Consider the following 72,089-nt stretch of genomic DNA (forward strand, 5'->3'; position numbering starts at 1 on the left):
TGTAATTGTAAGCATTTTTGTTAAGTAGAAGTATTTTGATAAGTGTCTTGAAGTCTTTCAAAAGTGTATGAATACATATTAAAACACTACATGTATATACATTTTAACTGAGTCGTTAAGTCATCGTTAGTCGTTACATGTAAATGTTGTTTTGAAACCTTTAGGTTAACGATCTTGTTAAATGTTGTTAACCCAATGTTTATAATATCAAAAGAGATTTTAAATTATTATATTATCATGATATTATGATGTACGAATATCTCTTAATATGATATATATACATTAAATGTCGTTACAACGATAATCGTTACATATATGTCTCGTTTCAAAATCATTAAGTTAGTAGTCTTGTTTTTACATATGTAGTTCATTGTTAATATACTTAATGATATGTTTACTTATCATAATATCATGTTAACTATATATATAACCATATATATGTCATCATATAGTTTTTACAAGTTTTAACGTTCGTGAATCACCGGTCAACTTGGGTGGTCAATTGTCTATATGAAACCTATTTCAATTAATCAAGTCTTAACAAGTTTGATTGCTTAACATGTTGGAAACATTTAATCATGTAAATATCACTCTCAATTAATATATATAAACATGGAAAAGTTCGGGTCACTACAGTACCTACCCGTTAAATAAATTTCGTCCCGAAATTTTAAGCTGTTGAAGGTGTTGACGAATCTTCTGGAAATAGATGCGGGTATTTCTTCTTCATCTGATCTTCATGCTCCCAGGTGAACTCGGGTCCTCTACGAGCATTCCATCGAACCTTAACAATCGGTATCTTGTTTTGTTTAAGTCTCTTAACCTCACGATCCATTATTTCGACGGGTTCTTCAATGAATTGAAGTTTTTCATTGATTTGGATTTCGTCCAACGGAATAGTGAGATCTTCTTTAGCAAAACATTTCTTCAAATTCGAGACGTGGAAAGTGTTATGTACAGCCGCAAGTTGTTGAGGTAACTCAAGTCGGTAAGCTACTGGTCCGACACGATCAATAATCTTGAATGGTCCAATATACCTTGGATTTAATTTCCCTCGTTTACCAAATCGAACAACGCCTTTCCAAGGTGTAACTTTAAGCATGACCATCTCTCCAATTTCAAATTCTATATCTTTTCTTTTAATGTCAGCGTAGCTCTTTTGTCGACTTTGGGCGGTTTTCAACCGTTGTTGAATTTGGATGATCTTCTCGGTAGTTTCTTGTATAATCTCCGGACCCGTAATCTGTCTATCCCCCACTTCACTCCAACAAATTGGAGACCTGCACTTTCTACCATAAAGTGCTTCAAACGGCGCCATCTCAATGCTTGAATGGTAGCTGTTGTTGTAGGAAAATTCTGCTAACGGTAGATGTCGATCCCAACTGTTTCCGAAATCAATAACACATGCTCGTAGCATGTCTTCAAGCGTTTGTATCGTCCTTTCGCTCTGCCCATCAGTTTGTGGATGATAGGCAGTACTCATGTCTAGACGAGTTCCTAATGCTTGCTGTAATGTCTGCCAGAATCTTGAAATAAATCTGCCATCCCTATCAGAGATAATAGAGATTGGTATTCCATGTCTGGATACGACTTCCTTCAAATACAGTCGTGCTAACTTCTCCATCTTGTCATCTTCTCTTATTGGCAGGAAGTGTGCTGATTTGGTGAGACGATCAACTATTACCCAAATAGTATCAAAACCACTTGCAGTCCTTGGCAATTTAGTGATGAAATCCATGGTAATGTTTTCCCATTTCCATTCTGGGATTTCGGGTTGTTGAAGTAGACCTGATGGTTTCTGATGCTCAGCTTTGACCTTAGAACACGTCAAACATTCTCCTACGTATTTAGCAACATCGGCTTTCATACCCGGCCACCAAAAATATTTCCTGAGATCCTTGTACATCTTCCCCGTTCCAAGATGTATTGAGTATCTGGTTTTATGAGCTTCTCTAAGTACCATTTCTCTCATATCTCCAAATTTTGGTACCCAAATCCTTTCAGCCCTATACCGGGTTCCGTCTTCCCGAATATTAAGATGCTTCTCCGATCCTTTGGGTATTTCATCCTTTAAATTTCCCTCTTTTAAAACTCCTTGTTGCGCCTCCTTTATTTGAGTAGTATGGTTATTATGAATCATTATATTCATAGATTTTACTCGAATGGGTTCTCTGTCCTTCCTGCTCAAGGCATCGGCTACCACATTTGCCTTCCCCGGGTGGTAACGAATCTCAAAGTCGTAATCATTCAATAATTCAATCCACCTACGCTGCCTCATATTCAGTTGTTTCTGATTAAATATGTGTTGAAGACTTTTGTGGTCGGTATATATAATACTTTTAACCCCATATAAGTAGTGCCTCCAAGTCTTTAATGCAAAAACAATCGCGCCTAATTCCAAATCATGCGTCGTATAATTTTGTTCGTGAATCTTCAATTGTCTAGACGCATAAGCAATCACCTTCGTTCGTTGCATTAATACACAACCGAGACCTTGCTTTGATGTGTCACAATAAATCACAAAATCATCATTCCCTTCAGGCAATGACAATATAGGTGCCGTAGTTAGCTTTTTCTTCAATAACTGAAACGCTTTCTCTTGTTCATCATTCCATTCAAATTTCTTCCCTTTATGCGTTAATGCAGTCAAGGGTTTTGCTATTCTGGAAAAGTCTTGGATGAACCTTCTGTAGTAACCAGCTAGTCCTAAAAACTGGCGTATGTGTTTCGGAGTTTTCGGGGTTTTCCACTTTTCAACAGTTTCTATCTTTGTCGGATCCACCTTAATACCTTCTTTGTTCACTATGTGACCGAGGAATTGAACTTCTTCCAACCAAAATGCACACTTTGAAAACTTAGCGTACAATTCTTCCTTCCTCAATACTTCTAACACCTTTCTCAAATGTTCACCGTGTTCTTGGTCATTCTTTGAGTAAATAAGTATGTCATCAATGAAAACAATGACAAACTTGTCAAGGTATGGTCCACACACTCGGTTCATAAGGTCCATGAACACAGCTGGTGCATTAGTTAAACCAAACGGCATGACCATAAACTCGTAATGAACGTAACGTGTTCTGAAAGTAGTCTTTGGAATATCATCTTCTTTCACCCGCATTTGATGATACCCGGAACGTAAGTCAATCTTTGAATAAACAGACGAGCCTTGTAGTTGATCAAATAAGTCGTCGATTCTTGGTAGTGGGTAGCGGTTCTTGATGGTAAGTTTGTTCAACTCTCGGTAGTCGATACACAACCTGAATGTACCATCTTTCTTCTTGACAAACAAAACAGGAGCTCCCCACGGTGATGTGCTTGGTCGAATGAAACCACGCTCTAAAAGTTCTTGTAATTGGCTTTGCAGTTCTTTCATCTCGCTGGGTGCGAGTCTGTAAGGAGCACGAGCTATTGGGGCAGCTCCTGGTACAAGATCTATTTGAAATTCAACGGATCGATGTGGGGGTAATCCCGGTAATTCTTTCGGAAATACATCGGGAAATTCTTTTGCAATGGGAACATCATTGATGCTCTTTTCTTCAGTTTGTACTTTCTCGATGTGTGCTAGAATAGCATAGCAACCTTTTCTTATTAGTTTTTGTGCCTTCAAATTACTAATAAGATGTAGCTTCGTGTTGCCCTTTTCTCCGTACACCATTAAGGGTTTTCCTTTTTCTCGTATAATGCGAATTGCATTTTTGTAACAGACGATCTCTGCTTTCACTTCTTTCAACCAGTCCATACCGATTATCACATCAAAACTCCCTAACTCTACTGGTATCAAATCAATCTTAAATGTTTCGCTAACCAGTTTAATTTCTCGATTCCGACATATATTATCTGCTGAAATTAATTTACCATTTGCTAATTCGAGTAAAAATTTACTATCCAAAGGCGTCAATGGACAACTTAATTTAGCACAAAAATCTCTACTCATATAGCTTCTATCCGCACCCGAATCAAATAAAACGTAAGCAGATTTATTGTCAATAAGAAATGTACCCGTAACAAGCTCCGGGTCTTCCTGTGCCTCTGCCGCATTAATATTGAAAACTCTTCCGCGGCCTTGTCCATTCGTGTTCTCCTGGTTCGGGCAATTTCTAATAATGTGGCCCGGTTTTCCACATTTATAACAAACTACATTGGCATAACTTGCTCCGACACTACTTGCTCAGCCATTACTCGTTCCGACACCATTTGTTCCTTTCGTTCTATTAACCCCTGGTCCGTAGACCTCACACTTCGCCGCGCTATGACCATTTCTTTTACACTTGTTACAAAATTTGGTGCAGAACCCCGAGTGATACTTTTCACACCTTTGGCATAGCTGCTTCTGATTGTTGTTGTTGTTGCGGTTATTATTGTTGTTGGGATGATTATTGTAGTTGCTGTTGCTGTTGTTGTTGTTGTTGTTGTTGGGCCGTTTGTTGTAGTTGCGATTGATGTTGCGATTCTTGGGATAATTGTTGCGATTATTGTTGTAATTGCTGTTGTTGTTGTATTGGTGATTCTTATCACCGTTTTCCTCCCACTTTCTTTTGACTTGCTTCACATTGGCCTCTTCAGCAGTCTGTTCTTTAATTCTTTCTTCAATCTGGTTCACTAGTTTGTGAGCCATTCTACATGCCTGTTGTATAGAGGCGGGCTCGTGTGAACTTATATCTTCTTGGATTCTTTCCGGTAATCCTTTCACAAATGCGTCGATCTTCTCTTCCTCATCTTCGAATGCTCCCGGACACAATAGGCACAATTCTGTGAATCGTCTTTTGTACGTGGTAATATCAAATCCTTGGGTTCGTAACCCTCTAAGTTCTGTCTTGAGCTTATTGACCTCGGTTCTGGGACGGTACTTCTCGTTCATCAAGTGCTTGAATGCTGACCACGGTAGTGCGTACGCATCGTCTTGTCCCACTTGCTCTAGATAGGTATTCCACCATGTTAACGCAGAACCTGTGAAGGTATGCGTAGCGTACTTCACTTTGTCCTCTTCAGTACACTTACTTATGGCAAACACCGATTCGACCTTCTCGGTCCACCGTTTCAATCCGATCGGTCCTTCGGTTCCATCAAATTCCAAAGGTTTGCAGGCAGTGAATTCTTTGTAGGTGCATCCTACACGATTTCCTGTACTGCTAGATCCAAGGTTATTGTTGGTATGTAGCGCAGCCTGTACTGCGGCTATGTTTGAAGCTAGAAAAGTACGGAATTCCTCTTCATTCATATTCACGGTGTGTCGAGTAGTCGGTGCCATTTCCTTCAAAATAGTCAAATGGAACAAGTTAATCATACAGAATATTAAGAGTAGTTAATAGTATTTCGTAGCATAATATGAACTCATTTATAAAAGCTTTTTCTTCATATTAGCGTTTTATAAGTTTAAATTCGGGTAGTACCTACCCGTTAAGTTCATACTTAGTAGCTAATATACAATTCAACTACTACAATTCTATATGAAAAACTGATTATAATAATATTTCGCGTTCAAACTTTTATACAATATTTTACAAACTTACAATACCGCTTATTTTACATAAAGCATGAAATATAGCACACAATAACTTTGATACAAGATAGTTGTGAAGATAATTCTAGCTAGTACACAAGTCGTTCAGCAAAGGCAATAAAGACACGTAATTCATACGTCCAGAAACAAGTCATGCATTCTGGTTTTACTAGGACTACTTCCCATCCTTGGTCTTGTGGAACATAACCGTTATGGCCGTTGATAAGACAGCGTGTTGTAACGTCGTCAAAGGGACGAGGGTTACGTAATGTCCAACAGTCCCGTAATAATCTAAAAACCTCATTTCTTACCCCAATTACCGACTCCGTCACTTGTGGAAATGTTTTGTTTAATAGTTGTAGCCCGATGTTCTTGTTCTCACTTTGGTGAGAAGCGAACATTACTAATCCGTAAGCATAACATGCTTTTTTATGTTGCATGTTAGCCGCTTTTTCTAAATCACGAAGTCCAATATTCGGATATATTGAGTCAAAATAATTTCTTAACCCGTTGCGTAAAATAGCATTTGGGTTCCCCGCAATATATGCATCAAAGTAAACACATCGTAACTTATGGGTTTCCCAATGTGATATCCCCCATCTTTCAAACGAAAGTCTCTTATAAACCAAGACATTCTTGGAACGTTCTTCGAATGTCTTACAAACTGATCTCGCCTTAAATAGTTGTGCCGAGGAATTCTGGCCGACTCTAGACAAGATTTCATCAATCATGTCTCCGGGTAGGTCTCTTAAAATATTGGGTTGTCTATCCATTTTGTGTTTTTAAACTGTAAAATAGACAAGAGTTAGATTCATAAAAAAATACTTATTAATACAAGCAACTTTTACATATATCATAAAGCATAAGAACACTATATTACATATATTACACCACACGAATACAACTATCTTATTCCGACTCGCTCGTTTCTTCTTCTTCGGTTTTGGTTCGTTTTGCCAAGTTTCTAGGGATATATGATGTTCCCCTAATATGAACCGTCGTTGTCCACATTGGTTTAGAAAAACCTGGTGGTTTAGAGGTTCCTGGGTCATTGTTACAACTTAAGGACTTCGGGGGTTGACGATACATATAAAGTTCATCGGGGTTGGAATTAGATTTCTCTATTTTTATGCCCTTTCCCTTATTATTTTCTTTTGCCTTTTTAAATTCAGTTGGGGTAATTTCTATAACATCATTGGAATTCTCGTCGGAATCCGATTCATCGGAGAATTGGTAATCCTCCCAATATTTTGCTTCCTTGGTGGAAACACCATTGACCATAATTAACCTTGGTCGGTTGGTTGAGGATTCTCTTTTACTTAACCGTTTTATTATTTCCAATATATATTCGACTGTTCGTTATTATTAGGTGAGTCAATGGGATTTGTGCTAGAGGTAGACATCTATCACACAATATCAAACATGTTAAGAGATTAATATATCACATAATATATACATGTTAATAATATATAGTTTCCAACAAAAATGTTAAGCAATCATTTTTAAAGAAAACACGGTCGAAGTCCAGACTCACTAATGCATCCTAACAAACTTGATAAGACACACTAATGCAAATTTTATGGTTCTCTAAGACCAACGCTCGGATACCAACTGAAATGTCCCGTTCTTATTGATTAAAAACGTTCCATATTAATTGATTTCGTTGCGAGGTTTTGACCTCTATATGAGACGTTTTTCAAAGACTGCATTCATTTTTAAAACAAACCATAACCTTTATTTCATAAATAAAGGTTTAAAAAGCTTTATGTAGATTATCAAATAATGATAATCTTAAATATCCTGTTTACACACGACCATTACATAATGGTTTACAATACAAACATGTTACATCGAAATCAGTTTCTTGAATGCAGTTTTTACACAATATCATACAAACATGGACTCCAAATCTTGTCCTTATTTTAGTATGCAACAGCGGAAGCTCTTAGTATTCACCTGAGAATAAACATGCTTTAAACGTCAACAAAAATGTTGGTGAGTTATAGGTTTAACCTATATATATCAAATCATAACAATAGACCACAAAATTTCATATTTCAATACACATCCCATACATAGAGATAAAAATCATTCATATGGTGAACACCTGGTAACCGACATTAACAAGATGCATATATAAGAATATCCCCATCATTCCGGGACACCCTTCGGATATGATATAAATTTCGAAGTACTAAAGCATCCGGTACTTTGGATGGGGTTTGTTAGGCCCAATAGATCTATCTTTAGGATTCGCGTCAATTAGGGTGTCTGTTCCCTAATTCTTAGATTACCAGACTTAATAAAAAGGGGCATATTCGATTTCGATAATTCAACCATAGAATGTAGTTTCACGTACTTGTGTCTATTTTGTAAATCATTTATAAAACCTGCATGTATTCTCATCCCAAAAATATTAGATTTTAAAAGTGGACTATAACTCACTTTCACAGATTTTTACTTCGTCGGGAAGTAAGACTTGGCCACTGGTTGATTCACGAACCTATAACAATATATACATATATATCAAAGTATGTTCAAAATATATTTTCAACACTTTTAATACATTTTGATGTTTTAAGTTTATTAAGTCATCTGTCCTCGTTAGTAACCTACAACTAGTTGTCCACAGTTAGATGTACAGAAATAAATCGATAAATATTATCTTGAATCAATCCACGACCCAGTGTATACGTATCTCAGTATTAATCACAACTCAAACTATATATATTTTGGAATCAACCTCAACCCTGTATAGCTAACTCCAACATTCACATATAGAGTGTCTATGGTTGTTCCGAAATATATATAGATGTGTCGACATGATAGGTCGAAACTATGGTATCTCAAGATTACATAATATACAATACAAGTTGATTAAGTTATGGTTGGAATAGATTTGTTACCAATTTTCACGTAGCTAAAATGAGAAAAATTATCCAATCTTGTTTTACCCATAACTTCTTCATTTTAAATCCGTTTTGAGTGAATCAAATTGCTATGGTTTCATATTGAACTCTATTTTATGAATCTAAACAGAAAAATTATAGGTTTATTGTCAGAAAAATAAGTTACAAGTCGTTTTTGTAAAGGTAGTCATTTCAGTCGAAAGAACGACGTCTAGATGACCATTTTAGAAAACATACTTCCACTTTGAGTTTAACCATGATTTTTGGATATAGTTTCATGTTCATAATAAAAATAATTTTCCTAGAATAAAAACTTTTAAATCAAAGTTTATCATAGTTTTTAATTAACTAACCCAAAACAGCCCGCGGTGTTACTACGACGGCGTAAATCCGGTTTTACGGTGTTTTTCGTGTTTCCAGGTTTTAAATCATTAAGTTAGCATATCATATAGATATAGAACATGTGTTTAGTTGATTTTAAAACTCAAGTTAGAAGGATTAACTTTTATTTGCGAACAAGTTTAGAATTAACTAAACTATGTTCTAGTGATTACAAGTTTAAACCTTTGAATAAGATAGCTTTATATGTATGAATCGAATGATGTTATGAACATCATTACTACCTCAAGTTCCTTGGATAAACCTACTGGAAATGAGAAAAATGGATCTAGCTTCAAAGGATCCTTGGATGGCTTGAAAGTTCTTGAAGCAGAATCATGACACGAAAACAATTTCAAGTAAGATTTCCACTCGAAATAAGATTGTTATAGTTATAGAAATTGAATTAAAGTTTGAATATGATTATTACCTTGTATTAGAAAGATAACCTACTGTAATTAACAAAGGTTTCTTGATCTTGGATGATTACTTGGAATGGATTTAGAAAACTTGGAAGTAAACTTGCAATCTTGGAAGTATTCTTGATTTTATGAAACTAGAACTTTTGGAATTTATGAAGAACACTTAGAACTTGAAGATAGAACTTGAGAGAGATAAATTAGATGAAGAAAATTGAAGAATGAAAGTGTTTGTAGGTGTTTTTGGTCGTTGGTGTATGGATTAGATATAAAGGATATGTAATTTTGTTTTCATGTAAATAAGTCATGAATGATTACTCATATTTTTGTAATTTTATGAGATATTTCATGCTAGTTGCCAAATTATGGTTCCCACATGTGTTAGGTGACTCACATGGGCTGCTAATAGCTGATAATTGGAGTGTATATACCAATAGTACATACATCTAAAAGCTGTGTATTGTACGAGTACGAATACGGGTGCATACGAGTAGAATTGTTGATGAAACTGAACGAGGATGTAATTGTAAGCATTTTTGTTAAGTATAAGTATTTTGATAAGTGTCTTGAAGTCTTTCAAAAGTGTATGAATACATATTAAAACACTACATGTATATACATTTTAACTGAGTCGTTAAGTCATCGTTAGTCGTTACATGTAAATGTTGTTTTAAAACCTTTAGGTTAACGATCTTGTTAAATGTTGTTAACCCATTGTTTATTATAACAAATGAGATGTTAAATTTTTATATTATCATGATATTATGATATATAATATATCTTAGTATGATATATATACAGTTAAATGTCGTTACAACGATAATCGTTACATATATGTCTCGTTTCGAAATCATTAAGTTAGTAGTCTTATTTTTACACATGTATTTCATTGTTAATACACTTAATAATATATTTACTTATCATTTAACATAATTAACCAAGTGTATCAATATCTTAATATGATTCATATGTACCTAGTAAGACGTTGTTATAACGATAATCGTTATATATATCGTTTTCGAGTTTCTTAATTTAATAGTCTCATTTTTATGTATATAACTCATTGTTAAAATACCTAATGAGATACATACTTATAATAAAATCATGTTAACTATATATATAACCATATATATGTCATCGTATAGTTTTTACAAGTTTTAACTTTCGTGAATCACCGGTCAACTTGGGTGGTCAATTGTCGATATGAAACCTATTTCAATTAATCAAGTCTTAACAAGTTTGATTGCTTAACATGTTGGAAACACTTAATCATGTAAATAACAATTTCATTTAATATATATATAAACATGGAAAAGTTCGGGTCACTACAGAAGACACTTTAACTTCTTTCCTGTCTCACGTTCTACCATGACATGGAACTGTTTGAAGTAATCGAACACCTGGTCCTTCGTCCGTAAGAAATATACACACACCTTTCGAGAAGCATCATCGATAAACGTTAGAAAGTATCGGTTGCCGCCAATTGATTCAACCTCCAAGGGACCGCAAACATCAGAGTGTACCAGACTGAGTAACTCTGATTTTTTCGTTGAAGAGGAATTAAACGAGACTCTATGTTGCTTACCAAACAGACAATGATTGCAAGGATCTAGTGCAGCATCCTTGTCTACATTGATAAGCTCCTTCTTTATTAGGGTAGACAACCCTTTCTCACTCATGTGACCGAGTCTCTGGTGCCATAAATTTTGTGAAGCCTCCTTTTCTGCAACATTAATACTGTTTGTGCAGATCTTCACATGAGTCTTGTACAGTGTGCCACAAATGTGTCCTCGAGCGACTATCATTGCGCCTCTTGACAACTTCCATGTGCCTCTACTGAAATGACTATCATAGCCCTGTTTATCGAGAGCTACCCCAGAAAGTAGATTCAGCCGAAGATCTGGCACATGGCGGACATCCTTCAGAGTGATCGTGCTCCCGGAACTTGTCTTTATCTTGACATCACCAATTCCGATAATCTCAGTGGAACTGGAATTTCCCATCTTCACAGCTCCAAAGTCTCCAGCTTTGTATGTTGTGAAGTATTCCTTATATGGAGTCACGTGGTAGGAAGCTGCACTATCTACCACCCATTCCGTGTCTTCTCGTGAGACGTGAAGGCATGTCTCATCATGGGTTGAACAATAAGCTACATCACCAGAGATAGTCACTAATGTTTCTCCACCCTTATTCTTCGGCTGTGAACTGCTTTGACCTTGTTCCTCTTTCAATCTATAGCAGTTCTTCTTCATATGTCCCTCTAATCCACAAAGATGGCATTTATATGTTGGTTTTCTGCCATCAGCTGACCTGCCCCTGCTCTTGCTTCTGCCTCTCCATTTATTTTTGCTACTCATTCGCTGTCTCCCCCGATTCTCTGTGACAAAAGCATGGGTCTGATCTGTGCCCTTGTCCTTTCTCCTTGCCTCTTCACTGAATAGGGCATCCTTGACCATTGACATGGTAAGTTTGCCATTCGGGGCTGAGTTGTTGAGTGTTACTACCAGCGTTTCCCAACTATCGGGAAGGGAACTAAGTAGCAGTAGCGCCTGAACTTCATCGCCAAGAGGCATCTCTACAGACGATCACTGGTTGACCAAGCTCTGGAACTCACTGGTATGCTCGGCAACTGAAGTTCCACTTTTGAGCTTCATGTTAACTAAACGCCTCATCAGCAGGGCTTTATTCCGAGCAGTCTTGGCCTGGTACATGTCCTCCAACTTTTTCCAGAGGACATATGCGTCTGTCTCTTGTGCAACATGGTGGAAGACACTATGATCAATCCATTGACGGATCTGACCAATAGTTTTTCGGTTTGATTTCTTCCACTCTATCTCTTTGGCGGAATCAGGGTTTATACCCTTCAATTCAATAGGATCGAAAAAATCCTTACAGCTGAGGAGATCTTCCATCCGAAGTTTCCACAGCGTGTAATTTGTGGCTGTGAGCATAATCATAGCTCCGGAAGATGATGTTGACTCTTCTGTGGACATTATCACCTTACAAATAATTTTTCAACACAAACGGGGTTGAATTGTAGAAAACAGAGATCACCGTTACGTCCGGAACGGTTGAAAATGGTGGAATAGACACTTCGCGGCTTAAATTCCACTTACGGGTAAAAATTATAATTTTTATAAACTTCAGGGACCAAAAAATCTGAAAATTTCAGGGACCAAATTGTAAAATTTCAGAATTGCTACAGTAATGCTACAGTACTGCTACAGTGACTTGCTACAGTACCGCCAGCTACTACAGTGAATTGCTACAGTGACCGTCTTCTCCGGCGAAAATTCCGGCACCGGTCGTCTTCTCCGGCGAGATTCCGTCGAGTTGACCAAACTTTGACCGCGTTTTCTGGGCTCGTTATAACTCCGTTTAAGTCGCCGTTTTTTGCGTTGGACTCGGTTCGACGAGACGAATCTAATGGTACACTCAAAATTGAATTTTGAGAAAACTTCAGAAGACCCAAAAACTCAACCAACGTCTCTAACCAAGCTCTTGATACCACTTGTTAGGAAGAGAGGATCGCCTGGACGTTGGGAGATACAAATTTGAGAGAAAAACAACTCTATTACTCACAAGAATAGATTTACAGAGTATTACAAAACTCTTACAAAAAACTCTTAAACTCACACACACTCTCTAGGTTGTGATTACACTTCTCTGAGTGATTTGGGATGATTTACAATGGACGTTTGCACCTCTATTTATAGGGAGAAATTTATGCCGGTGAATGGTGTGAACGAGGAAGGTTGGCGGAAGTTGGCAGCCGTCATCGTGTTCAAGTTTGCTTCTTCTTCATGAGTTGTTCAAAGATGGCTACTTTGAACATCTAGAAGGTGGGCTTCTAGATTGTAGGCTGGAAATCTTCAGGAAAGACGAAGCTTTATGTTTTTGTGGAATCGAATTGATGTGTTTGTTTGTTTAGAAGAGTTGAAGGAACGTACTTGTCAATTGTATCGATTTCCATCTGTGAAGGTTGTTGAAGATGGTAGCGTCGGAATGTGGGATGGGCTTGTAAATTTATGTAATGCGTTATTGGGCTAAGGAAGTGGCTGGGCTGGGCCCATATTTAATTGATCTTAATTTCGATTTCGATGAATAATAATATTAAACAATAAAATTGTTTATTATTTAAGTAATAAAACTAAGAATAAAAAAAAGTCGATGATATAAATGAAAGTTGACACATAAATTATGTTGGAGGTTTTAGAATTGATGTAGGTGAAATAATCGATAATCGTATGTTCATAAATCTACATTTATCTAGCAAACGATTATAACACAAACTGAGATAAAATTAATAAGCTGCTAGTCTACGGATATGCTATTGTGAGACCGCTAGTTAGTTGTATATACATGATCAAATTTAAGTGTTGCACTTATATATTGGCAACAAAATATTATGCATGACCAAATTATTATTATGTTACACTTAGTGAAAGTGGTCCCGCGGAGCTTTCGGAAAAGGGTAGCCTAGTGTGTAAGCACAACAATGAACCGCGGCGAACCCCCAGACGACCTATCTAAGATTAGGGCGAGAAGACCTCAGTTGGAGACGGGGCGGCTTTCTCTATTTCACGAAGATGTCATTTTCAAGACTTAATATGTCACAATTATTTATTTGTAACGTGAGTTATGGTGGATTAATGGAAAAAAGTTTTGTACCAAATTTATATGATATACAAAAGTTTACATTATTATTATGGCTAATATTGTATATAATTCTTCAATTATTGTATCAATCAATCATCAGGTAAAACATTGTGAGAACCAGGGCGAATCAAAGAAGAGGCATGGTGGGGTGTCCGCTTCCAGTGGATTTGTAATTTTTAGTACAAGTTTTTTCGATTTTTGGATTTTGCCCCGGTGAAATTTTTTTTGTTCCAAACCCTCCATATTTTGCCCCAAAAATTTCATATTTTTCCCTAAAACCTTCGTATTTTGTCAAAAAAAACCTCCAAATTTGCTCAAAAAACTCTATATTTTACCCCAAAATCTCCATATTTTGCTCAAAAAATCCCTACGTTTTAAAAAAATTCCGCCCCGGTAAAAGAAATTCCTGAATCCGCCACTTGTGAGAACTAATCAAAGAAGGATGGAAGTGATAAATCAAATAATACACCAAGAGATAGAATTGTGTGTTCAAGGCAGTTACTATTGCCAAACTTATATAAGCAGAAGGATTCCCCAACAAAGTCAGAAATTAAGAAGGCAGTCGAATAATTCGAATATATATTTTGAACAACAAGTGTCTAAATTCAATTTAAATTCTGCCGGATTCTCATTATATTCCGCGAGCCAAACGAGACCTTTATATATGCTTCATAATACAAAAATAGAGCAGGCAGGAACTGTAATGGACGATAAATAAAAGTTGAGGTACTGAAAGTAAACAAAATCAAATCTCGAGGGTTCTAAGCTGTATAACCTTTTAAATTAAACGCTAACTGGTTACTCACCTTTGTCCTCGTTCATAACAGAAGCTCCTGTTTCTCAATCTTTCCAAAAACGATGACACTACACTTACCGAAAGCAGTAAAATAACCCGACCCGTTTCTCCAAATCAAATCTTTTTCATGGGTTTAATTTAATCACTTTGGTATATTAGCAATTGGAATTGGAATATTAGCAATTACGGTCTGGTACTTTTTCCGTTTCCCCTATCCCAATTTCTCTTAAAGTTCTTCAATTTTAAGTATGTTATGTTCAATAATCTAGTAATTAGATCTATTCAGTAATATACATTGTATCTTTCTTATAATTTGGCCAATTTTCGTTTAGGGTTTGCTGTACTCTATCAATTTTGTTGTTAATTTGGTCAATTTTATTGTTCATTTTCTGCCTTACCCCGTTTGTTGTGTGTAAAGTTTGAAACTTTTCGCTTGTTGAAGTGATTATTGAAAATCCGGATATCAATTTCTTGTTATAGTTTATGTTCCCATTGTTCAACATATTATTAGGGCTCTATTTTGTACCTTTAGCACTTAACTTTTATACAAGGAAACAAAACTAGGGTTTATATATAGAAAGAAATCTTGAAATGGATTATGGTAGAGAAAGTGGGAATGTTGTTCAAATAGTCACCGGAGGGTCCAGAAACGGCGGTGATTATTGGGGTGATCAACCGGTTTATGCCACCGAGGATGAATATAAGGTTTGGGATAGGGAAGCATCTGTTGATACAACTTCTAATTCGAATTACGATGGGCGGCAATCGCAAACTCGATCAGGAAGTGAACCATCAAATAAGAAAAGAAACGTGCAGGGTGGTGATGCACAGTCAAACAGTCGGTCAAAGGCAATTGGGAAAATGTTTTTTAAGACAAAATTGTGCTGCAAATTTAGGGCGGGTACTTGCCCGTATGTTACAAACTGTAATTTTGCTCATAGTATTGAAGAATTGAGAAGGCCGCCGCCTAATTGGCAAGAAATTGTGTCGGCTCATGAGGAAGATAAGGCGGTTACAAGTGAACCAAGAGAAGAGTTTCAAATTCCGTCACTTGGGTCTTCTAATTTTACGGTTGATAATCAAAGGTCTTATAAAGGTCGACACTGTAAAAAGTTTTTTACTGAAGAGGGGTGTCCTTATGGTGATAATTGCACGTTTCTTCATGATGAACAATCAAAAGCTCGTGAAAGTGTTGTCATAAGTTTAGGTCCTGGTTCTGGTGGTGGGTATGGTGGACCTAGTGGCGGTGGCGGTGGCGGTGGAGGTGGAGGTGGTGGCGGCGGTGGAGGTGGAGGTGGTGGCGGTGGTGTTGTAGGAGTCGGGGGTGGTGTAGTAGATGCGACAGGAGCTAATTCGATGTTGAAGCCTTCGAATTGGAAAACGAGGATATGTAACAAGTGGGAACAAACGGGTTATTGCCCGTTTGGAAGCAAGTGCCATTTTGCTCATGGTGCTGCAGGTATAGTTCTATTTCATAAACAATCTTTTATTTATCACTGTTTTTGTTAGGCTACATATGTATTTAATCTAAGGTTATATGTTTATGTATTTCTTCCATCCATATAGAGTGCGTAATTAAATTAGTCGAAGTTAATATGATTAATCGTATAGTAGGTGTTAACCAAACTCGTTGATTTGTACTATGCGGATTGCAAGACTTGTTGGCATTTAGAAATTATGCTTATAATTCAACATTACAAACGGTAAGCTGGACTTCAAAAGTCAAACGTGGACTTATTTTGTATGGTACAACTAGATTTGAAATTTTGACGCACTTATATGGGTAAAACTTGGTTATAATTTGTATAAAAAAGGTAATAATAAACATCAAAAGGATGTGTCAATTGTCAAATGGGTTAAAAAACTCCACCAAATTGTTTTTTTTCAAGATACTAACTCCTATATTATCATATGATCATATTATGAAGAAACAAGAAACACAAATGGGAGAAACTATTATTGAAGCAAAATAATCTTTGTGATCAAATTTGACACAACAATTGCTCTTTGAATAATCTAGGTAAAAAGTATTTGGGCTAACCCAACCCGACCCATACCCAACACTATCTATTTGACCCAGAACTATTATGCCAAGTTGCACAACCCGCCCATTTTGTCACCTATATGGTGGAACTATTATATGCCTATTTTGCATGATTATGGTTGGATATTTTGGTTATACCATATACTCCTCCAACTAAGGTAGCCTTGCACTGTATATGATTGTTATAAACTTATAATATATGTATGTATTAATTCCACTTTTATCGCTTCATCAAATATATGGGATTATAATGCTTCTTTTGGCAGAACTGCATCGATATGGTGGTGGGCTTGTTGATATAGATGCTAAAGATTCTCCTACTTCAATCGACCCAAACAAGCAACCTTCAAAGACACCTGGCGAAACAATTGTAGCTGGTGGCCAATCAGACGGTTACCATGTTGGGCTTCCTTCGCGGCTGCCAGGTGTTATTCCAAGAACTGGACAGAGGTTTCAGAAATGGAAGGGCCCCGACAAAATTAGTCGTATTTATGGTGACTGGATTGATGACATCGAATAAGTTCTGGGCACGATTGGATTTTGTTATCGTGTTTGTTTTTCTCTTAAGTTCCGCTTAAAAACTGTTATGATGATAACTGTATTTGTATTTCTCTCTTTACTTAGACCTGAATGGCTGTGAATGCTTTTCTTTTTGGGAATTTTTTTGTTGTTGTTCTTATCTTCGATTATGAATTATGATTTATGATATAAATTATATTGGACTAGCCTCGTACCATAATTCAGCCTTAGATTAATGTTCTACTAGTATCTTCTGTAGATTATGGTCAAGGAAAAATAAATCAAAATTAGTATTGTTAGTTTGTTACTGATACTAATATGTTTTGTTCTTTAGATATGTCACTCATAATGAGAGTCTCATCTCAGTTAATATGTTTGTTTAGTGTTTCTGTTTAGTTCGTTGCTATTCTCCTTTTGTCGTTTGGCTTTTGTGTAGTTCGTTCGATTAAATCTAATTGTAGTTTTTTGTTTGTCTTAGGGCCTTGTTGCCTTTTTGTTGTATTTTGTTTTCGAGTCTTCATCTTTTACATTTGATGATAAAGTTTTTCGAGTTTTCATAAAGTCATAGTTTTTTTCGAAATAAAAATGTGTCTCGTCTAATTCTTCTTGGGATTGGGATAAATGGATAATGTTGTTAGTCCTGTTATTATTAATCTACCAAATAGCTATGATTAGTCATAATTTAGTAACCTAAAGCACCATTTATGTAGGATGCTTAATAAAAAGGATGGCCTAAAATCCCAAAAGTTAATAATTTTTTGACTCTTGTGATGATAAATTCATACAAGTTCCTCATATGACTCGTTCAATGGGTTTATATGCACCTTATGATTAAAAGGGAAACTAATCCCACACATCACCTTCTTACCAAATATTATATTTGATTTTCCATCTCCTTTTCTTTACCCTATTGTCCCACAAACTATGCAACATGCCAACCAAAATTTTCTTAGACTCTTTTCACATTTCACTTAATTCACATTGTAATCCATATCTTCCTCATACCGGCCGGAATTTTATATCTCCGGCCAACCTACAACCACCTTGTGACTCAGCCAATGACGACGGAACCTGCATCTATTGGACCGCCGCCAGAAACTCAATCATCCCCTCCCGTCACCATCATTTTAACCACCATTATCCTCGTCATATTCTTCATCGGCTTCTTCACGATATATTTTTGCAGATGTTTCATGCAAAACGTGTTTTACACATGGAATTCACGTCATAACCCTTCTGGACCACACATGGGTGGTCCAGGGGGTGTACCACCCCCTGGACTCGATCCAACAATTATAAGCACTTTCCCTACGTTCATTTACTCTAACATTAAAGAATTTAGGTGTGAGACGTATGGATTAGAATGTGCTATATGTTTGTGTGAGTTTGAGGATGATAACGTCCTTCGACTTCTAACAAAGTGTTGCCATGTGTTCCATCAAGAGTGTATCGATCTTTGGCTTGAGTCACATAAATCATGCCCCTTTTGTCGACGTGGCCTTGAAACACCTATTAACTCTCCACAAAAATCCCCATTGTCACAAAATAGTACACCCATGCACGAGATTCAAGAAAACGAGACGCTTGAAGACACTTTTACTATCAATATCCGAGACGAAAACAAGAGGAACAACAATAATGATACGAAAGAAGTACATAACAAGGGGAAGCATGTAACAATTGAAATCGATCAACGAGATAAAGAAGATGACAGTAAAAAAACCGAAAGATTCTCTAGAAACAACTCAACAGGACATTCGATTGCTAGAAATAGTAAATCAAGTGAAAATGAAGATCGGTTTACATTAAGATTGCCCGAACACATACAAGCGAAACTCATTCATGGACATAATACAACAAGAAGTTGTACAGAGTTTGGAGAACTCAAAACTAGAACTTCATCAGGGAATACTGGATTTGGTGAGGTATCAAGTTCTAGTAATGTAGTCATGTAGACAAACCCCAAGTACATGTAAAGACTTGAAAAGTTCACATCGAATCGTTCAAATCGATTCGCAGATACTGTTTGTATCAACACAATTAGAAATTTAGTAGGATTCATTAGCTAGGAACATGTTAGAATCAGATACTTTGTTTCTCTCTTGTTTTTTTATGTGAGATAACTTTTAAACAAAATGTATACGAATTTAAGTGTACATGTAAAGTGATAATTTTTGCTATGCTTCTATAATCTGGTCTTTAGTAAATATGCAACAATTTAGTTATTGTTTGTAAACAAATCTTATGAACATAAAATGGTCCCATTGACTTGCAAGTTGCAACATAGAACATGATACATGTAAACAGATGTTAGTTACAGGAGACCGTTAGAATTTTTTTTAAAAAATGTACTTTCCTATGGTCCTTACATTGGTGAATAAAAAAACGATTCTTCCCACTGATCTTCAACTACCAAAACTGCTTCAAACTCGAAATTACAACAAACTATGGCTCAGCAGGTTGTTCATTATAAGTATTGTCATCTTCGGTTTCACTTTTATCTGCATTTCTTTCACTAAATGCTAAAGTTATTGGCCTCCCTAACAACTCCTGCATTTTAATTTTAATTGTAAACATTTTGTATAAGCAATGATATACTAAGGTAACATAACAAATTTATTTGTCACTGTTGAAGTGTTAATGCATTTACTAGCATATAAACCCAAACCAATAAAAACATATGCATCTTTTTACCAATACAGAGTAAATACATTGTTAAAATTCCAAAAATGTTACCTTCCCATTTAAGGCAGATAATGCAGATTCTGCTTCTTCTTTAGATGCAAACGTCACAAATCCATAACCTGCAGACCGTCCTTCTGGGCTTTCGAAAACAACCCGGGTAGAAACAGGATTGAAATCGGCACCAAAAAACTCTTTAAGATTATTACTTCTTACCCTCCACGCGAGATTCGACACGTACAGCTTGCAACGTTTTTCACCAGTAGGAGAAGGCGGAGGTGAAGATTTTTTTATATCTTTTGCAAATTCTACCCGAATAATCCTACCCATTAATTCCTGCACATAAACTTGAAATTTTTCTCATCTTCATTTTATTTTTTTGGGCGATAAAACATAATTAAATTAAAACGATATAATGATCTAATTGAGTTACAATTGATTCACACCTAATTGGTCTAAATGACAAGATCCACGATCTATTTGATAGTACAATTGAACTAGACCCATTTACAATTTGCATAGGGAAGCTAACGAAGATAGCATAAATCTCATTAGATCATGTAATTGCGGTGTTTGGCTGCGTGTTTATGAAACTAGCTATGTGATATTGGATAAATAGAAATAAGTAATTAGATGTACTAGATATAAGTCATCATAAGTTTATCAAGATTATCTTAAACCCATTTTGCACTATCATTGTTTTTTAACATATCAATAACCACTAATGCACCATTTTTTTGACGGGAGCATTAAGCCACCCAGCCGATCATATCCGGTCCACGTGTCAAGAGGGAACCCGATCAGCTGCACAAATATATGAAGAATATAGATTGCCCCGCGAGAACCGAACCCTTGAAGTCAAGATTCCAAACCAGATAATAACCTAGGGTACCTTTCGGCTATTACCTACTTAGTACCACTAATGCACCATTACATTCTAATTTGCAAACTTGTATGAAATACAATTACAATTCACTATTTACATTTACATAAATAAATAAAACTGAACAATACCTATATTAAGTTTTGCTAGATATTAAACAGAAAACAAGAGAACTTACATAACAATCATATTTTTCAATTACAGCTAGTGCCTCTTCAGTTGAAGACATTGTAACAAATGCATACCCTCTGCTCTTCCCATCCTTTTTCCTCTTTATTATCTGTGACCCAAAAAAAATAAAAATTTCCAAAAGAATCAACCCAAATAAATGAAGTTTGGCAATAAAAATTGCTACTTTTAAAGCAATACAAACAACCATTTAAAAATAATAATGATAAATAAGTATGGAATTAAAGTATTAAACCTCAGCATCTTCAACAGTTCCACATTCACTAAAAAGATTCTTGAGTTCATCAGCAGAGAAAGACCATGGAAGATTAAGAACAAAAAGCCTTTTCTGTACGATTTCCAAATTCTCAATCTGTTCTGCAGAAACCTGTTCTTGAACTGCTGCTGCTGAACATGAGAATTCATGAAGATTTCTTGAAATAGGAAGAAGATAAGGATAAGATTTGTGAGAAAGTTTTGTGGTGGAAATTGGAAATGAAAGATTTGATCTTGAAGGTGATTGTAATGGTGGATTTAAAGAATATGATGAATTGAAGAATGAGATTGTTAGTGATTCAAGTGCTGCCATTGTTGATTTGTTTCTAAATTAAAATGCTAACTTCCTGTCCTGTATGGTTATGCCGCACAAGATAAAACAATTACAGGGGGTATTTGGTTGGGTTAATTTTGTTTGCTTGATATAAAAAATAATATAATAATAATTGATTATAACTCGTTAAAAATTCGATTGGAGTCGAGCGTAAATGAACTGGAGCGTAAGCTTTAGTTTAAACTTATTTTGAATCTCGTTTAGTAAATGAATCCGAACTCGAGCTTCAAATCTCGAGCTCGAACAAGCTCGCAACCTGAATGAGCTTTTAATATTCTTTTTGTTATTATTATTAGACAAAATTGTCCATTTCGTCCCCGTATTTTTCACTTTTTGTCCGTTTCATCCATGTGTTTTATTTTTTACATTTTTCATCCTTAACAACATTTTAAAGTCTCAACTTTATCACTCACCCTAGCTAACTGAATCCATTAAAACTATTCACAAAGACTATTCATGTAATCTTCAACTACAAGATTTAACTTCTCCATATATTTTCTCCATCACTATTGACCCCATTGACATGTTCATCACCAATAACTCGTTCCTCACCATTTACCTGCTCAATTCCTTGTTTACTGTTATCCACCTCAACTTTATTATCATCGGTAAGGTTTCCAATCAACTCATCCAATTGCTCTCGCAAATCAGTCGACCCTTGCTCAGAATCTAAACTATCATCTGAGTCACTTGAAGATGAATCTTGATGATTTAATCTAATACTCCAATTTCCTAGCTCCTGAACACGAGCCAAACAAAAGGATCCATGAATCTTCACCTTTATAATGGCCGAATATAGTTGACACCGGTTTAATGGCCGAATATAGTTGCCTCAAAGCGAAGTTATCTTTAAATGACTTACAGGCCTCCTCGGATTTAAAGGTGACCCAAATCCATAACCCCCTTGTATGGTGAATCTCAATCACACCCATATAATGTAAAAATCCGAACCTTTTACCGTATTTTGATTTCTTGAAAGGGATGAAAGCATCACTAATCTGATCGAATGATGCAAACTCAGTCCATAATCTCTTAGCATCCACCTGATCTGGGAAATTTGTGACAAAAAAGTAGACAAAATACTTTCAACTTGTTTTTGGAACGGATTGTTAATCGATCTCGTCGTTTATGTTTTGTTGTTGTTAAACTTCCACATCCATCCTTGAGCATTCGTAGCCTTATATGTATTCACCATCTTCAATAACTCCCGTAATTAGTTAAAGATTACGTAGATAGTCCCTGTGAATAGTTTTAACGAACTCAGTTTACCTTCGTTAAGTATATAACGAGGTTTCGGGTTCACCGCGTTTTGTTGGAGACTCCATTTAATTTGTGGCAAGGTGTTTTTACTAATTTGTTATTGTATATACGTTTAATTGTCTCGTTCACTTTGTGTAATGTTTTTATACCTTTTAATTAGTATACCTGAAAATAGAAATAAGTATTAAAGAGTAAAAATTGAAATAATAAATTTAAAGATTAGGGAAAAACAAATGAGAAAGAAAAAATTGTAAGAGATTAAAAATGAAAATTGTAACAAGAAAGTGAAAGTAAAAAAGAGAGAAAAATGTGGAGAAACAAAAAAATGTGAAATCATCATGTTGGAAAGAATGAAGAACAAAGGGGACAAAATGAGAGGTATATCACCTGATTACAGTTCATTCAAATTAATAATAATAATAAAAAAAAAAACAAAAAAAAACGGTGTTTTATCTTTTAATATATGGAGCAATAATTATAAGTTTATAACTACTATTATATAAATAACTAGTCCGGGTCCGGCCCGCGCGATGCGGCGGGGGCTTTCGGCATGTGTATTCATATTTAACGTAGCTTTATGTATTTACATAAGGGAAAACGGTCCATGTGTTAAGCGCCGTTGTTGGTGTTGTCGTCTTTACTGTTTTTTAAAATATGTCCGGTTCAAACGTAGTTAGTTTCGTTTTATTGATAAAATTATTTCGAGTCTGACGGTGCTGGTGAAAAAATATAACTCTTGGCGAGCACGAAGATACGGGATGTCGTTGTTTTTAGCGTTTTTTAAAAAGTGTCCGTTTCAAACGTACTTTTTATCGTTTTGTTCATAAAATTATTTCGAGTATGACGCTCATGTCGAAAAAATTTAACTCGCGGCGAGCGGGAAGATACGGGTTGTCGTTGTGTTTAGCGTTTTTTTGATAAGTGTCCGTTTTGCGTATAATTAGTCCCGTTGGGTTCGTGAGTTTTTTTCGAGTTGAACGGTGGTCTCGGAAAAATTTAACTTGCACCAAGCGAGAAGATAGAGGCCGTTATAAATTCGGGTGAAATTAGTTTCTTTTATTTTAATAAAATTATATATTTACACTTTTTACCCCTGTTAAAGTGTAAACTTGAAGGGCTGTTGTGTAAATATAGCCGAAGTTGAGGGACCGGTTGTAATGTGAACGCAAACTCAAAACGACAATTCGGTATGTCTGAAACTACGAAATCGATCATCTCTTTTAGTATATAAGTATGTAACGCAAACTCAAAACGACAATTCGGTATGTCTGAAACTACGAAATCGATCATCTCTTTTAGTATATAAGTATGTATATGTATATGTATGTATATGTATATGTATGTATATGTATATGTATATGTATATGTATATGTATATGTATATGTATATGTATGTATATGTATATGTATATGTATTAATATTAAATATTAAATTAAATAAATAAATATTAAATTAAATTAAATAAATTAAATTAATATTAATAATTAATATTAATATTAATATTAATATTAATATTAATATTAATATTAATATTAATAATTAATATTAATATTAATATTAATATTAATAGTTAAAATAATAATAATAATAATAAATATTGACTATAAGTAGATAAAAACTACATAAACAATAATTATGACATACAATGCATATAAATTAAAAAGGAATTATCATATATATCCTTATTAATCTTTTAAATTACATATATAGCCAACTAGATAACATAATATCATATATACTCAATATAAGTAATAAAGCTCTCATGTTTACCTATTTCATCAAACCATAAAACTAAATCCTAAACCATTAACCTATTCATAAACCCTGAACCATAAACTAATAAATTGTAAACCTTAAACCTAAACACTAAACTCTAAATCATATACCTCAACTCTAAACCATACTCTAAACCCTAACCTCAAATTTTAAACCTCAAACTCTTAACCTAAAACCTGATGGTCAATAAATCCCGAACGTTAAATCTTAAACCCAACTAATTAATAAACTCTATATGCTAAACCTTAAATCTTAAATCCTAAATACTAAACCCTAATCACCCTAAACTCTGAACCCTAATAGTTAATGAACTCTAAATCAGTTAGTGTGTAGGGTTTTGAGTTAAAGGTTAGAGTTATAAATATGAAATGGATAAATATGAGAGTATTAATATTTATATTGGGTATAATTGTTGTTATCTTACTTAGTTACATATATTATATTACCTTTAAAGGTTAATAAGGGTTAAGGGTATATATGATATTTGTTGGATATATATATTATTTTATAGTTTAATAGGGGTATATATGACATTCTTCTTATATAGGGTTTCTAGCCTATCGATATCAAGAGAACTTATTAACATTGGGGTTGTGAGTTCGAGTCTCATCGTGAACAAAATATGTGTGTGTGTGTGTGTTGTTCCCCAAAAGAATCTTAATAATATAAAAAACTATATGATATAATTAACGAGTCGGGCTCGAGCCCAACTCGAGCTTGCTAAATATTAAACGAGACGAGCTCGAACTTGAAATGTTAGGCTCGAACCGAATAGAGTTCTAACTTGAACTTTGTTAAATTTAAACGAGCTAAGCTTGTGCTTAGGCTTGTTTACACCCCTACTCACTCATAAGTCACAGATGTAGAAGATAGTTATGTAAATTTGAAAGTTGCAGGGGTTAACTAGTAAATTTTTTTTTTCACATACTGCCTCGAGATCAATGTAACGTTGCTGCGAATCGATCTATGAATCATGTACCGAAACCGCCGATTCAGATTGTGTGCCGAAGAGAGGACCGACGATGGAAGAGACGATCGACGGTTGGAAGAGACGATTATTAATCCGGCGATGAAAATTATTGATAGATTCAAACCGTTATTAAGTGGGCCCCGCAAACATCCGTTAGCCCATCAACACGTTAAAGAGATGTATATGATTATAATTTTGCTTCACAAATCTTGTTTATTACTCCGTTTGACTTCGTGTACGTGGGCTGGCAACTCGGCAGCCTGAGGCATCTTCAATTCGTGGCTTTTTTTTTTAGTTTTAGGTTTTCATATAGCTCTCGTGTTGTTTCGTTCTAGTGCTGTATTGCTTGGCCTTTCTTTTGTCCGTGCCTGATGTATTCCTGCATGTTTGGTTGTTTAATATATTTTGCTTTTTTTTTTTTTTTTAAGTTGTGATTTCGAAAAAGAGATGTAGTTGTGATTTGGTGATGGTGGAGACACGATTTGTTGGGTATACAAAGAAAAAAAAAAGAACAGGATTAATGAAGTTGTGATTTGATTTCGATTGGCATTTTTAGTTAGGGTTTATAAATTTTGTTGGAGATGGAGAAGATATGGGAATGAATATGAAATTTTTGGTGAAAAGATGAAAGAGATGACAAATGACTATTTTACCCTCATATGCTTGGCACATGCCAAGACTTAACAGAGAAATTTGATGGACCTGACGGATTTGGACTATTCGTATAACAAGTGCAAACTTTTGGACTATCCATGTTGTCAAAATCAAGTTTGGACTATCTGTATGTTTTTAAGCAGACCACAAGGACTGTCTGTGTAATTTTGTCTTATAAGATTATGACATGCAAAAAGACTTGTATATTAATAAAAATCAATCACTTACGGGGAAAAATAACAATCCCATGTCTACAGTTTTGCATTATTCTAATTCTAAATGACAACCTTAAAAATTATTTATTAGAAAATTCTTTTTTGTTTATACATATAACATTTTTATGAGAATTTTTTGTTTTTTTGTTCACTAAGAGTAATGTTGATTATTTATTGTGTCATGAATTAATATTTTAGCAATTTTTTTTAGAGACGAGTTGTTGGCATCAAATACTCTCATTTGTCATGCAAACACGCTTTTCCAGGAGGAAACTCGAATCAAATTGCAGAAATCCGATCCTTAAACCATTCCGAGGGACAGGTGGACCAGGTTTGAATCCTAAATGAATTCAGAAGAAAACCCCCTGGGGTGAATCTGGATCTCCGTCTTTCAGGCAGATTGATTAATAGGATTGACAGAGCGAGACTTGAACCCATGACCTAAACCCAAGTCCCACACACAAGATGTGAGAATACCAGTGAGGAAAGCCTACATATATACGTTTGAATAATGTAAATTGCAATGTGATAAGTATTTAGTATTATAGCATTCATCAAATGTGTGTTTTGTAAAGTAACCGTTAATATTTGTGCTGAAAATGATTTCTCATCGCAACGCACAGACTAACTCTAATATCATCAGATAAAACGTCTAAAAGGAACACGTCGAACTACCCGCCACAACGTGTAGTGACCATTAGCTTGTTATAGTTCAATCGATAGACATGATAGATAATAAATTAACAACCCATCCTAAACTAAATAATTGTTTCTTTAGCTATGATCATGACCACATCAACAACAACATATTTTGTCAACTATAATGTAATGTAATCTTGAATAACAAAATCAATAAAAAAAGATTCAACCCATACATAATTTCTACATAGAGCTTAACATATCACGTGTTACATTGTTCCTTTGATTCCAAAAGAAAAAAAGCCTTTTGGTGGGCTTACTGAAATGTGAACTTAACCTTAAGGCTTATGTAACATAAGGTCGTGAATGTGAAAAACTAAATGAATTATCATACAAATAAATATGAAAAAACATATTCATACCTGAGAAAGACAAAATGATATTCATCAATACATGATGAGCCAAGACCCGTGTTTAATACAATTCTCTTAAAACAAATTTAACGTCTACACATCGTATGTTTTCAAGTGTACAACGGCCAAAACTTTGTACAACTGGAGTAGTAATATGCCTGAAAAAGCAGAATTGATTATGGGCTTTTGCTATGGGCTTTTGCTATGGGTTTTTGCTCCATTTGAAAAACATTGATATACACGCACACCAGGTATTAATGACTCCTAATCACCACCATCAATCAATACCCTTAATCTTTATCTTAGAATAAGAGCAATAGAAATAGAAAAACGAGTTGGAATTAAGTCAACTTTGGTGGGTCAAAGAACCATTTAACCATGGATTATGGGTCAAAAATAGACCCACAGGCCAGGTACAAAACTGATCCATCACGATATCTCATTCACCACAACATAATTTTGGACAATTAATATACCATCATAACCAGTGGTGGACTCAGGAAAATTTTTCACCGGGTCGAAGTTTTATTTTTAAAACGTAGGGAATTTTTTTGGCAAAATATAGAGGTTTTGGGGCAAAATATAGAGGTTTTTTAGCAAAATTTTTGATTTTTTGAGCAAGATACGAAGGTTTTGGAGCAAAATATGGAGGTTTTGGGGCAAAATATGAATGGTTTGGGGCAAAAGAAAAATTCCACCGGGGGAAAACCGAAAAAATTTGCACTAAAAATTGCAAATTCACTAGGAGCGAGCGCCCCCTGCCCCTTCTTTGGTCCGCCCCTGATCGTAAATTGTCAAGAGTTACTTAACCATATAAAATATAACTCATAAATATCTTATATACACTTACATATTTAGGTCCAAAGTTTAAGAAAAATACACTTGAAACTAATTTTTTCCAACAGTGTACTCAAGCTCAAGTTCCCATTAATTGCGGTTTGCAAGTACTCGTTTACATACAGAACGATCACCTAACATCACCTAACCAATTTGGGGATTTTATCGTTCAAGTTTGCTCCGGCCTTCCAGTTGCGTTTCTTTTTTGAAGGGCATTTTGGGCTTTTAAACCCAGCAATTTTTGGGCCTTTCTTTTATTCCTTCCTTATTGCCATTTAGGCTTTCAATTGGGCTCCTTTCAAGTTTAGGTTCTTCCATTTTTGCTGTCCAATAGGCCTGGTTCTCAATAGGCTACAAAGCCCTTTCATGGTCGATTTGTTTGTTTCTTTCAATTACTTTTAGGTGTTCGTTTATTAGGTCTGTCATTTTTCTGTCGTTGCTCAGGCTCAAAAGCCTCTCACATTGTAATTTCGTTATTCTTCATCGTTTTGATGGAGTTTTTTAATATATTTCTTTTTTCGCCGTAAAAAAAAAAACAGAACGATCTATTCATGTGGGTCCTTAATCTATAGGATGAAATATGAGACGAAAATAGATGATTTATGAGGCCACTCTTAACTATGATATACTTTTACAAATTAACCCAATGTCATATCAGAACTACTTTAGTATTTCCTTCTCATCATTAACGTACCCGTCACATTTCACTACTCCGCATAACTCACTTTCTGCACCATCACATGGACCCACCATATTACTTAATTAAATTGATTTACAATTAATAAAGTGGATTGTAAAAGTGTATATTATGTTAGTGATTTGTGTCACCAATATGATTTAAGTGTAATGGAATTAATTTGTTAACCAAAATAATCTTGATAAATATCGAACAAGTTTGGAAAAGTGTGGAGTGCACACTTGTTTGAACTTATCTTGATTATGACGGGGGTTCGGGGGCAGCGCCCCCGATAGCGGGGTCCAAGGGGTGGCAACCCCTGGCGGGGTCCAAGGGGCAGAGCCCCTGGCGGTTTGACCAAAATAAAAAGCCCGGATAAAACACCCGTTTTTAGCAGTTATGAAACTGCCATTCGGCAGTTTTGGAACTGCCATTCGGCAGTTATAAGACACCCGATTTTGGTTATTTATTTGGTACGTTTTCATAAAATTCATTCACACAAAAACACAGATTCATTGTACAAAATTCTGAGTTTTATCCGATTGAAGATTTCGATAGTACCATCGAAATACTTTGATCTGAAAGTGATTACACGACTCTCAGAAATCCAATTTTGAAACTCATATATACAACATATTACAAAGTTTCTCGCCAATAATAATTATGCTACACATTCGTAAAAATAACGAGGAGCTGAATTTACCAAAGATTGGCTAAACATTGGCAAGACAATGTCATTTTTTTAAAGCAAGGTGAATTTATTAATCAACGAGAGTACACGATAGTGCAATGGGACATAAGACCCCCAAGCACAATAAACCATACACGAACAGAACAATAACTACATGCTACATGCTTGCGGAAATATCAAACAAACCGCGAAAAAAATAAAACAATACAATTACAATTACATACTTGTAAGATACATTCTCGGATCACTAATCCACGTTAGCCAATCAAACTTCCTCCCTTTTAATCTTTGCGATATCCACTCGAATGATTTTATTTGAATCTCGTTCATTGCTACCGGCACACTCCATGATTTATTATGAAATAGTACATTGTTGCAATTTTTTCAAATGTAGTATGCGCTAACACATTCGACCGCTTGCCAAATTTCATTACCGAACTTTGACATGCTAATCGATGAGCTAACATTACCACGCAAGATTTCGTTGATGCTGAAATTCGTAAATTGACCAAGTTTCCACCATTGATAGACACGATTCCATATTTCCAAAGAAAATTTGCAGAAAATCAAACAATGGTCCACACTTTCCATATCGTCATCACATACCGAACATCTAACGAAGTGCAAATCAATACCACGTTTATCAAGTTCGATTCTTACCAGTAAACGCTTCTTGATCGCCCTCCAAACAAATAGTTCTAACTTTTTTTGGTACCAAATAGTTGCTCATGGTTTCATGTACCTGTGAGTCGATTGGCAGGAGCTAGTCATCGATTAATGTAGAAAGCTTTTTAACCGAAAACAGCCCGTTTGATGCCAATGACCATTTCCACTTATTGTTTGATGCAAGACAATGTCATTGGAGCCAAAGTTTGGCTAACCATTGACGAGATCTTTGGCGAACGAATTGTGTGATGAATGACACTCCTCTGATAAAATCATAGGTTCCCAAGTTTTGTTTTGAGGTTACCTAATGTGCAATTACAAGATTATAGACATGTGTATACACACGGATGCCGAATTAAGTTACGTTGGAATCTATCCACGAGAGGTTTGGAGATTACAACATTAGAGTCTGATTTGTCAGCATGGAACCGAATGTCAAGCACACCTTTTCTTTGAATGTGAAGTTGCTAATGATGTCTAGAATTTGATTCGGGTTTGGGTTGACTTGGGCTTGCCTTCTTTTAACAAATTAGCGGATGTTAAAGAGTGGCTCGATGAGTTACAAATGACTACAAACACTTTCATTCAGATTAGAGCTATTGTCATGACGGTCTTTTTGGTCTTATGGTGTTTTCGAAACAGGGTCACATACTCACATTGTTATTCGTATGAGTAATATTTTAGATGTAATTAAGTTGTACTCTTTTGGATGGCTAAAATATAGAGGTTATGTAGTTTCAACTAGAACTCGTGACTTCAAATGCCTTTTGTAATTCTCTCTTAGGGTTTTGTTGGAGAACATTTTATAATATATCAATTCTTTTGCTGTTATATATATATATATATATATATATATATATATATATATATATATATAAAAGTTCAAATAAGAACCCCTAAAAGATACAGAACTGCAAGAACCTAAATATTCGAGGGTATTATAGTAATTTACAGTTAATTTCACTTTTCCCGTCATTTAAATTCTATTTTTTTGTTAAAACATCGACGGTTACAGAAGCCGTTCTTTAGGGTTGCAGTTATTGGTTTCCATGGATTACGCTTGCTTCATCATCATCTATACAATTCTCCATTTTCAATTATTTTCATTGCAACCACCATCAATACAATCCTTCTTCAATTCTGGTGATTCGTTCAGTCTTAAATTACGATGATGGGAGAGAACAGAATGATGTTAATAATCTGAACGATGGTTTACGTTTAGACGCTGCTAGGGGTAGTGATGTTCATCAATTGGAAGCTGTCAATGGTAATCAACAACATTCAACCCCTAATCGAAATCAAGGTAATTATTAATTTTTAATTTTTTTAATCATCGATAGTATTGATCATCGTTTTAATTCAGCATCTGATTTGTTTAATTGTCTTCACATTGATACATTATACCCATGATTGTTCCATAAATGATTTTTGTTGAGTTTAAAAAAAAAAAAAAGCCACGCCTAATGGAACCAGACCAAAATAATTGCACCAATAAAAATCAAAGCCTAATGTAACCATTTTGTTTTGCTACTGTAATATCTCAATTTATGTTATAAGCTGTTTCCCTTTTGATAATTATATATGGTAACTATCTTTTTGTTTATTAATAGATATAAAAATTACAGACCAATATATTTGTTATCTGAAATGTTAGTAATTTTTTTCAATAGGTTCATCCGAACAGGTACCGATACCGATTTGTACCGAAACCGAAATATGTGAAAATCAAGAACCGATACCGGAACCGAATCCATTTCTTTACCGATTTTCGGTACCGGTACCGGTATGGTACCGGTTATGTTTATGTTTTTCGGATAATTTGCTCATGCCTAGCGTTAACTATATTGTGATGTTAACATTACAGTATTGTTTTTTTAAGTCAATTTTTTGTGATGTTAACATTAAAGTAAAGTTATCTTACATACTCAGCAAGTACTTATGTTAAGTGATCATTAATGTTTTTTGATGTCGTGTTTAAATTAATCTTCTCAAACCATGTTGACTTTATAGTACTTTAAAGTATTGTGATAATCCATGTTATCTCTACTTCATGCAAGTGATCACAAACATGTGTTGATGGTAACTTTAGAATCTTTTGTCGAAAAATGTTAACAAAACCATTATAGTACTAACGTTGTACTATTATTATGTGGTTAATAGGGAAATGGCGCAACAAGTTGCTTCATTCATTTTTAGACGAAGATGTAGTGGCGAACCTAACGGCTCTCTCATACCTATTGCTCAAAACCAGATCAAGCAATGTTCAAGGAGATTTTGGTGTTTGTAGTCACCATCCGTGAAGTTTAATTGTATAATTGTTCTTTGAGTGTTATTTTTTGTCATTATGTACTTGTGAACAATTAAACATTTACCAGATTGAAAACACCAAGGTTGGTCATGTTAAAAACTCTACAAAAAACTGATGTAATTTCATAATGCAACTTGAGCGAAATATATCTTCAACATTGTTAACAAACTAACATTATGACAGAAACTTAAATATGAACACAAATTAAAATTATGACGAGATAATGAACGATCTCATACTTATCGGCTACTTTATTGTAACGTAACGATCTCATACTTACTCCCCCGATTGGCACCCCAAACATTTAGTGGATTAGTTTTTTCGTCAATATTATTGAGCCTTCATTTAATTTGAATTCCAGATCATCATCATCGAATCTGTCAACTGCAACATAACCTAACTTACTTGATAATCTGTTAATACTAAAATTGAGTAACCCCAAACCCCATCGCCTTTACGCATTCCTTTTATATGTTGCTCATATACTTTATCGCGCTAAACATCGGCTTCGGTGATGATCTTGTCCTAATTGCATGCGTTTTTGCATTGTCTTCCTCATTACTAATAGAATCTCGTGCTTTCCTGTTACTTTTTAGGTTACCATCAGAATTATCTTTTTTAACTAGACGAACTTCAACATCATTATCTTTAGGACCAGCCGAACGTAACAGTTATTTTGGTTCACCTTTCACAGCAGATTTACTACCTGCTCATCAGTTAAAATATTAGCTAAATGCACAAATCAACACAAACAAAACGATTTTCACATACTAGATCTACTAATTTATGTTGCACCATGTGAACACTTGTAATATAATAACATAAATAAATAAACAATTCCCCAAATCAATAATTTACAATTAATCCACATTGTGTACCAGGCGAACAAATGAACACTGTACACAAAATATTAACATAAACATCTAACTAGCTTTGACCATTATAACTTTCTTAACATATTAAGAAATCAACCATAACACCTAAATGCCCAAAATATTACAATTAATGCTAAACAAATGCACAAATTAAACAAATAATCTAAACAAACATCCAAATTAACAAATCACCCTTATCATTTAAATGCACAAAACAACACAAACGGAATCCAATTTCAAACACTGAATTTACAAACTTCATAGCACTTTGTGAACATTTGTAACACAATAACATAAACATTATAACACTTCAACAAATCAACATTGTTCACAACTCAACATTGTTAGCATTGTTGTACAAGATGAACAATTGAACATTGTCCACCAAATGTTAACATTACAATTTCTATAATGTGAACAATGTTGTACCAAAGGAACAATTCATCAAATACACAACAGGAATAAAAGGGATCATTCAACTTCAATTAACGCTAAACAAATGCACAAATCAAACAAAAAACCTAAACAAACATCCAAATTAACAAATCACCTTTATCATTTAAATGCACAAAACAACACAAACATAATCCAATTTCAAACACTGATTTTACAAACTTCATAGCACTTTGTGAACATTTGTAACATAATAACATAAACATTATAATACTTGAACAAATCAACATTGTTCACAACTCAACATTGTTGTACAAGATGAACAATTGAACATTGTCCACCAAATGTTAACATTACGCTTTCTATAATGTGAACAATGTTGTACCAAAGGAACAATTCAGCATATACACAACGGGAATAAAAGGGACCATTCAACTTTTTCAAACAATACACAAAATTAATCATAATGAACAAATTAACCAGAAACCATCAAGTCCAGTTAATAGTATGAAAATAAAAAAGCTACAGATCATATACACATAATAACCACTCCAACATCATCGATTTCTTTCCATAAAAGGATATTATATAAACAACAGAACATGTGTTCATCATGCCCTTTTCATGAAACAAACACACCAAATTACTTCTTAATACGAATATGAAGTATAATGTTAACATTACCACCAGTTGAATAATCAAAGTCATCTACGTGCTCCAATAGAAACAATCACATGTAGACATTAGCATTTATTTACAATTTTTAAACTAGAACAATATATCATTATGATCATATTAACAAATCAACAATATCATCCAAATGCACAAATTAACAAATTAACATACTAACATAAAATCAAAATCCACTGTTTAACTCAGAAAGCTCTTAATACTCAATCTGGAACAACCCAACCCGTATTCCATACGATAATTTTTTTTTATATAATACACATTTACGCGCCAATTAAATATGTAAACCATTCCACAAGTTCCATTTAAACGTACATCAATTTAAATGTTTACAAAAGGCACGAAGGCCATTAATTAAGTTTTATACAAGTTTGACCCACTACAATGATAGTTTATAATCCAAATGACACTCGAGCATGGTCTGAGGCTAAACTACCCAAAACATTAGGCCAAACTTCAAAAGCTATGCCAAAAGCACCCCCTGTCAACATAAACGGGAGACAACTAATCCAACCGTATGCCCTTACCCTTGTCCAAGCCGGAACCTATAAAATGATAAACAACGAGAGGGTAAGCAATGCTTAGTGAGTGCAACAATTATACATACATATATATAACCTATCCATTTGCAATCACAATACCAAATACCTCATACGAACTTGTAACTCAAATAGCATGTCAACATACCCGTAACACTAACAAGTCGTACATTATCACACCACTTCATTAGCATATACTCAACTCAGTATATATATAATATGCTAAACAAAAACAACAATCTCAATATGGTTAACCCATAACGCTATGGTGCTACCGGCTCGTGGTTCACACCATACGCTTTTGAGTCATACTCGTTTATAGTACTACCGGCTCGTGGTTCACACTCGATGCTACCGGCTCGTGGTTCACATCTTAGTTTATAGTGCTACCGGCTCGTGGTTCACACTCGATGCTACCGGCTCGTGGTTCACATCTTAGTTTATAGTGCTACCGGCTCGTGGTTCAAAATCCATCCCACACATGTTATGGCACTACCGGCACGTGGTTCATACCATAACATTCACAAATAAACACGCCATATACATGAACGCATAATTATTCCACTCACCTTGTCACAAGGATGATGATTTAGCACTTCCGATCTTCAACGCAATGTACCTAAATCATTAAGTGCACATTCAATTTCACAACTAGTGGGATTAACCACAATACTCCCACTTGAGCATTTAATGACCCAATTTGCATTAAATGACTCAACTACTCACAACCGCCCATAAATGGCCAAGACTCGACTTTAATTACTAAGACTAGTGAATTAAAGTCTATTAACTTCAACTAACACAAAACTTAGGGTAATCCATACCCATTTCATCTAATTAGGTCAACTAGTACATTTTGACCCATTTTATATCACTTAAACTCACAATCAGGTCAAACTTACCCATTAACACTTCTTTCATAATTCTTAAAGTGTATTAGTGACTAACAACACCAATTGACACTTACAACCTCAAATCACAAATGCCAAAACCCTAGATTGTGGCTATTAGGGTTTCATTACAACAACATAACCCAAACTCACCCATTTTACAACCAATTGGGTCTTACAAATCTCTAGTAACCAAAAACCTAGCCATTAACTAATTAAAACTCAAAAACTTAGAGTTTGAACTTACCGAGACTATCAACGCGTAGCTAGAGACACAAGGAACAACTTTAATTCTTGCTCCAAAGATCAACCCTCAATCCTTCACTCTCAAATCTCACTTTTAATCCAAATGGGTTTTAAGTTTTGGGAGAGAAAATGGAGAGAAAAGAGAAAAAGAAATGAATTAAATGGATATGTGGTGGAGAGTTAATGCTCCCATCAGATCCACATGTCAATTTACCATTTTGCCCCTTAAAATCCCTTAAATTGAGCTAAGTCTGACACCAGTTCGGCAGAACTGTCACGGCGCGGCCTTAGTCATCGCGGCACGACACATAAAGGGAAAATAGGCCCTTCTTAACCCAATCTCTGATCCAGGTTTGCTTTGTTTGTCGCGGCGCGGTCCCGCCCGTCGCGGCGCGGCGTTTGCCTGAGCCTGGTCACTTCGACCATTTAACACAAAACGATGGTTCAAACAACTAGCACATCTCATTCACACTTCCTATGCACGCCTAAGCTTCAACCTTAAGTCTCGCACGACTCAACTCCATCGCGACACATTATATATACTCATACGCACGCATTCACGTATATATATAATTATACATTTACCCATAAACTAACACTTTGGCTCATTTAATCACATAAACGAACATGATATAATCGTGCTAATAATTTAGTTTGTACCTTTAAATATGTACAGAAAAAAGGGGTGTTACAACTCTCCCCCACTTGAATCGGAGCGCGTCCTCGCAATCCAAGCCGCATGACAAGAAGGAATATAAACCAACACAAACTCTTCGGGCTCCCAAGTAAACTCGGAACCCTTACTACGACACCATTGAACTTTAAAAGTCCTAACCTCTTTATGTCTCAACCTTTTGACCTTTTCATCGAGTATGGCAATCGGTTCCTCGATATACTCTAACTTATTATTTAGCTCAATCTCGTCTAATGGCACCCAAGATGAATCATCCGCAAGACACTTACGGAGATGGGAAACATGAAATGTATTATGGATCCCCGCAAGCTCTTCAGGTAATTCCAAACGATACGCGACTTCACCAACACGAGCTAAAACCTTAAACGGCCCAATAAACCGAGGAGCTAACTTTCCTAGTTTCCGGAATCGAATAATACCTTTCCATGGCGAAACCTTAAGCATCACCATGTCACCTTCTTGAAATTCGATCGTTCGTCTACGTTTGTCGGCATACGACTTTTGCCTATCTTGAGCCTTTTTCAAATGCTCTCGAATCACATCAATCTTGCTATTCGTCTCTAAAACCAAATCGGTACTCCCGATTTCCTTTTGTCCCACTTCACCCCAACAAATCGGGGTTCGACACCTACGCCCATAAAGCATCTCATATGGTGGCATCCCAATACTAGTATGATAACTATTATTGTACGAGAATTCCACCAAAGGTAAGTGCTCGTCCCAACTACCACCGAAATCAATAATGCACGCTCGTAACATATCTTCCAAAGTTTGTGTGACGACCCCGTCAAAACACTTAACGGATTCGTCAGTTGGTCCCACAGCTTGATCGGACTTAAATGAATTAAATAAACAAAGTTGCATTCTTTTATCTCAAAAGTTTCCCAAAAAGAAAACAAACCAAAATATGTAGTTTTAAACAACCAACCATAGTAATAAACCAAAAGTTGACACAAAACCTTGCCAACAAACCTACAAGTTTAAATTATCCAAAAATAGAATGCAAGCTTAAGTTTCATAAAATGTTTCATAAAATCTGCCCAAATGCATGCAGACTCTTCTAAACACAGCGGAAGCATCACAAAAATCAAGTACCTCTGAAAACATGCAAGTAAACTGTCAACACAAAGGTTGAGTGGATTATAGGTTTAAATAAATAAGTAAACTTTAGACCACAAGATTTAAAAATGTTAGAAAACATTAAACATTATTCCATTATCAATGAGCCACCTGGTAACCACTTAACCCTTTATTTACCCTTGCCAAACACAATAAAAATATACACTTGGACAGTGTATCTACAACAAATTACGAAGTACTAAACATTCCGATTATAAATTGCTAGCGCGACTAGCTCGAAATGGGGTTGTCAAACCCGATAGATCTATCCGTAGGATTCGTGTAACACCCCGCTTTTCCGTACACGCTTAAAGGTACACACCTAATCAATTATACATCTATAACTTGCTCGTTATGTGGCTAAGTTAGCTAACATGTTAGTTACTTGATAATGTGTGCGAATACAAGTTTATACATGGGCTTTGTTAGCGTCAAGTCTTATGAGACTATTGTTGAAGGTTAGGCGAATATATGAAGCGAGATTTAAGTGTACGAATTAAATAAAATCAAATTTTGTTTAAGGTTGTCGAAGTGTCCAGGTGACGGCCAATGCCGCGCCGCGACACATTGGGCCGCGCCGCGGCATATAAAGCAAATCCAGATCAGCAATTGGATTAAGAAGGGTCGATTTTTCCCTTATGTGTCGCGCCGCGACAAAGGGGTCCGCGCCGCGGCATTTCAAGCGAACCAGGTTCAGAAAGTGGGTTAAGAGAGGTTGTTTTTCCTTCGTAATGTCGCGCCGCGACATATAGCGCCGCGCCGCGACAACTCTGCAGTTCTGACTCCGATTTTAGCTCAAATTGAATGACTTCAAGGGGCAAATTGGTAATTTCGCGTATAAATCAGATGGGAGCATTAAATCCCAACCACTCATCCATTTCATTTATTTCTTTTCTCTTTTCTTTCCAATTTCTCTCCCAAAACTTAAAACCCAATTGAATTAAAAGCAAGATTTGAGAGTGAAGGATTGAGGGTTGATCTTTGGAGCAAGAATTAAAGTTGTTCCTTGTGTCTCTAGCTACGCGTTGATAGTCTCGGTAAGTTCTAACTCTAAGTTTTGAGTTTTAATTAGTTTATGCTAGGGTTTTGTTCATTTGGAACTTATGTGACCCATTTGGGGTTAAAATGGGTAAACTTGGGTTGTGTTGAGGAAAGAAAACCCAAATGGCTATAACCTAGGGTTTGGTCTTATGATTTGGGGTTATAAATGTTAAATGGCGTTTTTAATCACTAACACGCTTGTTAAAGTTGAAAGAGATGTTATTTGGGTCATATTTGACAAGTTTGGTAGTGAAAGTGTTAAATGGATCCAAAATGGGCTAGTTGACCTAGTTTGGGTGAAATGGGTATGAATTAACCTAAGTTTGTGTTAGTTGATGTTAGTAGACTTAATTTACTAGCTTTAGTGATTAAAGTCGGGTCTTGGCCATTTAAGGGCGGTTTTGGTATGGTTGAGTCATTTAATGCGAATTGGGTCATTAAATGCTCAAGTAAGTGTAATGTGGTTAATTCCACTAGTTGTGTAATCGAATGTGTACTTATGTAATTAGGTACTTTGCTTTGAAGCCTTCGGAAGCATTTAAATCACCACCGAAGTGTTAAGGTGAGTGGAATAATTATATGCGTAGGTATATAATATATTTATTTGTGGTAGCGTGAGATGTGAAGTGTCGAGGTGTTAAGACACCACGTTTCACGTGACGAGTGAAGCATCGAGGTGTTAAGATGCCACTCGAGGTGAAGCATCGAGGTGTTAAGATGCCACCTAGGAGTGAAGTGTCGAGGTGTTAAGACGCCACTCCATGTTAAAGGGTGAAGTGTCGAGGTGTTAAGACGCCACCCGAGGGTGAAGTATCGAGGTGTTAAGATGCCACCCGGGGGTTAGTGATACGAGGTGCTAAGTACACTAATGGATGTTATGAACACCAATGGGAAATTCGAGTACCATCCCTTGTACGATTGGTTAACCATGGTTATTGTGTTGTAGTGTAAGCATATTATATCGTACGGTTTGTATATATGCTATTGCATTGCTAGCTTGCGATATTGGAAGTTTATAGTTTATAATTGAGATGATAAGCTAATTGTGTTGCTAGCATGTATGCGGTATGTGTTTAAGTGGTTGCAAGTAAGTATATTATATATGTACGTGTATAATTATTGCATTCACTAAGCGTTAGCTTACCCCTCTCGTTGTTTATCTTTTTAGTCGCAGGTACGGATAAGGGCAAAGGGGTTATCGGGCATTAAGTGGCCCTTGATGATGTTTTGTTGAAGCTTGGAAGTTGGCCTAATGTTTTGGGTAGTTTAGTCCCAAACCATGCTCGAGTGTCGTTTGGATTATAAACTATCAATTGTAGTGGGTCAAACTTATATTGAATTTGATTAATGGCCTTCGTGCCTTTTGTAAACATTTAAATTGTTGTACGTTTAAGTGGATCTTGTGGAATGGTTTACATATTTAATTGGCACGTAAATGTGTTGTATATAAAAAAAAAAAATTTATCGTATGGAATACGGGTTGGGTTGTTTCAAGTGGTATCAGAGCATGGTCTAAGGGATTTAGGCGACTTGAGATAGGCGCCTAGACTTAGACTTTATTGTGTATGCGCGTTATGCGGGACTTGTAGGAGACGGGTCGGACCGGGAGTAGATTAGTGCTTAGGTTTATGTGAACTAACCTTGCGCTAATTGTTTTGTGTGGTGTTAGCAAACGTCAAGCAAGATAGACGTTGTACTAGCGAGTTAATGCGACGTGCTCGCGTAACAATGATTAGCTACCATTGTTACGGGTTCAAATCGTGTCAAACAAGCGATGTACGACGATTGTTGAGCAAGATGGGGTAGTGTGTTGTATATGTATATACTTATGTGTTTAATCTATTCCGTCTTATAGAATGAAGATGAGGAACGGGCATGATATCAACGGCGGAGATACTAGTGAAGAAGTCGAGTTTACGGCCAAGGTTGAGGCCATTTTGAAAAGGCATCATGAGGCTTTTCTCGAGGACGTTAAGAAGATGTTCCTAGATACGATTGACGAGCAATTAGTCAATGTGGTAAAGGAGCAAGTTAAGGCCGTTCTTCGCGAAGATAATGTGGGAAGACGGGACTTTTTCTATAAGAATTTCAAGGACTCTCAACCTCCCTCTTTTGATGGTGAAAGAGATCCTCTTAAGAGCGCCTGTTGGATCTCCGATATGGAGGGGGCCTTCCGTACTTGTGAATGTTCTCTCGATAAGAGGACAAGGTACGGGTGTAGTATGTTGAGGGGCGATGCCAAGTTGTGGTGGGACGCAAAGCTCCAAGTTTATGGTGAAGAGCAATGCATGGAATTCACTTGGGATGAATTCAAATCCGAATTTTTCAAGGAATACCGAACTTCGGCCGATCTTACTAGGCTTAAGGACGAGTTATGTTCCTTGAGGCAAGGGTCGATGGATTTGAACACTCTCAAATCCGTGTTTTTGTCCAAGACCCAATTTTGCCCGGAGTACGTCGGGAATGATAAAATGTTGAAGGAAGATTTCTATCGAACCTTGAACGACAACTATCAAGATAAGATTAGTGTGAACGTAGTGAAAAGCTTTGATGAGTTGTTTGACATGGCCAAAGGTTTCGAGTCGCTCATCTTAAGAAAGAGTGGTTTTACTTTTGGCAAGAGAAAAAGTGAAGGTTCGAGCTATTCAAACTTCTCGAACAAAAAGAACAAGAAAAGTTCCGAAAGTGTCAATAGCGTGAAGAAGGGCGCTTCCGGTGGTTTTACTTTTACGTGCTATAATTGTGGACAATCGGGTCATATGGCTCGTGATTGTCCAAAACCATCTTCCGGAAACAAGCTCACTTGTTTTAATTGCGGTAAAGAAGGGCATAAGAAGCCGGAGTGTCCCGATTTGCGCAACGATAATGTTAAGCGTCTAGAGAAGGCGGCGGGTACGGCTAGGGGTCGCAACTATTTGATGACCAATGATGAGGCCAAGCAATCCAATGAAGTCGTCTCAGGTACTTTCATAGTTAACTCTAATCCGGCACGGATACTTTTTGATAGTGGGGCTAATTTGTCCTTTGTGTCGCCTCGATTTGTGCCTAAGTTAAATAAACCGCTAGTTAAGTTAAGTCATCCGGTAGAAGTTGAAATAGCGGATGGCAAGACGGCGCTAGTGGTTGATGTGTGTAAGAATTGTAATGTTGTATTTGATTCCGAAACGTTTAAGATTGATCTTATTCCAATGACCTTGGGCGACTTTGATATTGTCGTTGGTATGGATTGGCTCGATCGTTATAGAGCCGATATTGCATGCCATGATAAGTTTATTCGTGTGAAGGCCCTAAGTGGGGGAGAGTTAATTATTCATGGTGATAAGCGAAGGAGACCGGTGCCGCTATGCACTTTTGCACGGGCACGTCGTTTTGTTGTTACCGGTGGCATGGCTTTCCTTGCTCATGTTGTTAATACTCGCAATGAGCCACCACCTATTCGTGAAATTCCGGTTGTTAGTGAATTCGAAGACGTTTTTCCGAACGAATTACCGGGTGTTCCGGCGGAAAGACAAGTTGAGTTTCGTATTGAGTTGGTTCCGGGAGCTACTCCCATTGCTAAAACTCCTTATTATTTAGCACCAACGGAAATGCAAGAGTTGTTAAACCAAACCCAAGAGTTGCTTGAAAAGGGTTTCATTCGACCGAGTGCTTCTCCATGGGGCGCTCCGGTTTTGTTTGTGAAAAAGAAAGATGGTAGTATGCGAATGTGCATCGATTATCGGGAGTTGAATAAAGTGACGATCAAGAATTGTTATCCATTGCCTCGGATTGACGATTTGTTTGATCAACTCCAAGGTGCAACGTATTTCTCTAAAATCGACCTACGGTCCGGCTATCACCAAATGCGGGTCCGTGAGGAAGATATTGAGAAAACGGCTTTTCGAACGCGTTATGGGCATTTTGAGTTTGTGGTAATGCCTTTTGGTCTTACGAATGCACCGGCGACATTCATGGATCTTATGAACCGAGTGTGCCAACCTATGTTGGACAAGTCGGTAATTGTGTTCATTGACGACATACTCGTTTATTCGAAGAGTATGAAGGAACATGAACATCATTTGCGGTGTGTGTTAAAGACGTTGCGGAAGGAGAAGTTGTATGCAAAATTCTCAAAATGTGAATTTTGGCTAAGGGAAGTTCAATTCCTTGGCCATATTGTGAATATGGACGGTATTCAAGTAGATCCGGGGAAGATAGAGACGGTAAAGAGTTGGGGACGACCGACTACGCCTACGGAAATCCGAAGTTTTCTCGGATTGGCCGGGTATTATCGTCGGTTTATCCAAGACTTTTCTAAGATTGCTTCTCCATTGACGAAGTTGACGAGAAAGAACACGAGATTTAATTGGGAGAACGAGCAAGAAATTGCTTTTCAATTGTTAAAAGAGAAGTTGTGTCAAGCTCCGGTGTTAGTGTTGCCGGAAGGTGTAGAAGACATGACGGTCTATTGTGATGCGTCTTTAAATGGACTCGGGTGTGTTCTAATGCAAAGAGGTAAAGTCATCGCTTATGCCTCTCGACAATTAAAAGAACACGAAACGAGATATCCGACTTATGATCTTGAGTTGGCGGCGGTTGTTCATGCGTTGAAAATTTGGCGCCACTACTTGTATGGTGTCAAATGTACGATTTATTCGGATCATAAGAGTTTGAAACATCTTTTTGATCAACGAGATTTGAATTATCGTCAACGTAGATGGATGGATGTGGTGAAAGACTACGATTGTGAAATACTTTATCATCCGGGTAAGGCGAATGTGGTCGCGGATGCGTTGAGTCGAAAGAGTCAACATCCGGCGATAAAAGTGGGGTCGTTACGTTTGATTATTACCAATGATTTTCTTGAAAAGCTTGGTGAGATCCAAATAGAGGCTTATGTTCACAACAAGCATACGGAGCGAATCGTGGGCCAATCGGAGTTTATTACTATGGGTCCGCGTGGGTTGTTGTCCTTTCAAGGAAGGGTGTGGGTGCCTAAGATGGGTGATTACCGACGAGTGCTACTTGATGAAGCACATAAGTCAAAATACTCCATTCATCCGGGCGCGACGAAAATGTACCTTGACTTGAAGAAAGATTATTGGTGGCCGGGCATGAAACGTGATGTTGTTAAGTTTGTTGAACAATGCGTCACGTGTTTGCAAGTTAAAGCTGAACACCAAAAGCCGTATGGTATGTTACAACTGTTAGAAATCCCGAAATGGAAATGGGAGCACATTACCATGGATTTCATCACAAAGTTACCTAAAACGGCGAGAACCCAATTTGATTCAATTTGGGTGATAGTCGATCGATTGACGAAAAGTGCCTTGTTTCTTCCCATTCGGGAAGCGATATCTTCGGAAACCTTGGCTAAGCTGTTTATCAAGGAAGTGATCTCAAGGCATGGGGTTCCTATATCTATTGTTTCGGATCGAGATACCCGTTTTACATCTCGGTTTTGGGAAAAGTTTCACGAAGATATGGGTACACAATTGAAATTGAGCACGGCGTACCATCCTCAAACGGACGGTCAAACCGAACGTACGAATCAAACATTGGAGGATATGTTACGTGCGTGTATTATTGATTTTGGTGGTAGTTGGGACGAGCACTTACCTTTGGTGGAATTCTCGTACAATAATAGTTATCATACTAGTATCGGGATGCCACCGTATGAGATGCTTTATGGACGAAGGTGTCGAACCCCGATTTGTTGGGGTGAAGTGGGTCAAAGGGAAATCGGGAGTACCGATTTGGTCTTAGAAACGAATAGCAAGATTGATATGATTCGAGAGCATTTGAAAAAGGCTCAAGATAGACAAAAGTCGTATGCCGATAAAGGTAGAAGAACGATTGAGTTTCAAGAAGGTGATTTGGTGATGCTTAAGGTTTCTCCATGGAAGGGTGTGATTCGGTTTAGGAAGCGAGGAAAGTTAGCTCCTCGGTTTATTGGTCCTTTCAAGGTATTGGCACGTGTTGGTGAGGTTGCTTATCGATTAGAGTTACCCGAAGAACTTGCGGGAATTCATAATACGTTCCATGTTTCCCATCTTCGCAAGTGTCTTGTGGATGACCCGACTTGGGTGCCATTGGATGAGATTACTTTGAATAACAAGTTAGCGTATGCGGAAGATCCGGTTGCAATCCTTGATGAAAAGGTTAAGATGTTGCGGAACAAGGAAGTTAGAACCTTCAAAGTGCAATGGCGACATCGAAAGGGTTCTGAGTTTACATGGGAATCCGAAGAGTTTGTTTTGGCTTATCTTCCGGCTTGTCATGCGGCTTGGATCGCGAGGACGCGCTCCGATCTAAGTGGGGGAGAGTTGTAACACCCCGCTTTTCCGTACACGCTTAAAGGTACACACCTAATCAATTATACGTCTATAACTTGCTCGTTATGTGGCTAAGTTAGCTAACATGTTAGTTACTTGATAATGTGTGCGAATACAAGTTTATACATGGGCTTTGTTAGCGTTAAGTCTTATGAGACTATTGTTGAAGGTTAGGCGAATATATGAAGCGAGATTTAAGTGTACGAATTAAATAAAATCAAATTTTGTTTAAGGTTGTCGAAGTGTCCAGGTGACGGCCAATGCCGCGCCGCGACACATTGGGCCGCGCCGCGGCATATAAAGCAAATCCAGATCAGCAATTGGATTAAGAAGGGTCGATTTTTCCCTTATGTGTCGTGCCGCGACAAAGGGGTCCGCGCCGCGGCATTTCAAGCGAACCAGGTTCAGAAAGTGGGTTAAGAGAGGTTGTTTTTCCTTCGTAATGTCGCGCCGCGACATATAGTGCCGCGCCGCGACAACTCTGCAGTTCTGACTCCGATTTTAGCTCAAATTGAATGACTTCAAGGGGCAAATTGGTAATTTCGCGTATAAATCAGATGGGAGCATTAAATCCCAACCACTCATCCATTTCATTTATTTCTTTTCTGTTTTCTTTCCAATTTCTCTCCCAAAACTTAAAACCCAATTGAATTAAAAGCAAGATTTGAGAGTGAAGGATTGAGGGTTGATCTTTGGAGCAAGAATTAAAGTTGTTCCTTGTGTCTCTAGCTACGCGTTGATAGTCTCGGTAAGTTCTAACTCTAAGTTTTGAGTTTTAATTAGTTTATGCTAGGGTTTTGTTCATTTGGAACTTATGTGACCCATTTGGGGTTAAAATGGGCGAACTTGGGTTGTGTTGAGGAAAGAAAACCCAAATGGCTATAACCTAGGGTTTGGTCTTATGATTTGGGGTTATAAATGTTAAATGGCGTTTTTAATCACTAACACGCTTGTTAAAGTTGAAAGAGATGTTATTTGGGTCATATTTGACAAGTTTGGTAGTGAAAGTGTTAAATGGATCCAAAATGGGCTAGTTGACCTAGTTTGGGTGAAATGGGTATGAATTAACCTAAGTTTGTGTTAGTTGATGTTAGTAGACTTAATTTACTAGCTTTAGTGATTAAAGTCGGGTCTTGGCCATTTAAGGGCGGTTTTGGTATGGTTGAGTCATTTAATGCGAATTGGGTCATTAAATGCTCAAGTAAGTGTAATGTGGTTAATTCCACTAGTTGTGTAATCGAATGTGTACTTATGTAATTAGGTACTTTGCTTTGAAGCCTTCGGAAGCATTTAAATCACCACCGAAGTGTTAAGGTGAGTGGAATAATTATATGCGTAGGTATATAATATATTTATTTGTGGTAGCGTGAGATGTGAAGTGTCGAGGTGTTAAGACACCACGTTTCACGTGACGAGTGAAGCATCGAGGTGTTAAGATGCCACTCGAGGTGAAGCATCGAGGTGTTAAGATGCCACTTAGGAGTGAAGTGTCGAGGTGTTAAGACGCCACTCCATGTTAAAGGGTGAAGTGTCGAGGTGTTAAGACGCCACCCGAGGGTGAAGTATCGAGGTGTTAAGATGCCACCCGGGGGTTAGTGATACGAGGTGCTAAGTACACTAATGGATGTTATGAACACCAATGGGAAATTCGAGTACCATCCCTTGTACGATTGGTTAACCATGGTTATTGTGTTGTAGTGTAAGCATATTATATCGTACGGTTTGTATATATGCTATTGCATTGCTAGCTTGCGATATTGGAAGTTTATAGTTTATAATTGAGATGATAAGCTAATTGTGTTGCTAGCATGTATGCGGTATGTGTTTAAGTGGTTGCAAGTAAGTATATTATATATGTACGTGTATAATTATTGCATTCACTAAGCGTTAGCTTACCCCTCTCGTTGTTTATCTTTTTAGTCGCAGGTACGGATAAGGGCAAAGGGGTTATCGGGCATTAAGCGGCCCTTGATGATGTTTTGTTGAAGCTTGGAAGTTGGCCTAATGTTTTGGGTAGTTTAGTCCCAAACCATGCTCGAGTGTCGTTTGGATTATAAACTATCAATTGTAGTGGGTCAAACTTATATTGAATTTGATTAATGGCCTTCGTGCCTTTTGTAAACATTTAAATTGTTGTACGTTTAAGTGGATCTTGTGGAATGGTTTACATATTTAATTGGCACGTAAATGTGTTGTATAAAAAAAAAAAAAAATTTATCGTATGGAATACGGGTTGGGTTGTTTCAATTCGCGTTCACCGGTAGAAACTAATGATTACAGTTACCAGACTAGGGAATATTTTTGTCTAACTCACAATGAATAATTAAATTTAACTGTTACTTGTGTCTAAACGTAAATAAAAATGCATGTAATCACATCCCAAAAATATACTTTGAAAAGTATGTAAAAACGGGACTATAACTCACCTTAAAAGCAACTGAAGAAACCACACAAACAAGCGAACAGCAAATAGAATAAAGTGATCAAGAACGATCACAACGCCGACCTATAAATAAAGCAGGTCGATATAAATAACTAACTTAGGTCAAGTCTTAGTATGATAGCTATTGTACATGTTGCAAGTAGACATAGAACAATACTCGACAAGCATCGGTTTGACTGGAACAGCGTACGGACACATACTTTCTATTTTTAGAAAGTTTCTATTTTAGCAGGTTTCCATTTTTGGAAAGTTTCTATTTTTGGAAAGTTTCTATTTTTGGAAAGTTTATATTTTTGGAAAGTTTATATTTTTGGAAAGTTTCTATTTTTGGAAAGTTTCCAAATTTAGAAAGTTCTATTTTTAGAAAGTTTTTAAGTTAGGAAAGTTTCCTTATTTAGAAAGTCAACAAAAGTCAACTGAAAGTCAAAGTCAACCGAAAGTCAACTCAAAAGTCAACCTTGGTCAAACATAGTCAACGTTAATTTGAAAAGTGTAAGTTATTATAATAACATAAGTTATAATGTTTATTAAAGTTAAAAGTGTATAATTATGTCATAACATAAGTTTAATTAAATAAAATGAATTATTAAAGTTAATATAAGTTGAAATGATATAATTAATATAACATAAGTATTTAATTAATTAATTAAATATTAGTCATAATATAAATATTATTAATTAATAATTAATTTTAAATCATATCATAAGTATTATTAATTAATAATGAATTATTAATCATATCATAAGTTTCTAAATATAATTATTAAATCATAAGTATTTAATAATTAAATCATAATTAAATAATAATTAAGTCTTATAATAATTAAATAATTATTTAATCTTCATTATAAGTCTTATAATAATATTCTCATAAAATAATTTTAATACTTATCATAAGTATTTTCCATTAATAATAAAAGTATTATTAATCATAAGTTAAATTAAAATGTTAATTAAATCATAAATAATAATCAAGTGATATAATAAATATTTATATCATAATTCTTAAATAATAATAATTACTTCTTTTATCATAAGTAATTAATTAATAATGAGTTTCATTATTTTTATCATAAGTTTTAGAATTAATCATAAGTTTTAATTCAAAAGTTCATCGGGTCGTATCTTGAGCCCCGAGTGTCGATTTCTGGCGAGCCTTATATGCATCTCCGCCTATTCAAACCACCTGACACAATGGTGCACTCAAAAACTCACCAAGAACAGTCCACAAGTCGTGGTAATCAGCCATGACACCACTTGGACTTTCAATTTACTTAAAACCGTGTTTTAGTCGTACCGGGTGAACCGTGGCTCGGATTTAGGTGACCCGAACATGAAAGTTCATCCCACCATCAGTCCTAACACACTAAAACACCCTAAAGACACCAAGGAAGGTCACAAAGTCGGACCAAACCTGTTTCATGTCAATCTACATTTCAATTTTAACAAAATAGTAATTTGATCATAACTAGGGCTCCGGGAATCTAAACGACATGAATCTGGAGTCTAAAATTAATGTCTTGATGAGAGGAACTCATCTAGATAGTTTATTTTAACTTTTATCTCAGTCACAAACCCAGAATGCACGAAATAGCTGCTGTCCAGAATTTAACAAACCGAAAACATGTGATTATGAGTACATCTATGCATACAAACACCATTACAATAATCCACAAACATCATACTACTAAATAATCATCAAAATACAGTAAATAAATGAAAAATTGCAAATTCTAGGGTTAGGGTTTATACCCTAATCGAGAAACGAGAAGTATGAACGCGTAGAGATCGTTGTGTAGAATCCGATTGTGTTGAAAGCCCTTTGAAAAGATTAATAATTTTATGAGATGATGATGATGATGTAGGTGATGGTTGGCGACCAAAAAAGTAGAAGGGAGGAGAAAACACAAAAATTAGAAATTAGGTTTTAGGGAAAATAAAGTGTAATGTAAAAAAAATATGAAAGGAGGAAAGGCTCCCCCCCCCTTAGGGGTTCGGCCGAAAATGGATGGGGTGGGCCCCATGGTGGGCCAATTTTGATAAATTATAATTTCCTGATGGCCCGAAAGCCCGAACGAGTCCCGAAACGCGAAAACGCACTTACGCGATTAAAAATCCGAAAAGATAACAAACGCGCGACGAAAAATAAATATAAATACACTATATAATATATGATCTTAAAATATCATATTTAAAATATTTAGGATTTAAATGTCCCAAAAACTCGACCGTTGGTTTGAAAACCAAAAAGATTCGCCAGATGGAAATCCGCGAGACGTAGAAACGTATAAATTAAAATATGAATACAAATATTCACATAACATATAATAATTAATATATACATATTATTACAAATAATAATAATAATATAGGTCATTGAAATGACGTGGCACACTAAGAGTTAACGGTCGTTAAATAATTAACTGAAAAAGATAACGGAAAAAGTAGGGTCGTGACAGTTTGATTCGTACGTTCAGTTTGACCGTCCGTTTGAGGATGATACGCCGTGCTTAATTTTAATTGCGTACCCATATCTTCATGGAATTTCTCCCAAAACCGAGATGTAAAACGGGTATCTTGATCCGAAATAATAGATATAGGAACTCCGTGTCGAGAGATAACTTCCTTGGTAAACAACTTAGCCAAAGTCTCCGACGATATCGCTTCCTTAATGGGAAGAAACAAAGCACTCTTCGCCATTCGATCAACTATAACCCAAATCGAATCAAACTGGGTTCTCGCCGTTTTAGGTAACTTTGTGATGAAATCCATGGTAATGTGCTCCCATTTTCATTTCGGGATTTCTAACGGTTGTAACTTACCATACGGCCTTTGGTGCTCGGCCTTAACTTGCAAACACGTGACGCATTGCTCAACATACTTCACAACATCACGTTTCATGCCCGGCCACCAATAATCTTTCCTTAAATCAAGATACATTTTCGTTGCGCCCGGATGAATGGAATACTTTGACTTATGTGCTTCATCAAGTAGCACTTGTCAATAATCTCCCATTTTAGGCACCCGCACTCTTCCTTGAAAAGACAACAAACCCCGCGAGCCCATAGTAATTAACTCCGATTGTCCCACAATTCGCTCCGCATGCTTGTTGTGAACGTAAGCCTCTATTTGAATCACGCCGAGTTTTTCAAGAAAATCGTTAGTAATAATCATACGTAACAATCCCAATCGTAACGCCGGGTGATGAATCTTTCGACTTAACGCATCCGCAACCACATTCGCCTTGCCCGGATGATAAAGTATTTCACAATCATAGTCTTTTACCACATCCATCCACCTACGTTGACGATAATTCAAATCTCGTTGATTAAAGAGATGTTTCAAACTCTTATGATCCGAATAAATCGTACACTTGACACCATACAAGTAATGGCGCCAAATTTTCAACGCATGCACAACCGCCGCCAACTCAAGATCATGAGTCGGATATCTCGTCTCGTGTTCCTTTAATTGTCGAGAGGCATAAGCGATGACTTTACCTCTTTGCATTAGAACACACCCGAGTCCATTTAATGAAGCATCACAATAAACCGTCATGTCTTCCACTCCTTCCGGCAACAATAACACCGGTGCTTGACACAACTTCTCTTTTAGCAATTGAAAAGCAATTTCTTGCTCGTTCTCCCAATTAAATCTCGCGTTCTTCCTTGTCAACTTCGTCAATGAAGAAGCGATTTTAGAAAAGTCTTGGATCAACCGACGATAATAACCGGCCAATCCGAGAAAACTTCGGACCTCCGTAGGAGTAGTCGGTTGTCTCCAACTCTTCACCATCTCTATCTTCCCCGGATCTACTTGAATGCCGCCTTTGTTCACAATGTGGCCAAGGAATTGAACTTCTCTTAGCCAAAATTCACATTTGGAGAACTTAGCATACAACTTCTCCTTTCGTAACGTCTTCAATACTTCACGCAAATGACGTTCATGTTCGTTCATACTCTTTGAATAAACAAGTATGTCGTCAATGAACACAATTACCGACTTGTCCAACATAGGTTGGCACACTCGGTTCTTAAGATCCATGAATGCCGCCGGTGCATTCGTAAGACCAAAAGGCATAACTACGAACTCAAAATGCCTATAACGTATTCGAAAAGCCGTTTTCTCAATATCTTCCTCACGGACCCGTATTTGGTGATAGCCAGACCGTAGGTCAATCTTTGAGAAATACGTCGCACCATGGAGTTGATCAAACAAATCATCAATCCGAGGCAATGGATAACGATTCTTGATCATCACTTTATTCAACTCCCTGTAGTCGATGCACATCCGCATACTACCATCCTTCTTTTTCACGAATAAAACCGGAGCGCCCCACGGCGAAGCACTCGGTAGAATAAAACCCTTCTCAAGCAACTCTTGGGTTTGATTTAACAACTCTTGCATTTCCGTTGGTGCTAAACGATAAGGAGTTTTAGCAATGGGAGTAGCTCCCGGAACCAACTCAATGCGAAATTCAACTTGTCTTCCCGCCGGAACACCCGGTAACTCGTCCGAAAAAACGTCTTCAAATTCACTAACCACCGGAATTTCACTAGTGGGTGGTGGCTCATCACGAGTATCAACAACATGGGCAAGAAAAGCCATGCCACCACTAACAAGAAAATGACGTGCTCGTGCAAAAGAACATATCGGCACAAGTCTTCTTCGTTTATCACCGTGAATAATTAACTCTCCCCCACTAGGGGTCTTCACACGAATAAACTTCTCATGGCATGCAATATCGGCTCTATTATGATCAAGCCAATCTATGCCCACAACAATATCAAAGTCACCCAAAGTCATCGGGATGAGATTAATTTTAAAGTTTTCGGCACCAAAGACAACGTCACAATTCTTACATACATCAACCACTAGCACCGTCTTGCCGTCTGCTATTTCGACTTCTACCGAACGACTTAACTTAGCTAACGGTCTATCAAGTTTAGGCACAAATTTTGGAGACACAAACGACAAATTTGCACCGCTATCAAAAAGAATCCTTGCCGGATTAGAATTAACCAAGAAAGTACCTGAGACAACTTCGTTGGGTTGCTTGGCTTCGTCGTTAGTCATCAAATAGTTGCGACCCCTAGCCGTACCTACCGCTTTCTCTAACCGCTTAACGTTATCATTATTCAAATCGGGGCATTCCGGCCTCTTATGCCCCTCTTTACCACAATTAAAGCAAGTGATTTTGGTCGGCGCCTTGGTGCAATCACGGGCCATGTGCCCTCTTTGGTTACAATTATAACACGTGGGTCCAAAACCCCTGAAAGCACCATTCTTCACACTATTAACGCTTTCTGAGCCTTTCTTGTTCTTTTTATTGGAAAAGTTCGAATGACTCGAACCTTCAAACTTTCTTTTAGAAAAAGTGAAATCGCTTTTCCTTGGAACCTCCGGCTCAAAACCCAGAGCCAATTTGAATAGCTCTTCAAAAGTCTTATCCATTCCCCGACTAATCTTACCCTTGAACTCGTCGTTCAAGGTACGGTAGAAATCTTTCATTAGCTTGTGATCGTCACCAACATATTCCGGGCAAAAGCGAGTCTTTGCCAAAAAGGTAGACTTGAGAGTAACCAAGTCCATCGAACCTTGTTGCAAATGATGCAACTCGTCCTGGATTCTATCAAGGTCGAAAGAAGTTCGGTATTCTTGGAAAAATTCCTTCTTAAACTCCTCCCATGTCAAGCTCATGCATTGCTCTTCGCCATATAAATTGATTTTATCGTCCCACCATAACTTGCCTTCTTCACGTAACATGCTAGACCCATACCTCGTCTTCTTCTCAGGAGGACACTCCGCGGTACGGAACGCCCCCTCGATATCGGAAATCCAACAAGTGCTTTTCAACGGATCCCTCACCCCATTAAACCTCGGAGGTTGAGTATCCTTGAAATTTTTGTAGTGGAAATCCCGTCTTCCTTCACCTCCTTCGCCACGAGGATAAATGTTTCTAGCTTCAAGAGCCTCTTCGATAGTGGCCTTCATTCGTTCATTTATCAAATCGGTCACTTATCCATAGATCGAATCTTGGAAGACCTTTCGGACGTCCGTAAGAAAATCCGCTTTTAACTTTTTAAAGACAGCCTCAACCTTGGCTGAAAATTCGGGGTCCTCGCTTGTACCACCGATATCATTATCGTGTCCGTTTCTCGTCTTCATTCTATAAAACGGAAAGGGTTAAACCATGAACGAAAGGCATAACATGTAAGTATATACATGCGTACCACACTACCCCATCTTGCTCAACAATCATCGTACATTACTCGTTTGACACGTTTTGCACCCGTAACAACGGTAGCTAATCGTTGTTACGCGAGCACGTCACATTAACTCGCTAGTACAACGTCCGTCTTGCTTGATGATTGCTAAACACAATACAAAACAATTAGCACAAAGTTAGTTCACATAAACCAAAGCACTAACAATTTCCGATTAGACCCAAAGTCCTACAAGTCCCGCATAAAGCGCTCACACAATAAAGCCCAAGTCTAGGCACCTATCTCAAGTCACCTAAATCCCTTAGACTATGCTCTGATACCACTTAGAACAACCCAACCCGTATTCCATACGATAAATTTTTTTTTTATATAATACACATTTACGCGCCAATTAAATATGTAAACCATTCTACAAGTTCCATTTAAACGTACATCAATTTAAATGTTTACAAAAGGCACGAAGGCCATTAATTAAGTTTTATACAAGTTTGACCCACTACAATGATAGTTAATAATCCAAACGACACTCGAGCACGGTTTGGGGCTAAACTACCCAAAACGTTAGGCCAAACTTCAAAAGCTATGCCAAAAGCACCCCCTGTCAACATAAACGGGAGACAACTAATCCAACCGTATGCCCTTACCCTTGTCCAAGCCGGAACCTATAAAATGATAAACAACGAGAGGGTAAGCAATGCTTAGTGAGTGCAACAATTATACATACATATATATAACCTATCCATTTGCAATCACAATACCAAATACCTCATACGAACTTGTAACTCAAATAGCATCTCAACATACCCGTAACACTAACAAGTCGTACATTATCACACCACTTCATTAGCATATACTCAACTCAGTATATATATATAATATGCTAAACAAAAAAAACAATCTCAATATGGTTAACCCATAACGCTATGGTGCTACCGGCTCGTGGTTCACACCATACGCTTTTGAGTCATACTCGTTTATAGTGCTACCGGCTCGTGGTTCACACTCGATGTTACCGGCTCGTGGTTCACATCTTAGTTTATAGTGCTACCGGCTCGTGGTTCACACTCGATGCTACTGGCTCGTGGTTCACATCTTAGTTTATAGTGCTACCGGTTCGTGGTTCACACTCCATCCCACACATGTTATGGCACTACCGGCACGTGGTTCATACCATAACATTCACAAATAAACATGCCATATACATGAACGTATAATTATTCTACTCACCTTGTCACAAGGATGATGATTTAGCACTTCCGAGCTTCAACGCAATGTACCTAAATCATTAAGTGCACATTCAATTTCACAACTAGTGGGATTAACCACAATACTCCCACTTGAGCATTCAATGACCCAATTTGCATTAAATGACTCAACTACTCACAACCGCCCATAAATGGCCAAGACTCGACTTTAATCACTAAGACTAGTGAATTAAAGTCTATTAACCTCAACTAACACAAAACTTAGGGTAATCCATACCCATTTCATCTAATTGGGTCAACTAGTATATTTTGACCCATTTTATATCACTTAAACTCACAATCAGGTCAAACTTACCCATTAACACTTCTTTCATAATTCTTAAAGTGTATTAGTGACTAACAACACCAATTGACACTTACAACCTCAAATCACAAATGCCAAAACCTTAGATTGTGGCTATTAGGGTTTCATTACAACAACATAACCCAAACTCACCCATTTTACCACCAATTGGGTCTTACAAATCTCTAGTAACCAAAACCCTAGCCATTAACCAATTAAAACTCAAAAACTTAGAGTTAGAACTTACCGAGACTATCAACGCGTAGCTAGAGACACAAGGAACAACTTTAATTCTTACTCCAAAGATCAACCCTCAATCCTTCACTCTCAAATCTCACTTTTAATCCAAATGGGTTTTAAGTTTTGGGAGATAAAATGGAGAGAAAAGATAAAAAGAAATGAATTAAATGGATATGTGGTGGAGAGTTAATGCTCCCATCAGATCCACATGTCAATCTACCATTTTGCCCCTTAAAATCCCTTAAATTGAGCTAAGTCCGACACCAGTTTAGCAGAACTGTCGCGGCGCGGCCTTAGTCGTCGCGGTGCGACACATAAAGGGAAAATAGGCCCTTCTTAACCCAATCTCTGATCCAGGTTTGCTTTGTTTGTCGCGGCGCGGTCCCGCCCGTTACGGCGCGTCGTTTGCCTGAGCCTGGTCACTTCGACCATTTAACACAAAACGATTGTTCAAACAACTAGCACACCTCATTCACACTTCCTATGCACGCCTAAGCTTCAACCTTAAGTCTCGCACGACTCAACTCCATCGTGACACATTATATATACTCATACGCACGCATTCACGTATATATATAATTATACATTTACCCATAAACTAACACTTTGGCTCATTTAATCACATAAACGAACATGATATAATCGTGCTAATAATTTAGTTTGTACCTTTAAATATGTACGGGAAAAACGGGGTCTTACACAATCATAATCATCTATTGTAAAAATTGAACAGTAACAATTTTTCCCATTGATTAATCATACCTGAATACGTTGCATCCCTTATCCGTTCCTCCTTCGACGAATCCATTCAGTATAACACTGAAATAATTTTTAGGGTTCAAATGTTATTAATTGCATTTTACGATATTATTGTAAATCTCAATTTATTAACATATCAATCCGTAAAAATTACCTTGAAATTTCCAAGCTTTAACTGAGAATTCTTATTTTTTGGTTACTCCTTGCTTGAATCTTTGCAGTGCATATAAACAATTTCAGACATTAGCATTTCGCGGTTATACTCAAATCGACGTATAAAATAATTTTCACACTTGATTTCTTTGCTGCAATTTAGGGATTGTAATTTGAATCCTTCAAAATCGCAAATAGTATCACTGTGAATTGTGAATTAGTGGATTGAACCGCTGTTCCTGAATTCTCTCAAATAAATCAGCGATTATGTTCATAAAAAGTCAAATTTTTGGATCCGTAAGATAAAAAATAATGCCGTAATTACCCCTATCAGTGTTAACTTAATATTAATTAATTGAAAATTATTACAAAAATATATTAGCCATAGATCTATTTACCCCTATTTATATTATGTAAACTAGGTTTAAAAGCTAACGACTTTCATATTGGTTCCTTTTTATGTAAACTAGGTTTAAAAGCTAACGACTTTCATATTGGTTCCTTTTTCCGGAAATCGTGAAGAACCTTCTCAATATCGTGATTTACAAAACAATTCTTGATCAAGTATTCAAATAGAAAAGGAATCTATCTATAACATACTATAAATCATAAAAATTAATCCAACGTGTCTTCTCCTAATGACTCCTTAAGTGTAATTAGTGACATGGCAATCCCTAATGACATTCCTAATCACCCACTAATCCACGCTGGCATCTAAACATGAGAATGAAGAGACGTTATGACGGGTCAAATTTGGCTTATCATTTGTTAGGGTTTCATCAAAAATAATTGCCGCTCCCAAAATATCATCACACCAAAATCCCTAAACCTATTGTGATAATCAAGATCAGTTACAATCAGAATCAAATCTGAATAAAGTGAAAGGACCCATTCATATACATTATAAACGATTCACAATAGTTGATTACATCGCGAGGTATTTGACCTCTATATGATACATTTTACAAACATTGCATTCGTTTTTAAAAGACACTTTCTTTTCATCTAAAGTTGACGGCATGCATATCATTTCATAATACATCCAACTATAATTGACTTAATAATAATTTTGATGAAGACAATGACTCGAATGCAACGTCTTTCAAAATATGCCATGAATGACTCCAAGTAATATCCTTAAAATGAGCTAATGCACAGTGGAAGATTTCTTTAATACCTGAGAATAAACATGCTTTAAAGTGTCAACCAAAAGGTTGGTGAGTTCATTAGTTTATCATAATCCATCAATTCCATAATTTTAATAGACCACAAGATCCTCATTTTTCATAAATATCATTACACTCGCAAGTGTATAAAATCCATTCGTATGATGAACACCTGGTAACTGACATTAACATAATGCATATAGAATATCCCCCGTATACTCGCAAGTACGCCATAAATATTGGGAATCACAATCACCATTAAAATCGAAGTACTAAAGCATTCCAAATTCCATAATGAGGTTTGTTAGGCCTATAGATCTATCTTTAGGATTCGCGTCAATTAGGGGCCATTTCTCTAATTCTTAGGTTACCAGACTTGAAGGGGCAATATTCGGTATAGTAATCCAACCATAGAATGTAGTTTTAAGTACTTGTGTCTATTTCGTCAAACATTTATAAAACAGTGCATGTATTCTCAGTCCCAAAAATATATATTGCAAAAGCATTTAAAAAGGGAGCAAATGAAACTCACAATACTGTATTTTGTAGTAAAAATACATATGACGTCATTGAACAAGTGCAAGGTTGGCCTTGGATTCACGAACCTATATTAATTATATATATTTATATGTTTGATCAATATCTGTCTAACAATTTAGGTCGAGTCGTAGTGTATCACAATCCTAATGTTCGAGACTAAATATGCAAAAGTCAACAAAAGTCATATAGACCAAAATATCTTCTAAAATTTATTCATGATTATTATATAGTTTAAATATAGTCGTTTTATATATTTAAATATTTTTAACAGATTTTATTAAAGTAAATAATATAGTTCTTTTATTAATAAATAAAATTTTATATTAAAATTTATATAATAAAAATATACTTTTATATATCTTAAGTAATAAAATTTATAAAGTTCATTTAATATCATAAAAATAATATGATAGGTATTATTAATGTAATTATATTATACGTAGTAAAATATCTTTGTATCACATATTTATTTGATAAAATAATATTGATAATAATAATAATAAGTAAAAGTTGTATTATTTTGTAATAATTATTATTATAATTCTACCAATAAAAATAACAATAATTATATTTTCTAAAAATGATAAAATGATAATTTTTATTAATAATAGTACTAAAATGATAATAATAATGATGTTTCATATTAACAATGATATTTTTATTGAAAATAATAATTTTAGTAAAAATGATAGTTTTAATATTAATAATACTTTTAATAATAATAATAATAGTAAAATAATGAAAACGATATTTTTCCTTTAAATCAATATCTTACAATATCTTAATTTCATCATGATACTCATATTCATTATTTCCTAATCGCTTCGTTTAATAGCTTTTAGTCGTCTTTTATATCGCGTTCATATTAATAATAATAATAATAGTAATCATAATAATTAGATGTTACTAATATTAGTTTTAATTATAATAATACTAATAATAATAATAATATTAATGATAATACTAATAACTATTTGAATGATAATAATAATAACAATAATAATCTTAACGCTAATAATGATAATAATAATAATAATAATAATAATAATAATAATAATAATAATAATAATAATAATAATAATAAAAATAACAATAATATCTTTTATTAATAACGACAATGATGATGATGATAATAATAATAATAATAATTAGATTATAACGATGATAATAACGACGATAATAATAATCATTTTTACAAAAATTCAATTGACTATAACTTCTAAACCGTTCATCGAAACCATTCGATATCTAAATGAAAAGTTCTCAATTTTTCGCTAGCTTTCCAACGACATGCATATCATATACATTATCTTAATAGCATATGTATTTAATTCAAGATTCGACATAACCTATCTAACGACAATAACGAACGTATAAGCATGCATAATCCTATACACTCGAGCACTAGTTAGGGATACACTAATAATATATAAAAGTTAAGTTATGAGGGCTCACGTATCAATATTGAGATTCAATATTGCAGGAGAAGTACGTAGACGCAACGGGGATGATAAGCACTAGTTTGACTCATGAGCAATACTCCCGAACCATACCTATAACCTCCATAGCTATAACCTATAATTTCCTTAGCTCTATCCCGCTCGAAAAACAATTTCGAAATCACTCGGACAACACTCCGTCGTAATATTTTATGTATACTAATAATATCTTGAAATAATACGGAGTAAATATATATATGTAAATCGATTGAGAGAGTTTAGAGAAAAAAATATTTTCAAGTTTCTATGAAATAATGAAACCTATTGAATTCTATTTATAATAGATTTTTGAATTATTAAATTGAATTATTAAAGTATGAATTATTAAAGTGAATTATTAAATTATGAATTATTAAAGTGAATTATTAAAGTATGAATTATTAAAGTGAATTATTAAAGTTAAAGTAAAGTAAATGTAAAGTAAATGTAAAGTTTAAGTATAGTAAAAGTATAAAACTATGTACGTATAATACGCGTATAAATATATATAATATTAATTTAAATTATTATATATATTTAATAAAATTAAATATAAATATCGTTATCTTTATCTTTATCATACTGGTTAAGTAATGAGTTGTCAAAAGTGGTTCTAGATATTTATAAAAGTTATATACGTTTTAATAATAAAGTTCTTTTTAAACTGAAAACGTTTTTGTACGTTTGAAACTAAATCAAATAAATATGATAATTTTGTTTTTCAAAACTAAATATATTTAAGAATCATTTTGTTTAAAGGTTAAAATAATGGAAATCGTTATATCATAAAACGTTTTAGAAAAGTAGAATCATATATATTCATACTAGGTTTCAAGTTTTTAAATTACAGTCTGTTGGTGAAGCATAGGATATAGTCCAAAGGTTAAATAAACGTATGAAATCATCTTAATGAAAAATGTCGAGTTACTTAACTTGTCGATATCCAACATCTAAGTTATTTACACTCCACGTTCATACTTATAAATCACTTTACCATTTTCCGAATGTTGTCAAAAAGAATAGATTTCTTAAATCACAGTGGACCCGTAATCATATCATAATGTATCTGATAAATCAATCATTTGATATTATCTTCTAATTCCATCGATAAACATATTGAAACAAATACGTTCGTGTAAAGTATTATACGTTTAATACTTTATTAATATTCTCAAGTTATAATATATATATACATATATATACATATCTATTTATATATAACGGTTCGTGAATCGTCGGAATTTGGTCGAGGTTATAATGAAAGTATGAACACAGTTTAAAATTCTTGAGATTTAACTTAACAAACTTTTCTTATCGTGTCAGAATAATATAAAGATAAAGTTTAAATTTGGTTGGAAATTTCCGGGTTGTCACAGTACCTACCCGTTAAAGAAATTTCGTCCCAAAATTTGAATGGGATGGTCATGGCTGACAATAAGTATGTTTTCATGACGTATACGAGTTGGAAATTAGAGTTTTATTATCAACAAGTGATATAGATAAAGGAATTTAATTTTTGTGAAGAGTACGAGTGAAGTTATCACAAAAGAGTGAAACGAGTAAGCGTAGATTCGTCATATCTTTTGACGTAGATGGGTTGATTTCCGGAGTTCAAGAGATTTGGAGAAAATCTTCGTAATAAGATTTGATTCTTCGGTAATTAAGGAAATTTAGGATCCGCTTTAAATGCGATCATCTGTTTTGATTGCTCTGTCGGATATTTTACTATAAATCCACCCTCTTCGTTTCCTTATTCTCACAGCTCACACCTTCTATTCTTCCTTCCTCAATTCATATTTTAAAACATTCATTAATATGCTCCATCCCATTCTGATCCTTGATATACTCCTAATTTTCATATCTGTCATTCTTCTCTTTCATCTACCACCGGAGGATTTTATTTATTTTTACTATTACCTTGGGGTTATAGTAATTTTAATTCTCCCGTGTCTTTGCGTGGCGATACGTATTGATATGCACGGTTTGTAATTTATGTGTTGTTGTCGAGCTTTATATTTTCTTTTATATTCAAGAGTTCTATACTTTTGTCTCCTCTTCCCGACTTCAAATCAAGTGAATAATGGTCCAGAATTCGTAGGTATGGATTTTCAAATAAACATAGTTAATGTTCTAAGAAGGGAATTTTAATGGCACGATCTTGATTTGTCAAATTACCAGAATACCTCGAAAAAGGCCGAATCATCAAGGAAAATATTTTCTTGATATATTTAGAGTTTAAGTAGAATACAAGAGTCGTGTAACATGGCACATGATGATGTTATGATCTGTGAATCATCACGTTTCATTTAGAAACTCAGCATGACTTACTGTAATATAATCACGTTGATCAAGTGTCATTATATTATACTAACTCATGCTTCAGTTCCCAACACTACTTCAAAAACATTCATAATTTAAACTCGAAGGTTTACAGAATATAGAAACTAAACAGTTTCCTTTTTGATGTAATACAGATAGCGCAAAGAGATAAATGATTTCAGATAAGAATAGTTATGGAAATATCTTCAGAAATATGGAGGATATTTATAACGGAAGATACGATGATATCTTAGAATATTTAAGATAAGAGGATGATGAAGAATATTGTCCGCAAAGGTATTAGAGCAAGGAGCAAGGTATTTGTTAAAGATTTCAGCAGACACTGAATCATTTGGATTCTTTGAAGGTAGATTTCGTCCTTGTGATTTGTCCACAGCCTCCTTCATACTTTGCTCAATCCGTTTTCCAGTTCCAAACCTTCTCTTTTTCTGAGCTTTGCCAACCCACTATTCTTTATCATCAAACTTTTTACTGTTAAGGTCATTTACAGTTCTTGCTGCTTCATCAACATTTTTTAAAATTTCGAGAACTAGTTCACAGTTTAGGGTGTTTTTCAGAAACTTCACATTCGCAGTATGTAAGTCCAAGAGATAGACGTTATATGTATAACTGTTGGCGTCGACATGCCGCGAGATTTTAAAATACTGATTGCTAATTCCCAATGATTCGTATGGCAATTCTCGTTACAAGATGCAGGTAGGTAAATGATGGGGTTTTGATAATTATAATATTTTTTTGGAAAACCAAAAATCAGTGGAGTTGTTGGTAAGTTTATTGCTAATGTGATGGAACATAAATGGTTCCCCGGTAACGATGGTGAAAGGGCAACGTATATATCAAGGTTGTAATAAGGTTGTTTCGACTGAAAAGTCGAAGTTGACTTACTGGAGCTGTGACAAAACTGACTACTTTGGAAAGGAATAGAAAAGTCATTTTAGCTAATAAATGCTAAAGGGTCTGACACGGATACGTGTTAAACTATGACTTTGGTTTTATAAGTTTTTCAGGTACATAACTGTGGGTAAAATGTGGTTGGATCATCATCCCGATTGTTCATTATTTGAAGTGTCTTCAGGAATTTCGGAGGGTTTGAACACAGATTGTAATCATTAATATACATATGATGTTCTAGCACAGTTTTGAAGTCAAAGTATAACTTGGAAAGATATAGGAATCTAAGAGTGATGATACTGGTCATATTTCGAATTGAATTCTGCTATTTCAAGATCAGCATATGTAATTGAATTTGAATGAGTATGGTTGTTTTGATTTTTATAAAAGAACGTGTATTGTTGAGAAAATAGTGTGTATAGTTGTTGATTGCTGAATCAGATTCGAAGAATGTACCATATTAATTGTGAATTTATATATCTCTCGGGTATTACCTACCCGTTAAAAAAAAATTCACAATTAATATTTTGTACAAAAGAATTCTATTACAGTCTTTACGAAAATATATATGTGTATATTTTCTTTAGATGTAATATAGATTTAATGAGTTAATATTAAATTAAACTCATCTGATTTATGGTTGAAACTAGAATCGAGTAATCTCTAAAACTTTAGAAATTACATAAGTATTTCTTCAATAGTATTATGAATCAATACTTCGTTATTTATTGATACATGATGCTGGTTTTTGTGAAATTCTTGTGAACTTCGCCAGGTACGAATGATGTTATTTGGAAAGTTTCGAGTACATCGATGATGAAAGTGTAAAATCAAACATATATTTAAATAATACACTTGGTTTATTATGAGTTGGAATTTATTGAATTGAGACAGAAATTGTAGCTAACGATGGTTAAGTTGCGGACGAAGGACGTACCTCATTGCATATTAGTAATATGAATTAATCAAGTAGTTAAGATTCACACATAATATCTTAGTATGGAAAGATTTATTTTGATCTCAAAATTTATTTATATATATATATATATATATATATATATATATATATATATATATATATATATATATATATATATATAAAATATACATATAATTTCTTCAGAGGGAGTGAGTTAATACTTCATAACTCGTTGATACAATATACACGTTATTGATTCGTAATGATGTCCACAGTGATTCTTGAACTGACGAAGTTTGTGATGTTATAGGTGCTGCTGATTCTGATGACACTGACGGCACTGACTGTGATGGTGATGCTACGGTACTGTTGATGCTGTTGGTAAAACAAGTCTAGCTTATAAATCACGCATCATTCTTGTCAGGATTTCTACTCTTCCTTCTATCATTTCGATTCACTCATCTGATTTATGGTTAGGGTTAGAATAGATAATCTCTAAGACTTTAGAGATTACATAATCGCCGCGGAGTGTTTCTCTAATGAAGTTATGAATCAACACTTCATCGTTTGTTGTTGTTGTTATTCCTTGGTATCTACAGGGCGTATGACATTGGTGCTCGTGGGACAGATTGTAAAGTTGAGGTTTACGACGCGGTTGTGGTTGGGGGTGGTAATGGTACTGTTGGCGTTGATGATGGTAGTATTGGTTATATTGCTGGTGCTGCTGCTGGTGTTTGTAACCTTTGCACCATATTCTCCAAAGCCACTACCCGAGCGCGAAGCTCGTTGACTTCTTCTATTACACCGGGGTGATTGTCGGTTCGGACGAGCGGATAAATAAAATCTAGAATTTGATGTAGTATATAATCGTAACGAGATACTCTGGAAATGAGAGAGAAAATGGTGTTTCAGACAGGTTCGCCGGTAAGTGCTTCAGGTTCTTCGCCAAGAGGGCAATGTGGTGGATGGAAAGGATCGCCTTCTTCTTGTCTCCAATGATTGAGGAGGCTACGAACCCATCTCCAATTCATCCAAAATAGATGATGGCTGATTGGTTGATCCATTCCAATCACATTGCTTTCGGAGCTTGAGTGGGATTCCATATCGGAATCCAATGGACTTGAACTAATGACGAATTCCATTTCGTATAATTGAATAAAGGATTTTTTTTTATATGAAATGATTTTCGGCTATCGGATGATATTCTAATTACACAAAATAAATATATATAGAGTAAAAGATTTTCTAGATTATGGAGGAATTTACGGAATATGTCAGGTAAAGTTTACAGTAACCGATACGCTAAGATATGAATTAGCAGATACTCTAAGATATGAATTTTCTCTATACACTATTCATGCAATCAATGCAATAAGATGTGTCTAGACTAAGAATGATAAGCAGGTAATTTTCGACAAAAATGATAAGCAAAACTTTTGACATGTAGACACGGTCGAAATCCAGACTCACTAATGCATCCTAACGACTTATCAGTTAGACACACTAATGCAGACCTGGTTCGCTAAGACCACCGCTCTGATACCAACTGAAAGGACCCGTTCATATACATTATAAACAATTCACAATAGTTGATTACATCGGTATTTGACCTCTATATGATACATTTTACAAACATTGCATTCGTTTTTAAAAGACAAACTTTATTTTCATCTAAAGTTGACGGCATGCATACCATTTCATAATACATCCAACTATAATTGACTTAATAATAATTTTGATAAACTCAATGACTCGAATGCAACGTCTTTCGAAATATGCCATGAATGACTCCAAGTAATATCCTTAAAATGAGCTAATGCACAGCGGAAGATTTTTTTAATACCTGAGAATAAACATGCTTTAAAGTGTCAACCAAAAGGTTGGTGAGTTCATTAGTTTATCATAATCCATCAATTCCATAATTTTAATAGACCACAAGATCCTCATTTCTCATAAATATCATTACACTCGCAAGTGTATAAAATCCATTCGTATAATGAACACATGGTAACCGACATTAACATAATGCATATAGAATATCTCCCGCATACTCGCAAGTACGCCATAAATATTGGCAATCGCAATCACCATTAAAATCGAAGTACTAAAGCATTCCAAATTCCAGAATGGGGTTTGTTAGGCCCATAGATCTATCTTTAGGATTCGCGTCAATTAGGGGCCATTTCCCTAATTCTTAGGTTACCAGACTTGAAGGGGCAATATTCGGTATAGTAATCCAACCATAGAATGTAGTTTTAAGTACTTGCGTCTATTTCGTCAAACATTTATAAAACAGTGCATGTATTCTCAGTCCCAAAAATATATATTGCAAAAGCATTTAAAAAGGGAGCAAATGAAACTCACAATACTGTATTTTGTAGTAAAAATACATATGACGTCATTGAACAAGTGCAAGGTTGTCCTTGGATTCACGAACCTATATTAATTATATATATTTATATGTTTGATCAATATCTGTCTAACAATTTAGGTCAAGTCGTAGTGTATCACAATCCTAATGCTCGAGACTAAATATGCAAAAGTCAACAAAAGTCATGTTGACCAAAATATCTTCTAAAATTTATACATGATTATTATATAGTTTAAATATAGTTGTTTTATATATTTAAATATTTTTAACAGATTTTATTAAAGTAAATAATATAGTTCTTTTATTAATAAATAAAATTTTATATTAAAATTTATATAATAAAAATATACTTTTATATATCTTAAGTAATAAAATTTATAAAGTTCATTTAATATCATAAAAATAATATGATAGGTATTATTAATGTAATTATATTATATGTAGTAAAATATCTTTGTATCACATATTTATTTGATAAAATAATATTGATAATAATAATAATAAGTAAAAGTTGTATTATTTTGTAATAATTATTATTATTCTACCAATAAAAATAACAATAATTATATTTTCTAAAAATGATAAAATGATAATTTTTATTAATAATAGTACTAAAATGATAATAATAATGATGTTTCATATTAACAATGATATTTTTATTAAAAATAATAATTTTAGTAAAAATGATAGTTTTAATATTAATAATACTTTTAATAATAATAATAATAGTAAAATAATGAAAACGATATTTTTCCTTTAAATCAATATCTTACGATATCTTAATTTCATCATGATACTCATACTCATTATTTCCTAATCACTTCATTTAATAGCTTTTAGTCGTCTTTTATATCGCGTTCATATTAATAATAATAATAATAATAGTAATCATAATAATTAGATGTTACTAATATTAGTTTTAATTATAATAATACTAATAATAATAATATTAATGATAATACTAATAACTATTTGAAAGATAATAATAATAATAATAATAATCTTAACGATAATAATGATAATAATAATAATAAAAATAACAACAATATCTTTTATTAATAACGACAATGATAATAATAATAATAATAATAATAATAATAATAATAATAATAATAATAATAATTAGATTATAACGACGATAATAACGACGATAATAATAATCATTTTTACAAAAATTCAATTGACTATAACTTCTAAACCGTTCATCGAAACCATTCGATATCTAAATGAAAAGTTCTCAATTTTTCGCTAGCTTTCCAACGACATGCATATCATATACCTTATCTTAATAGCATATGTATTTAATTCAAGATTCGAAATAACCTATCTAACGACAATAATGAACGTATAAGCATGCATAATTCTATATACTCGAGCACTAGTCAGGGATACACTAATAATATATAAAAGTTAAGTTATGAGGGCTCACGTATCAATATTGAGATTCAATATTGCAGGAAAAGTACGTAGATGCAACGGAGATGATAAACACTAGTTTGACTCACGAGCAATACTCCCGAACCATACCCATAACCTCCATAGCTATAACCTATAATTTCCTTAGCTCTATCCCGCTCGAAAAACAATTTCGAAATCACTCGGACAGCACTCCGTCGTAATATTTTATGTATACTAATAATATCTTGAACTAATACAGGGTATATACATATATGTAAATCGATTGAGAGAGTTTAGAGAAAAAAAAATATTTTCAAGTTTCTATGCAATAATAAAACCTATTTAATTCTATTTATAATAGATTTTTGAATTATTAAAGTATGAATTATTAAAGTGAATTATTAAAATATGAATTATTAAAGTGAATTATTAAAGTATGAATTATTAAAGTGAATTATTAAAGTATGAATTATTAAAGTGAATATTAAAGTTAAAGTAAAGTAAAAATAAAGTAAAGGTAAAGTTTAAGTATAGTAAAAGTATAAAACTATGTACGTATAATACGCGTATAAATATATATAATATTAATTTAAATCATTATATATATTTAATAAAATAAAATATAAATATCATTATCTTTATCATACTGGTTAAGTAATGAGTTGTCAAAAGTGGTTCTAGATATTTATAAAAGTTATATACGTTTTAATAATAAAGTTCTTTTTAAACTGAAAACGTTTTTGTACGTTTGAAACTAAATCAAATAAATATGATAATTCTGTTTTTCAAAACTAAATATATTTAAGAATGATTTTGTTTAAAGGTTAAAATAATGGAAATCGTTATATCATAAAACGTTTTAGAAAAGTAGAATCATATATATTCATACTAGGTTTCAAGTTTTTAAATTACAGTCTGTTGGTGAAGCATAGGATAAAGTCCAAAGGTTAAATAAACGTATAAAATCATCTTAATGAAAAATGTCGAGTTACTTAACTTGTCGATATCCAACATCTAAGTTATTTACACTCCACGTTCTTACTTATAAATCACTTTACCATTTTCCGAATGTTGTCAAAAAGAATAGATTTCTTAAATCACAGTAGATCCGTAATCATATCACAATGTATCTGATAAATCAATCATTTGATATTATCTTCTAATTCCATCGATAAACATATTGAAACAAATACGTTCGTGTAAAGTATTATACGTTTAATACTTTATTAATATTCTCAAGTTATAATATATATATACTTATATATACATATCTATTTATATATAACGGTTCGTGAATCGTCGGAATTTGGTCGAGGTTATAATGAATGTATGAACACTGTTTAAAATTCTTGAGATTTAACTTAACAAACTTTGCTTATCGTGTCAGAATAATATAAAGATAAAGTTTAAATTTGGTTGGAAATTTCTGGGTTGTCATATAAAGGCTGCGTTATGGAACAAATTTTGGAAGTATTCTGAAGATAGCAAACTTGATCTCAAAATCGACCGGCTTTTAACTTGCTTATAATAAAAAACGTTCGGGTTCACCCGTGGTCCGTTATGTTCATGATTTACTAATCAAGTATTAAAAACACTGCAATGCTCTTCATTCGTTGTTAATTAAATTGATAACACAGTTGTTCATTAGTTCTCAAAGACACAAACCAGAAAACGATTTCACGTGGTTTTTTTGTGTTGTATGTTTATGTTTTTTGTACATACTCTAATTCATGACTTTAAATAGTATTCAATTTAATTAATATTCAATTTATTAATATGATTGTGGTTTATGCAAAGAAAACTCTTGTTGTATTAGCATGTTATATGATTATGTTTTTTGGACTTAAGTGTTTAATTAAATGCTTGAATATATAAAATCTACTTGTATGTTTGAACTACTAATATCATATCAAGTTTCATTTCAACTGCAGGCTCATGAAGATTACACAAATGTAGTTGCAAGTTTACATCTGTATCCAGTTATGAGTAATAATGTAAGTTGTTTTCATTAATTCTTCTATACTATGTATATTCATAGATTCGGTCTCAATTCAGTCTTAATAAGTTGAGTAAACTAGGCTTTAGTCAGAGTTCATTAAGAAGTTATTATATAACATAGAAAGAAATATGTAACATACTGCAAAACCACAAGGCTACAATAAGAAGTGTTACATGGTTATTAACTTAGTTTCTTGCCAATCCGGTTTCGTTAACAAGGTAGAACGTATCCTAACTGATGTGCAAAAGTGTGCAGTGCTTAATTTGCCTTTCAAACTTTTAAATTTATATAACCTTTATTATTACACTTTTAACACTCTAATGAGCAACAAAACCCGATCAGAGATAGTATTTTAGGTTATCGTCCCAAGAAAAGTGTAGGTATGGATAAGAGTTGTTTTATTATTTAATTCTTATTAAAGAATTAAAGATATGTTTTTATATCTTTTATGGGATAGATTTATCTCTTAGGAAAGAGTTACTTTTAAAGATAAACAAAGTAAAATAAGGAATTAAAGATTCAAAATAAAATACAATACAAGTAAAGATAAAAGTGATTACATGGATAACCAATTCATACGGGAATCATATTAGATAAGTTTCATAACTTATATTAACACAAATCAAGATAACAATCATAGATCAATTATTATCCCTAAGCAGGTTAAGACAAGTGTTGCATATTAATTAATAAGCAGGGACTTAAAGCATATGTGAGATATGTGATGTGCATAACTAACATCTTAATTCTTCACGTTCAATTCGATTACATGACACATACCAATCTTGTGATGAGGATCAATATGCAAATAGACTGACAAATTATATAAGCTATTAAACACCAAGTAGATCAACTCAAGTTACTAGCTGAAAGTCAATTACTACTAAGTTTTCATGCAATCATTAATCAAATAAATCCAAACGAAGGTTCTTCGATTAAGCCTAACAATATTAACTTCTATTATATAAGTGTAACTTAAATCAAATAAGTTTATCCTATTAAGTTCTTTAACCTAGTTGCATGCAATTTAATTTAACAAGTTTGATGGACTAGATCTAAACAAGTAGCATGAATCGAATAATAGATTATCGGATCAAGGACTAATCAACCCTAAAATCATGTTATTTAATCATTAAGCATGGCAAACAAGTGTAGTCAAACAAAACAGACTCAAAACAATTCAAATATCATTACAGAAACTCAACCATACAGATCTGGAAAAGAACCAGAAATTGCACAGAATAAAGCACGAAGCCGGCGGCTTCCTTCACTCCAAGCCGACGGCTTGAGGGTGAAGCCGCCGGCTTCATCTGACTCCCAGATGAAGTTTAGTTTTCGTCCACGTAATCACTATGAACGTTTAGTTCATAATAAAAGACGAACAGAAATGAATACGGTAAATAACATAGATAAAACAATAAGATAGGGATAGAATCATACCTTGAAAAGAAGGTAGATGTAAAATAACTTTAATTGAAACTTTAATCTTGGTTACAATAAGTAAATCTAACCTAAGGGTTTAGAGAAAATCCCTAAAAACGACCTACAGAATTATTAAATTCTGGTAAAACTAAACTACTTTTGAAAACTGAGACCAGAGGCCGAAATTTATAGGATTTTGGGGCGGTGGCCAAGCCGGCAGCTTCAGGGGGAAGCCGGTGGCTTGCCTTGAGTCGGTGACTCCTTGTGCAAGTTATACTTTATCCGCAAGCTAAGATCTTGTAACCGTCTTATCTAAGTCGGCGGCTTCAATCCAGGCCGGCGGCTTCCTTGATTTGCCAGATCTTTATAATTTTGCCTTGATTTTATTTCCATTTTTACTTGAACCTGGTCGATAAGTTAAGAAACCGTGTCAACCAGGCCGGCGGCTTCATTGGGAAGCCGACGGCTTCCTTGCATTTTTTCTTGATCAACAAGTTCTTTCAATTTTACATCGATTCTGGAACATTCTGGTGTATTCAGCTCCAAGCCGGCGGCTTCAGTGACTCCATGCCGGCGGCTTCATCTAGCTGATTTTCAATTTTCTCTATTTTTGATTCTGTTTAATACATAACTTTGGCATAATCATTAGAAATATCCTTTTTCCATTTTTACCCATTTTAGTATTTTTTTTTTTGGCATCAAAATGACTCAAAAATACTAA

General features: G+C 35.0%; 3 protein-coding genes and 1 long non-coding RNA gene across 5 annotated transcripts; 2 read left to right on the forward strand and 2 right to left on the reverse strand.

Moving 5' to 3' along the window:
* Positions 1-14,693: 14,693 nt before the first annotated feature.
* Positions 14,694-17,364, forward strand: LOC139863775 (zinc finger CCCH domain-containing protein 12-like). Of its 2 annotated transcripts, none has more exons than XM_071852383.1 (2): positions 14,694-16,120; positions 16,972-17,364. In XM_071852383.1, the coding sequence occupies exons 1-2, from the start codon at positions 15,253-15,255 to the stop codon at positions 17,223-17,225; spliced, it is 1,122 nt and encodes a 373-aa protein (XP_071708484.1). In that variant the 5' UTR covers positions 14,694-15,252; the 3' UTR covers positions 17,226-17,364. The 2 variants fall into 2 exon arrangements, with proteins under 2 accessions (XP_071708484.1, XP_071708488.1); XM_071852387.1 differs by having other exon boundaries at positions 17,008-17,364.
* A 918-nt stretch (positions 17,365-18,282) lies between these two features.
* Positions 18,283-19,179, forward strand: LOC139887900 (RING-H2 finger protein ATL30-like). The gene has a single exon (XM_071870948.1). The coding sequence runs from the start codon at positions 18,283-18,285 to the stop codon at positions 19,177-19,179; it is 897 nt and encodes a 298-aa protein (XP_071727049.1).
* Positions 19,180-19,445: 266 nt separating this feature from the next.
* LOC139863783 (28 kDa ribonucleoprotein, chloroplastic-like) lies at positions 19,446-21,624 on the reverse strand. Its single transcript, XM_071852391.1, has 4 exons — positions 21,214-21,624; positions 20,968-21,069; positions 19,961-20,242; positions 19,446-19,774 (listed from the first exon to the last, which is right to left on the reverse strand). Exons 1-4 carry the CDS (start codon positions 21,544-21,546, stop codon positions 19,670-19,672), a joined length of 822 nt encoding a protein of 273 aa, XP_071708492.1. The 5' UTR covers positions 21,547-21,624; the 3' UTR covers positions 19,446-19,669.
* An 11,118-nt stretch (positions 21,625-32,742) lies between these two features.
* LOC139863789 (uncharacterized) lies at positions 32,743-57,052 on the reverse strand. The gene is made up of 3 exons (XR_011764447.1): positions 56,846-57,052; positions 56,695-56,751; positions 32,743-33,379 (listed from the first exon to the last, which is right to left on the reverse strand). It is a non-coding gene; the product is annotated as an uncharacterized lncRNA (long non-coding RNA).
* Between the last annotated feature and the right edge of the window lie 15,037 nt (positions 57,053-72,089).

The sequence above is a fragment of the Rutidosis leptorrhynchoides genome, chromosome 1 (genome assembly GCF_046630445.1).
Source record: "Rutidosis leptorrhynchoides isolate AG116_Rl617_1_P2 chromosome 1, CSIRO_AGI_Rlap_v1, whole genome shotgun sequence".
NCBI classification, from domain to species: Eukaryota; Viridiplantae; Streptophyta; class Magnoliopsida; order Asterales; family Asteraceae; genus Rutidosis; species Rutidosis leptorrhynchoides.

Coding starts and splice junctions, on each gene's coding strand:
- LOC139863775 (XM_071852383.1), top strand. CDS start 15,253: ATGGATTATGGTAGAGAAAGTGGGAATGTTGTTCAAATAGTCACCGGA. Junction 16,121..16,971: donor TTTTGCTCATGGTGCTGCAG/GTATAGTTCTAT, acceptor TTCTTTTGGCAG/AACTGCATCGATATGGTGGT.
- LOC139887900 (XM_071870948.1), top strand. CDS start 18,283: ATGACGACGGAACCTGCATCTATTGGACCGCCGCCAGAAACTCAATCA.
- LOC139863783 (XM_071852391.1), bottom strand. CDS start 21,546: ATGGCAGCACTTGAATCACTAACAATCTCATTCTTCAATTCATCATAT. Junction 21,070..21,213: donor GAACTGTTGAAGATGCTGAG/GTTTAATACTTT, acceptor TTTGGGTCACAG/ATAATAAAGAGGAAAAAGGA. Junction 19,775..19,960: donor TATCTGCCTTAAATGGGAAG/GTAACATTTTTG, acceptor ATTAAAATGCAG/GAGTTGTTAGGGAGGCCAAT.